Source organism: Adiantum capillus-veneris, chromosome 7 (genome assembly GCF_014529385.1).
Source record: "Adiantum capillus-veneris isolate H3 chromosome 7, ASM1452938v2, whole genome shotgun sequence".
NCBI classification, from domain to species: Eukaryota; Viridiplantae; Streptophyta; class Polypodiopsida; order Polypodiales; family Pteridaceae; genus Adiantum; species Adiantum capillus-veneris.
In genome coordinates this window covers 54,204,987-54,277,075 of record NC_140937.1, presented here as the reverse complement: position 1 = coordinate 54,277,075, position 72,089 = coordinate 54,204,987, and the positions used below count along the sequence as shown (strand labels likewise).

Sequence of the window (72,089 nt, the reverse complement as noted above, 5' to 3'; positions counted from 1 at the left end):
TCTCTTATATACAGTGTTGATTTTCTAAAAGCATAGGACTACTTTCTTTGCACTCACCTTCCCCTAACACGTTTTCATAAAGAAAAATACTCGGAGGAATGCACAAGCATGATAAAAGAACGATATCGCACACCAAACTCTCCTGATGAAGGACAACGATTTGCCTACTAGCGAGCAATACGTGTAAAACAATAGCAGGGAATGCATACATATACATGCAATAGCATGTTTTCAAAGTACAATTTTTAGCAAGTACACCACATAGGCATGTAAATAGTACACATTAGGCACATCCGCACTCTAGTCTTTTGCATACTGGTGCATATGGCATGCGTGCATCAGCAAAGTTACACAACGATTAAGCATAAAAATGGGTACATAGTTTACATAAACTAAAAAGTAGGTATAGCCGATTAATTTTTTACATCTGGACCTGTGACAAGGCAACGGTCTCAAGGAGAACAATACCTTGGGCATCCAAAGGCATAAAGGAGCACTCCAAGATGGCTACTACAAGCAACAACCAGGTGAACTGCTTTTGAACACTTTAAATATGTTTGTTTTCGAAACATAATAAGAGTAAAAGTTTTTCTCGAGTTGTCTTAAAAGCACTATCGGACATAAAAAAGTACCAATAATTAGCATTAAGAGCTGGGATAACCTCAGAATAGGACAATTGCATTATGTAAAGACCATGGCATTGTGTGAATAAAGTTTTTTTCTGTAAAATTTTCACAAAAATGATCGAAAGATGTACTAATTTAAAAACCATAAAAAAGCTCCCCCTAAGGCAACATGCAGGTACGGAAAACCCTAGAGGTAATGTCTATAAGGTATGAATCAAGGATTTAGTGTATACAACATTTCTAGAGACAGATGTCGGTCTTGTTTGGAATATGGTTTTTTTGAAAAATTTACGATTTTACAAAAAGAATGCAGCCGAAATTTTTAAAAAAATCAAGAGTACTTATAGATTAGAACGCCTTCTTACATACCATAATGATAGAGTTGCCCCTATAGCAACGCATAACTTAGTCTCTAAAGAATGCTCATTGATGACAAACAGGGGTATCGGCAGACGGCTAGGATGAGTGTCACTCGTGATATATTCAAGCTACAAAGGATTCGGGACAAGCTCATGGCAGCACACAAAGGGGATAATCGAACCAAGCCATTAGCAATTAGAGACCCCATTTCCAAACGTTGTAAACCTATACGAAATTTCACAGACCGTAATCGACCGTACTTACATAGACGAGCAAAAGAAAATGTCAAATATACCTAGGAGTGGGGTTGGGCTTCAGGGTGTGACATCGATAACAAGCAGTGGGGATTGCTTGATATACCTGTCACCCATTTAGTGCAAATTAATTCTAATTGATTGTACTTGTGGTTGGTTGGCAGTTAAAGATCCCTGCTTTCATCTGATAGGAGTTCCGGCTTAAAGCTTCTATATTTTTATGTACCGAAGGATCTTGTAACAATTTTTATATTAAAAAGTTCTACTTTTCTTTGTTGTAACTAGAAGATAAGTGCAAATAGTATTTAAGTTCTCTCAGTATATGATTCTAAGTGATGGGATTTTTCAATCAAACACACACACACACATATATAGTATACACACGTATGTACATACACACACACCCATGAGGAGAATTTATAGATATACACACACGTGTGTGTGTATGTGTCTGTACACACACACACACACACACATATATGTGTGTAAGAGAGAGAGAGAGAGAGAGAGAGAGATAATTAAAGATCCCTTCATTGCCCAAATGTAGTAGAATGGTGATTTAAATCCCCTTTTAAGAAAAAAGTCCAACTTTAGAGATTTAAAATTGTTTTCTTCTTCTCTCTCTCTCTCCCTCCATATGTCTATCTACGTGCGTGTGTAGTCGACCCAACAATTCATCGCAAGGAAAATTATGTTTATCATCTTTTCCAAAAACTGAGGATACTTCATCATGAGCAGTTGTTCAAAATCAATCTGTCTAATCTATGTGTCTCTCTTTCTCTCTCCCTCTATCTTCCTTTCATCAATGAGCACCTGCTCGATCTCTCTCCCACACACACATACACATAACCTCTCTCTACTCCCTTCTGTTCGTTGATCTCTCTCTCTCTCTCTCTCTCTCTCTCTCTCTCTCTCTCTCTCTCTCTCTCTCTCTCTCTCTCTCTCTCTCTCTCTCTCTCTCTCTCTCGTGACTTACTTGAGCTACATCTAGAGTTAGCCCATGGATGGTCCAACTTTGCTGTAAGCAAGCAAGCCCCCCTCTCTTCATAAAAACATACTCAATGGTCGAGTTTTCATTTGTGTCTCTATCATGTGCATACACATATATGTACATGCACTCAATGAAATAATTAGTGAAAGGGTATAGATGTGCATGTACATACATACATGCACTCAATGAAATAATCGATGAATTAGGGCGTCGGGGGGGGGGGGGGGGGGGGGGGGCAGCAACACAGGTGCGTAATGTTCAACAATTTCTCAAGCACTTTAAGAAAGGGTATAGAAGCATCTCTTTATAGTTATTTTTAAAATTTTAAAATATAAAGTTGCACAATTTTTTTAAAGAATATCAATGTTGTTCTTGAAAAAAGGCCCTTGAAAAGAAAAAGCCAAATATATCTTTAAAATTTAGATTTTCATTAAATGATAGAATCTCCACCAAAAATTGGTCATTTTTTGTTATGTGCACTTAAGCTAGTACGTTTACTTTATGTAAAGTAGAAAGTCTTTTGATTTTTTTTTAAATTTTTTTGAAGGGAGTAGAAGTGTATTAAAAAGAAGACTCAAAACAGTACAAAGGTCCCACAGGTAAGGGGTGGGAAAGCCCCACAACTGAAGATCAAGTTACAACAGATTGAGCATTCTAGGCAACAGAGCTCCAATTTTTGCCATCTTATTGACTACAAGATGGAAGAGACAGAAAGATCCTCAGGGAGAGCTTCTTGGACTTTTTTAAGGGCTGAGAGCTTTGAGTCATGCTTTAGAAACCAAATAGGGTAAACATACTAGCTCTTGAATATAGTTGTATTTTTATGATTTAGACATCCATAGCATGAGACCTCTCCAGATGTTCCATAATGGGATGTCCAGTCCTCTACAGCTTCCCAAGATGAAGTCGTTGAAGTCCAAAACTTTTAGATTAATTTGACTGGTGACATTCTGCAAAGCACTTAAAATGTCTTCATTTGCTTTATATTTGAACCATAGGTGAAGGCTGTCTTCCACAACTTTATAGCATCTGCCTGCTCTAAGGGCTCTACTTCCATTCCATATCCCATTGTGTAAGATTAGCAACATAAGAGTTGAGTGTTTCACCTCTAGAGGGAAAGCCCATATGCACTTAAACGTGTAAGTCCAATGTTTGCAGCTCCAGTTGATCTTCCAGATTTTGTTTAATCTTTTTTTACCTCTTCTTCCACTCGTGCTTTGGGACAAAACTGCTTGAAGGCGTCAAGTGCCAGCTTAGCCAAGCTGCTAGAGGGTTAAAAAGCTATGAGTGGAATATTGATTTGATCCAATTTTCCTTTTGCTCTGGCCTGATACCACTTAGCTAGAAAAAGTGGGATTGAATATTGCAAGTGCAATTGCTTGTCTAACTTTAAAGTCCCTTGTGATAGAAGATCAGCCCAGTATTTGATGCGTGCCAGCTTTATGGTACTTGTGTGCTTTTCTACATAGTTGAGCATTTGATTTCCCTACAAAAAAAACCAAACCAAAATGAGTCATGCAAAAAGTTGGTTTGGTTAGCAAAGAAAGTTATTGTAGCTTTCCAGTTGGCTTTGATAGAGTTCCAAGCCTTCCACATTCTACACACAAGTTTTGAACTTGGTGGTTGAATTGGAACAGAATGAAGCAGAATCTCTTCGAGGTGAAGATTAGTCTAGGATCTGTAATTTAAGCATCTGAACTTCTGAGTGTCTCTTTTAAGAAGAGCTACTCAGTAATCATTGTCCTCTAAGGCTCTGAGCATCCATTTGGCAACCACTTTGGCTGAGATCCTCTCCAAATTAAGAAACCCCAACCCACCTTTACCCTTAGGTTGACATCAGATTTCCCATGGGACTTTTGACAGTCCTTTATGTGCATTATCTCCCCCCCACATAAAATTCCTTGCCAAGGAGAAGATCTGATTTATCTGGTATTTGGCTGGAGACCAGAAAGACAAGTAATAGATTAGAGAAGATAGTAGATAATGATTCAAAACAAAAGCTCTAGATGAGATGGAAGAGTGGTAATTTTGCCATTTTGCTAGCTTCTGTTTGAACTTGGATAAAACCCATTCCCACCTCTGAGAAAATGTAACTTTGAATCCCATTGGAATTCCTAGGAGTCTGAAGATTTGACCATTCTTGAATTCTAGGCAACTAGAATTTGTAGCAACTCGAGGAACCAGACCGTTAGAACCTTTGAACCCTATTTTGTTGTGATTAATCACTGAGCCATTGGCTTTATAGAAGGTGCCAAGGCACTGCCAAAACTGCTATGTTGTAGCATTGTCATTGGCCATTATAGAGTTAGTGTCATCTGCAAACTGTTGTAGGACAAGGTCTTTGGCCATTCCTAGGATCTTTAAGCCCTACATGAGTCCTTTGTCTAGTTCTTCTTTCACTAGCCATCCAAGAGAATTAGAGCAAATGGCATACAACATTGAGTCTATAGGGCAACCCTGCCTGATAGATCTCTTTAGTGGAAACAATTTTGATAATTCTCCATTAATGGCAATTGTTGCACAAGCATTACCAAACAACGCTTGAACAAATTTAGTGAAATACTTTCCAAATCCAATATCATGCAGGGATTGAAAAATAAAGTCCCACTCAATTATGTCATAGGCTTTATCGAAGTCTATTTTGAAAAAAAGAAATTCATGGTCACTATCCTAAGCATACTCAATGGCTTCCCACAGAGTTATAAATAGCATCCAGAATATATCTACCCTTCATGAAACCTTTTTGTTCTGAAAATATAACCTGCTGCATGTGTGGGCCAAAGAGAAAATCTTATATAAAGAAGTCAGACAGGTAATAGGTCTCCGGTTACCTAGATCCTCCTTTTCCCCTCTTTTATGGATTAATTTTATAATCCCTTTATTTATAGAGGTGGAAAGGGCTCCTACCTTTAAAGCCTCCTTCCATATGGACAAGAGATTGGGCATCAAAAAGTCTTTATATGTTTTAAAAAACTCATTTGGTATTCCATCTATACGAAGAGATTTCCCATCTTTGAGAGCATCTATGGCATCTTTCACCTCCCCCTCAGTAAGGGGTTGATCCATCACTTTTGTTGTAAGCTCATGCACACTTTTTTTACTTTCTTTGGCAATAGTGGCCCTGGAAGCTATGAGGTCAGCCCCTCTTTTAGGAGGGCTTTTTGCAAGTTTAACCATGGAGACTGAAGTTCTGGTTGGGTCCTTGGAATGCTCCTTCTTTCTTTTTTAGTTGAAATTTGGATCCATTAATAGTCTCTCCTCCTTTGCTTGGGTCATTAAGATGTCAATTGACTTTTCAGGTTCACAACTTAGTTGGGCTTTAGCTACTTTGTCATGCTCCATCAGTTGTGATTCAAACACCTCATTTTCCTCTTCAAGCTTATCTTTGAACTGTGTGTTGGGCACTAATGGGTCCTTAGAGTCTGAAGATTCTATAGAGAAGAGCCCCCTGGCTTGGCTCTATGGACCGTCAGGAGGGGTGGGGAGCCTATTCCCTAATACACCATTGTGATTTGTTGAATCCTTGGGAGAGGTTACATTATCCCCCTCATTATCCTTTTACCAACTTCTTCCTGCTGATATGAATCATTGAATTCTTCTTCTTGAAGATCATAATTGAAGGGGTCAAAGACTTCTTGCAACAGAGGACTAAAATTGTTTTTGTTCCTGTTGGAAGGTTGTCTATTATTCCTCACATTCCTGGCAGTGTTCCTCCTCTAAACAGGTTGGAAGGATTCCTTTTTTTCTTGTTGGGGCTCTTCCTGAGGAGGTTGGGAAAGATTGATCTCATGACAATCCTTTATATAGTTCCCCTATCTCATACAATGAAAGCATGCATTAGGCAAGTTCTTGTATAGGACTGTCTGTAGGTGGAGAAGATTCCCTACAAAATCTTTCATTGGGATCAAAGACTTTAATTCTATATGTAGATCTACTTCAATTAAAAGTTGTGGGTCCCATTGGGATTAATTCCAACTCTAGCTCTTTGACCGTACTTTGCCCACATTGGATCCAATGTTATTTAACCAGGGATATAGTTCAACAGGAAGGTCTGGAAAGTCGACCCAGACAGGGGCTTTGGTGGGTTTGGGACCTCTGGGGTTAAATCCATGAAACCAATTGAAAACTGACAAAGGGAAATTTCTAATTAACCTCTATCCTTGATTTATTATTTGTAGGACAGAGTTAGAACGTCACAAAAGAACAGATAGTAGCTATTTGGAAGGCATTGAACATGGGATACCTTGATGTTCTTGTTCTCCCAGTTGTGAGCCATCCACTTTTTTAAAGCTTCCACAGAAGGCCTGGTTCCATGTAAGAGCCCAATAACTACTCTATCCTGCAGTTGAGAGTGCCACATTTCAAGCTCCGTTATGGGGATAATCACTACCTCTTCAATAGTTTGCCCAAGATTTGAAGCAGCTGATTTGTTCTCTTCCTCCTCAGAAATACTTTCATAGGGAGATGGGTTCTGAGGTAGAGAGGGAGGCTTCCCTGTGTTACAATTGTTTTCTTGAAGATCAATTTCCAGCTCATGTCCCTATTGCATCTGCCTACATAACTCTCCTATGTTTTCTAGTATTATAACATGATTAATCCCAGTAGCTAGATTAGCATGGGGGAAGAATCCCTTACATGGAGAGAGAATTTGTGGAGGATTCTGAAGCATAGGAGGTATGAAAGTGAGCATTCCTGCTTGGGGGAGGGGGGATGGTTGGGGTTTATTAACTGTTGCCGCATACGAAGGAAGATGAGGCCCAATACTAGCTCCACTGTAGCACGAGTGTTCCTATCCAAAAGTTAAGGAGTATGCTGAGACCCCAATGGGGAGTACCTAAAACAGAGGGTTAGGGACTAGGTTAGATGGTCGAGCTTGAAGGGTTGGACCTGCCTGTGTCGCCCTCACTAAACCATTACGAAAGGCCTCTTGGAGTTCCATGTGTCCCACCCCCCCCCCCCGATAGGAGGGGGCGAGGAAGTGAAAGGGGAAGGAGAGGATAGAGTCAACAACTCAAGTGAGGAGGAAAGGGGAAAGTAAAAGGGGTTGCATGCAATCTGAACGCCATATGCAGAGGGGATTATCGACTGCAGAGCTTCTCTCCTCTACCTCCTCTAGTCCTCTTCCTGAGAACACAATTTTCAATGCAGTAGATCTTGCACAAGCCTACACTTAGTCTTTTGATTTTGCAATGCCAAGTCTCTGCCATGTTAGCAGTTACAATTCTAGATCTTCTTAGCCTTCACTTTTGAATTTTAGGTTAAAAGTTTTCTTTTAAGTCAACCAATGCATGACACGTGGATACCCTCTACTTCCTTGAAAATTTTAAGCTCCATTATATGAAATATACCATGTTAGTATTTACCACTCACTTTTGCATTTTAGATATTCTTAGCCTTCACTTTTGCAGTTTTCAAGCACTTCAGCTTCTGACCACTTTGATTCTCCACAAGCTGCAAGAATGTCTTAAAGACCTTGAGCACCTCATCCTTGTGCTTCAAGAAGTAAACCCATACTTTGCGAGAATATTCATCTATGAATATACAAAAGTACGCTACTCCCCCTAGTGACAAACTAGGCATTAGTCCGCATAGATCACTGTGCACAAGAGCTAACCGTTCGTCCCTGCGATTCCTCTTTGATTTGTGCGGTTCCTGTGTTTGCTTACCATAAACACAATGCTCACAAAACTCGAAATCTTGAAATGAAAAACCAGGCAAATAACCATGATGAGAAAGTATTTCCATTCCTCTTTTTGACATATGTCCCAGCCTACGATGCCACAGTGACACACTTGGCTGCTCAATCACATTAATTACATGGTTTTTAACCTCTGAAACATGTAAAGTGTACAGAGTTCCTGACTTGCTGGCATGCGCTACAGTCATCGAACCTTTGGAGATCTTCCAAGCGTTGTTCCCAAAAACTGTCACATAACCCACATCATCCAACTTCCCTGTACTGATCAAGCTCTTTCGGATTGCTGGAACATGTCTGACATTCTTGAGCCATAAAGAAGAGCCATTCTGAAACTTCAACTGCACATCTCCCACTCCAAGTATGTCACAAACCTGCTCATTGCCAAGTCTGACATAATCTTTAGTAGTCACATATGATGTAAACCACTCTTTGTGCGGAGAAACATGTAAAGATGCCCCTGAGTCGATAATCCAATCACTCATAGCATATCCATCCTCTGCAATCAAGAAAACAGAATCAAGATTACTTGTGAGGAAGATGTCACCAGCTGCTATACCAGAATCACTGTCTGAACCAGATCCTGTGACATTCACCTCTTCAATCTTCACTGAACTCTTCTTTTCATCTTGCTCAGAACTCTTTGTTTTGCCTTTTTCTTGTTTCCACTTCATACAATCTCTCTTCATGTGACCCTTCTTGCCACAGTGGTAGCATTCTATGTCATCCTTCGACTTCGAGTCAAGACTTACTTCAATTTTGTGCCTTCTTACCCTTCTTCTCTTTAGACTGTTGTCTCCCTCGAACGACCAAAGCACTATTGCCTTTGCCTTTGTCAATGTTCTTCCTGTTCACTTCCTCTGTGAGCAAGCTGCCTTCTACATTGGCACTTGTAAGACCTTCTGGCGCGACAGAATTACTTTAAGCTGTACGAAAAGTATCCCAACTGTCTGGCAAAGTGATTAAGAGAAACATAGCCTTCACTGAATCTGGAAAGACTATCTCCTGTGTTGTTAACTAGCTGAAAATTGTGTGAAATTCATTGAGATGATTTGACATGGCTGTCCCTTCCTTCAATTTCAAGTCCACCAATTTCTTGAGCCAGTAAATCTGAGAAGCAGCACTTTGTTTCTCGTACATACCACATAGGTTTTGCCATACGCCATACGCTGTAGTCTCTTTTGCTACATTGAAGTAAACATTTTCTACCAGTGTCAGCATGATTGTGGAACAAGCTAACTCGTCAAGCTCTTCCAACTCATCTTCAGCCATACCTTCTGGTCTCCCCTTTGAGCTTCAGTGGCTTCACTTGTTTTTTCTGCACCAAAACCTGCCAAATCTGCTTCTTCCAGAATGGAAAGTTTGTGCCATCCAGCTTCTTTATGTTGTAAAGAGTCTCACTTTGAGAAGATGCCATATCTGCCAAACTGTTTACTCCTGGGAAAAATCCGGCAAAGTTTCCCCTGTAAACTGGCCTCTGTACACAATAAACAAGCTGTAAACAACAAGTTGAACATCTCTCCTCAGGAACTGTTAGTATTTTGAAAAATTTTGACAGAGTCTCCCCTGTAAACTGAGCTCTGGAAACCAAAAGATAGCTCAAAAACAACCATAAATAGCTGACCACTGACAAATCTAAGAATCTCTGTAATATGCTATCATGTAAGCATACACTGCCTCCTGTCTGGGCGATCACAGAACCTGTATCTGTCTCAAGACTGAGCCCTGAACAATGCCTCAACTGCCTGACGCATAAGATGCAATCCAGTGTCTATACAAAGTCATAGATCGTATGGGATAAAAGTCGCCGAAGAGGATGCGTGTAGAGGGGAACTTCAACAACCTAATCCACCTCACACTGGGTAACCCAGCCCCCAGTGCTTGGCTTCCAAAAACCTCACACACGACCCTCACAGATGGCTCAGCAAACTGCACAGAACGAGCATACATCCTACAATAGACCAATCGTTGTCCTATGACTGCTGCGGCGGTCTGTCTGCTAGCATGACTCACAACTAGCAAACCCACAATCACAGTACATCAATCTGCAATACATGCTAGTGGTGTCAAGCCATCGTATGGCCACACCTCCCCTGGAACCTGGCAAGCACAAGAAGTAGCAATGCAGAATGCAATATATATATCTGATGATATATATGTGTACCTGGTCTATAGATGATGCTTTGAAGACGAATGAGTGCTCAGAACGAAATTCAAAGGGCATAAATGGCTTCGAAAGGGGGGTAAAACCCCAGGTCACCTAATGGAAATACTCTCGGAACGCTGAGTGTGAATTTCCAAGCTTCGGATCCAGAATCTGCCCGAAAAGTGCACGCGCGCGATTACGCAAAAACGCACTGAACCTCGGCTCTGATACCAATTGAAGTCGAGGAGCGGAGCGTGGATCGACTCACACCCAGTCACAGAGATACACAGAGAGCTTACACAGTACGCAGAGAATCGTTCAAAGGGTTATCTCCCAAAACCTTATTATCCACAAAAGTATAAGTGAGTATATACAAAGAGTTAGTGATAAGTGAGTTAGGCGGGTGGGTGGCCATATCCGTATAAGAGGCCACTTGGGCTTTAATCCCCAACAGGGAGGGTTGCTACGAGCTCCCATAGAGCCAAAGAAGTGTGTGTGTGTGTGTGTGTGTGTGAGAGAGAGAGAGAGAGAGAGAGAGTGCTCCCATATAGCCAACTAAAGCAATATATATATCTCGGGTTGGGTTCTGACTGAGCGGCGACAGTGATCTTGCATGACTCACCAGTGAATCGTACGACTGCACGTTAGCAAGTGTGTTCACAGAGGGCGGCGTTAGCACTGCAGTTTAGATGCCAGCGCACATAGCAAACTCGCCTCTTGTCTTTCGACCCCCCTCCCCCCCCCATATTCCTTATAATATGGATCAAAGTCTTCTATTGTGAGCCTTTCACATCAACACAGAGAGCACCAAAGTGTTTGATAAGCACGATCTTCTCCGTTTTCACAGGAAGATCAATGGTCACGACGTGACCGTACTCCTTGATAATGGAAGCTCACACAATTTTGTGGATGCAAAATTGGTGCAGAAACTGAGCCTGCGGACGCGGGACAATGACCATGAGTATCGCGTGAAGATGGCTCGTGGCGTGGACACATATGTATGGAATCGGATGGTTCCAGACTTGTCGCTCGAGCTAGCTGATTACATAGAGAACCTGGATTTCCACATCATGCGCCTAGACAGAGTAGATGTTATTTTAGGAATTCCATGCTTTTATGATAAACCTGCTCTTTTGCATTTGAGGGACTCTACAAGCACATAAACTCCCCCCCCCCCCCTCCTTTATTCCTTATAAAATGTATCATTATCTTCTATTGTGAGCCTGTCACATCAACCCAGAGAACAAGGCCATGCTCTTTTGCATTTGAGGGACTCTACAAGCACAGTGGGTAACCTCAAGTTTTAAGCTTATTTGACATGCTCTATTTTAGTATTAAGCTTGATCGATATGCTCTATGGTGTACCAACATTTTTTTATATGGCGTTCTTGTAGGGTTGAAGCGTCAAGTGGCCAACGACCGTGCAAATTGGCTCATTAAGGTCACATTGACTTTTGCGATTCACACTTTTATGCATTGATCTCAACTTTGTGTGCACATCTTTAACATTATTTTTTTTTGGCGATGTAGGTACCATGGACTCCAGCCCAAATCAATTTTTTGACTCCCAACAGGAAGATGACGACCCTATTCTCTCCCCACCTCCGTTTTCTCAATCCACTTTCTATCCATATCCCCACCCTTCTTTCCACATGCCACCTCATGGCTACCAAGCCATGATGAACTCTCCCTCCATCTCTCCTAATTCACCCTTTATGTTTAGACCCCCGAATTATGGTTCTCAAATTCCACCACCTCATCCCTCTCCTTCTCTAAATGCTCATAGCCCACATTCTCCTATGGCTACACACCCTTTTCATCACCCCCTTTGAGTGCCACTAGTTCTAACTCCAATATGGAGTGCGCCCCTGATCATGTGGCATCCACTCCATCACCCAACCCTACCCCTAATCCCATGCCAATAAACCAAACCACAACAAAGAAGCCCAAAGCCTCGAAGGAGAAGAGCACCATCGACTTGGGAGATGATGACGACGGCGACAAAAAGAAAAGCAAGTGGAAAGATTGGTGGGTGGACCAACTCATTCATATCTGGGGGGGCACGAATGAGGATTTTAATAATCTTGGGAAGCAAGGGATTAATTCATGGGCAAAGGTGGCTACTAAACGAGACGCCACTTACCCTGACTTTGATAAAGATAGTGAAAGTTGCCGCAAAAAGTGGCAAGCAGTATTGCAACAATACCGATAGGACAAAGCCCATAACTCAATTTCTGGTAATGATAGGAGGCATATATGCAAATGGTTCGACATTGTGGATGAATACTACCACGCTAGAGCCATTGTTACTCCTTTTAGCCACGCTTCTTGTAATGGAATTTGCCTTAATATATGAGAGTAGCGGAATTTAATGAGAGTACTTTCAAGAAATGATTTTGTGAGCATAGCGGGTTGACATAATTGAAGATAGCAACATAATCATAGCAACTAGTTAACTTGGCATAGACAATACTTTTGCAAGAGAGTGAGTTTAGAGAACATGACAACAGTTGAGGACCGGATTTATGTGGAGCCGGTCCCCCCTCCAATAGGCATTTGTAATATGATTTCTCCCATAAAGAGAGACTTGTTACAATACAGTCTTTGTGTTCCTTGTGACCTAGGTGATGCCATGAAGATGGAAGGCTTCATGCATCACAAACATAACATAAACTTGAAGAAAGCTTTAACTATCCCAAGCCTCAGTCCCAAGACCTCAAACACCTTCGAAGGTGGAGAGAGCTAGCAGGGAATGAGGGTAGGGAAGAGGAAGAAGAAACATTTCGTAGGAGAAAGAATTAGTTCCTCACTTATCATACTCTTGTTGCTAGCATACATAATAGCATAGTAATGAAGAAGAAGGAGATGGCAAGCTTAAGCATTGAAGCATGGCTCTTGGTTGGATTTGCACTCCATAGCCAAGAGTGTTGGTGTAGGCTCTCAACCTCTACTTGCTTCGAGAAGGAGAGGGAGCTCTTGCACTTTGCATAGTACACAATGAGAGTGTTTGTGAGTGTGTGTGGGTGAGTATACCCCCTAAGCACCCCCCTAGCTTGCTTGGGTCGACCCCCCCTTGTAGCTCATGCTTGAAGCTCATCGGACCCCTCCAGGCCTAGCCAATCACAAGCAGGAGCCATTACAAGCAACATGGGTAGCCTTGGGACAAGTGTCCCCCTTTCCCCTTTGAGAGAGAGGACTTGATAAATGCAAAAACAATTAGATAATTCAAGTAATTTATCATTGGACCCCTTTGAAGCCTAGCCAATAGGCTTCAAGCAACCATGAAGGTAACATGGGTAGGGACCTGACATGTGTCCTTGCTGCCTCTTCAAGCTGGGGCTTCCTTTGTGAGTGTGAGTGTGTGTTCTCTCTCTAATCCCTAGGAAAAGGGCTCGCCCCCCCTCTTGTAGGGATGCTTTTGACTTTAGGAGCTCAAGCACCTTAGTCATCAAGCATGACAAAGCACTTGGACCAGGGGGTGTTCCCACAAGCATCTCAGGCAAGCATCTCAAGGCACCTCAAGCACCTTAATCATGTAGCAAGTCAAGCACCTCAAGCATGGAGTAAGTCAAGCACCTCAAGCACCTCAAGCAGGACAAACACCTCAAGCACAACAAGCACCTCAAGCACGACAAGCACCTCAAGCAGGTCAAGCACCTCGAGCTTGGACCGGGTTCCCACCTCAAGCTCAGCCCTAGCTTACCTAAGGTCAAAGGACTTTTACACACATTATTGGAGGTCTTCAATGAAGCTAACCCTAAGGTCTTATGCTCCATTGGTTAGCCTTGCTCTTGATAGACCATCTCCCATTTGGGCCCCTTTACTATTGGCCCCGTGTTGAGATAGATCTATAAGCACATATCTATATCTTAACACTTGTTCCCATTTATTCTCCCACATTAAGTGATCGATTTAATATGAGAAAATCATTTGGGTTGGTTAGATATTAGATTTTATGACACTTCTTCATTAACAATGGAGGATGTTACCCCAACAATTGGTGACACCTTAGAAGAAAACCCCTCTCCACATCAAGAGAAGACCCAACCCACCCTATCCTCAAGCTGTAAAGTCACTCCAAAGTATGAGGAGTCCTTGGCTGAGATGGTCGGTATAGGGAAACTTCTCTTGGAGCATCTCAAGGAGACCACTAGCCATAATATTTCCTTGGAGAAGGAGAGGCTCAATATACTAGCTGCAATGTGCATAACTATGAGTGATGTTTTGAAGGAGTCTAGGGGGGGTGAGAAGTAGTTTTAAGCTTTCCATGTTTCAAAGCTTCTATGTTTTTTCAAAGTTTTGTTGTAATTTGTCAAAGCTTGCAAATTTTATTGTTGTGTTTCCGAAGTGTATGAAAATGTCTCAAGGTTTCAAAGTATGATAAAAATATAGTAAATTAAAGTGGGCCATGTACTAAATATCTTGCACCCTTTCAACAACGATTGTAGGATTCAATGGCCATATCCAAGGAAATGGCTCTCTATTGTGCATGGTTGTGTTCTTTAGCCATTATGAATTGCTAAAGGAGCCCAACTTTCACAATGATGAGTCCATAGTGCAAACTTGGTTGCATGTTTGCGAGTGCATGGCACAGTCTGTAGGCCTCAAGAAGATCGCCAACCGAAGGAAGGGTCATGAATGACGGCGAGTGTGGGCATATCCACGTCCACAAGGCTTTGTTCGATGCTATCTCCTAAGTGCTTACAATGCTAGCATGTTCAAGCGACATCTAAGGGTCAACAAAGAAACCTTCAATTAACTTTGTGGGAAGCTTGCACCCTTCATGTAGAAGAAATCCACAAACTTTCGCAAGGTTGTGCCAATAGAAGATAGAGTAGCCATCACTCTTACTAGACTTGCTACTAGAGATGGACTCTTGGGCCTTGGTGACACTTATGGATGTGCCAAGAGTACATCTTGTGGAATTGTACTTGATTTTTGCAAGGAAATCGTGAAATATGGCCTTAGGGATATGTACATCAGACGGCCTTCGAGCTCTCGACTTGTGACATTGGCGTGCGAGTTTGAAGCTGCAAGAGGAATCCCCTTTGTTGTTGGTGCGATAGATGGTTCCCACATTCCCATCATTGCACCAAGGGACAACTATGTCGACTACTTCAATCGAAAAGGTTTCCACTCTATTTTGCTGTAACTAACCGTATCTGCAAATTGTTCAATATGGAATTTTGATGTTGGATGGGCTGCATCAATGCATGACTCCTTGAATTTCACTAGAAGTGAGCTAGGACAAAGATGTGCAAAAGGGGAGCTAGGCAACTATTGTCTAGTTGGTGATTGCGCTTATCCGGCATGACCATATATGCTAGTGCCTTTCAAAGGGTGCAAAGAAGGGCTGTCACACCTCAAGTACTACTGGAATTTCATTCAATCAAGTACAAAGATGCCAATTGAGAGAGCTTTTAAAATGTTGAAGGCAAGGTTTATAATTTTGTTAAAACGATGTGACACGAATTTACGCTGTGTGCCAGATCTTGTAGTAGCTTGTCTTGTGCTTCACAACCTTTGTACTTTCCATGGAGAATCTTTTGATATGGAGTGGGTGCGGGAAACAGAAGCAGAACTCGTGAGTCACGATGGACATACGGAAGAGGATCAAAGAGCAGGTGCTATATCCATGATGGAGCTTATGGCAACATGGAAAGTTGGAATAGAGGAGGCTATGGAGCGTGCTCAAGGCAACGATGAAGGAGGTTCCAATGACCTTGGAGTAGGCTCCGAGAGGCGAGACAATATTGCAAAGGGAATGTACAAAGAGCAGACACGGATGAATGTCCAAGAAATTTTTGGAAATGAGGCTTTATAGGAAGTAGATTCATCATCATCATCTTCAAGTTAGAGCTTTTGTAACAAATGCATTCAATTTAATAATTTTTATGCTATGGTTTGTACTATGCTTTATTGATGCAAATGTTAAATGCTTCTTCCTTTCACTATTTGTTCCGCCGTCGTTCGATGACGGCGGAAGAAAATCGAGTGATTTTTTCTTCCACCCTCTATGTGAACAAATGGGTGGCGGAAATGTGCATTATGTAACTCTACCATCCGGAAAAGCAACTTTTGGAGCCTCTCTTTCGCCTCCTCAATGTGAACCCAGCCTCAATATATAAGGTTTCTCTCATCTTTATCTCCCTCCCTCTACACACACACACACACACGTATATGTATGTGTGTGTTTGTAATATATATATATATATATATATACATATACATATATACATATTTGTAAGTGAGATTATACTAAAGCTAAGTTTTTTTTTGAGCACCGGAGGAGACTTCACAGAGTTAAGCCCTGCTTTTACTCGGCATGTATGTGAAATTTGTAATTTGTGAGGTAGAGATGAGATATGTGGAAAGATAATAAATAGGCCTAATAATGAAACAAAATGATCACATGTAAAGAATCTGCAAGTTTTCTGTAATCCTACTTGTGCTTTATTGGTAGGGGCCTGCGTTGTCGCTTCCCGGGCTTTAGTGAAGTTTCCGGCTATGGCGACGCTTCGGCCTTGCAGCCAATGCTCGTAAGCTCACCATTTTTTCCCCTTCGTTTTCCCCGTCGAGCTTGTCGTGAACTTGCCATTTATGTCATCCTGGTTGCGGTACATCCTGTAGGAGCTCATTGTCGCTGTCGGAGGGCTTTCTTTTTCGACTTCCTACACGGCAGAGAGTCCACCTTGCATCAGCTTTTGGCCTATTCACAGAACCCTTGCAGAGAAGTTTAAGGTTGATCATTCTCATCAAAGCCAGATCGCAATAATCGAAAATTATGCTCCTACTGCATTTTGGTTTAATAGTACCAAGATTCTTAATGAGGGCGGTGCGCTGCCAGGGATATCCTGTTTGAGGAGAAGTGCGTAGCTCTGCCATGGGCTGCTTTGATTGCTTTAAAGCCTCTCCTACCAATGATATCGATAATGAGAACACCAAGTGTCATTCTGGTAAACTTTTTCTTTCTTTTTTATGTAATGATCTTGGACCTTGTTTTTGGTTGTTCGATAGCTATTGAGCCGTGTGCAGTTTTATATGTTTTATTTCAAAGCACTGCAACTGTTTGAAAAGGTCTAAATGAAACTGAAATCCGAGAGAGGACAAAATATATCATCTAATCTAACAGCCATATGGTGAATCGTAGTCAGTTTTTACAGTCTCATGTCAATATGTAACAACTACAGGAGTGTAGGTCTTACACAGGTTCTGTTCATCTGTTTTATAATTATTTGCAAGCACTGTATTTTGGTTTTCTGGGTGGGGGTTTCTATAACGTATCATTATATCTTTCAAAGGAAATCGGAGGTCATAGATGCTGAAATCATGTAAAGTTCACGGCGAGTTTTTGTTAAGGAATGAACGATGCTGTGGTATTGGTACAGGCTATCTCTTGATGTTGGCGTTATGTATCCATGATTTATTTCATTTCAATGTTCCGTTTGGATCACGTGGTAATGTGAGGTAGCGGGTTTCCGCTTTTGCATGGTTTATGAGTAAGGCTTGCCAGGGGCCATGTGAAAGGTCTCCTGAGTTCTCTTTGTTAATATAGCATTGAATATATTTCACATGCTCTATCTTAAAAAAATAAATCTGTGAGTTCTCTATTATCATTGTCTGCCAGCTCAATCTTCTCCTTTGACCCGGATTTGTAAATATGAACTTTTTTCACCTGTTCTTCCCGTGTAAGTTGCTACATTTGCCTGTAAATGACAGGAAAGACAAAGGAATTTTTTGATGGGAAGAAGGAGAAAGATTTGAGTAACTCTTGTCATATTGCCGCTCAGACATTTGCATTCAAAGAGCTTGCTGCGGCCACCAAAAATTTCAGAGCAGAGTGCCTTATAGGTGAAGGAGGGTTTGGTCGGGTTTACAAAGGCTGGCTGGAAAGCACCAATCAGGTATGCTTTTCATAAGTTGTTGAATTGAGTGCCAACTGCACAATCCTCCTCTGTACTCACAAAACCTATGCATGGCAGGTTGTGGCTATAAAGCAGCTTGATCGGAATGGTGTACAAGGCAATAGGGAATTTCTTGTTGAGGTCTTGATGCTTAGTTTACTACATCACCCTAACCTTGTGAGCCTGATAGGTTATTGCGCTGATGGTGACCAGAGGCTTTTGGTTTATGAGTACATGCCTTTAGGATCTTTGGAGGATCATTTACATGGTAAGTCAATAATCATCTGCTGTTTCATGAAGTACAAAAGTTTATTGTGCATTTGAGTATGAGTGTGGCTCTATGCAGATCTTCCTTCTGACAGAGAACCTTTAGGCTGGAACCTTCGAATGAAAATTGCTGCAGGGGCAGCTAGGGGTTTGGAGTACTTACATGACAAAGCAAATCCGCCTGTCATTTACCGTGACTTTAAATCTTCAAACATACTACTGAGCAGTGACTATGAGCCTAAGCTTTCAGATTTTGGCCTTGCCAAGCTCGGGCCTGTTGGTGACAAAACACACGTCTCTACTCGAGTTATGGGGACCTATGGATACTGTGCACCAGAGTATGCAATGACAGGCCAGCTAACTTCAAAATCAGACGTGTACAGTTTTGGAGTTGTTCTGCTGGAGTTGATTACTGGGAGAAAAGCCATTGATAACAGCAGGGGTAGTGGAGAACACAACCTTGTGGCTTGGGTATGATGTCCATTTGTCTTTTTCCCAAGTTAGTCTTTTCTTGTTTTTAGCATAGCGCTTGTTCTAGCTTGAGTTGCACACTTTGTTGCCATGTTTGCATTGTGGTTCTCCAGCTTGACTTGGATTTGTATTTGTCTTATGCTTCTTTCAATGGAGATCAGTTTGGAGGGACTGTTTGAACACATTTTCTTTGAATGCTGCATCCTGGGCATGAACCCATCGTTCGACCAGTCGTTTTCACATTCATGAGGACAAATTCGAGGTCATACGCTGGGTACTCATGTAGGAACTTTGCAGTACCTCTGTGTTTGCCTTTAGTTGAGACGGAAGCAACACTGCTCTTCCCACCCCATGTCTCATCTGGGCTGTCGACACACTCTCCCCTTGTGTATGTGGCCCCACGCACGTGCGTGTGTAGTGTTTTCTGTACGTGTATGGCATTTTCACCTAAAGCACGTCCCCCAATTCTGAGCGCCCCCAGGAAAAGCATAAGGCTTCCTTACTGTAAGCCATTGACCCCTCTCTGTATAATGCCTTCTCTCTCTCTCTCTTTCTCTCTCTCTCTCTCTCTCTCCTCTGGTGATTTTCTCTCCTTACTGGCAGCGAGCAGCAAAATGCAGCAGACAAAGGACGCAATTCTGTAGCAAGAAACGGGGGCGAGCTAGCAAAAAGGTTAGGTGAACAGGTCGTGAGCGCACAATTAGGGTTTTGCAGCAGCGACAGTAGGGCTTGCCACGCATATCCTAAGCCATGCACAGTCTTCTATCGCAATAACGAAAACGTCTTCTATCACGAGCAAGGGCTTTTCTGTCTAAGTCTTCTATCACAATAATTTCTTCTATCGGGTTTCCTCTCTCGATTGAGGGTAGTTCATGCGAGGCAAAGGTAGCACTCATCGAGGCAACTGCAGTATGCACAGAGAAACTCGGCACACTAGGGGTGCTTGAGGATGGACCAACCAGTTGATGTCGGGGTTGACAGCATTTATGAAACCGCGTCCAATTCGAAAGTGATGAGAAAGGAAGGCCCAAGGAAAGAGCACTCATTATACGTTTCCCTGCATTGGAAGCTAGGAAGGAATTCTTGAAGAAGAGACCAACACTCAAGTAAATTGAGATATTTTTGGGTGATGACCTCTCTCTAACATAGGTAGCACACATGCAAGAGCTGATGCTAGAGATCAAGGCGGCGAGGGAGAAAGGGAAAATTGTTTTCTACAAGGGAGGCAGAGTAGTGGTGTTGGATCCACATGACGGTGCGAGACCTATGAGACCAACCTTATAATGGCAATATGGAATTGTGACGGATTAATGAAGCTAGATGTAGGCGTATTTGAGGATAGCTTTAAGGGAAGAGACATTATTTTTTACTTGGAAACTCATCCTCCTGGCGGCACATTACCTAGAGTGACCGGATACCATTGGGAGAATACTTGTAGGCAAGAAGTGAGATCAATGCAGAGGACAGGGGTCAGGAAATGTGGCAGTCCTATATAGGGAGGAGCTGCAACCCCTCATTCGTATTGTTCGAAGGGATGAGCAGGCTATATATATATGTGGGTCAGAGTGAGAGCAGAGACAGGGAGGCCACTCCACATTGCAATATGCTATTTTTTCCCCAGTACATCTCATTATGCATCACCCAAGGGGGAGTCACCCTACATGATATTGGATGAGGACATATGGGAGTTCTCTAGGGATGGAGATGTCATTCTTTTGGAAGACTTCAATGCCAGGACGGGCCAGTCTCAGACATCTTTCTACGATACCTCAGAGGAAATGTTGAGAGAATTGGATGTCAGTGATATGGGATTGGCCAGGTGTTCGCAGGATGAAGAGCACACTGGATATGGGGATATCTGACAGATTTGGGGACTGCACATGGACTGGCCATCTTGAATGGCCCCCTTAGATTTCCAGTGTCGAGTGGGTTCACTTGCTTTCCTCATAGACATGGAGCCAGCACAGTGGATTATGTTTTGGTTGAGCCAAGTTTCATACCCTCTATTCAGGACTTTACAGTCGGGCCCAGGCCTATTGGGGTAGCAATAGATCATGCTCTCCTCACGTTTATCGTCTCATTCCATTCCAGTTCAGCACAGCTCGACTGACACAGACACCTACGCATACCCGATACACTTTTACTTCAGAGATTGATTCTGTCTACATAGATGGTATCTACAGATGCTTATGCACAGAGGATCCGGGGAGATCTTTAGGGGAGCTCAATTATATATTGACAGACACACTATAAGATGCAAAAACAGATGCATATCCCCATACTGAGCCTGGGCAGCGTCGACGTTCTGGGAGCATACCCCAAAATAGCTGGTATGATGAGGAGTGCAGAGAGACGAGAGCCCGACTTCAAAGGGACGTACTTCTAGGTGTCATTACTCATAGGCAGTCTCGGATTGCTTCTTGGCGTTTGGTACGACGAAAGAAGAGGGCGTTTCTAGCTCCACTAGAGCAGGATTTATATTAGTTGTTTTTGAGCCAGGATTTAGGCGAGGCATGGCAGAGGTATGGGGTCAATATGCATCATCTCTCTACACCATCTCGGGGCAACCACCTCTTCCAGATCCGCCATAGCCATGCCCACACACATGTGCTTTCTTTATCGCCGAGATGGTAAAGAAAGCCATTGATAGGATGAAGACTAGGAGAGCATATGATCACGATGGCCTTGTAGCAGAGCATTTTATACATGCCAAAGATTTGCTTGTAGAGCTTCTAGCAGTGATGTTCAACCGTGCCATGTGTGAGGGCCTACCTGATACTTGGAGTTTGTCCACGATTATACCTATCTTCAAGTAAGGGAACCCTATGGAGCTTGAACACTACCTCACTATCATGATTCGTCACACATTGGCACGGTTGTACACATCTATCCTTGAGCAACAATTGAGTAGATGGGTAGAGAGGGTGTACAAGCAGCAGGACAGGCGAGTTTTAGGAGACATTTTTCTACTCTTGATCATATTCTGACACTCAAAGCCATTATTGAGGAGGGGAGATCACGTGGGAAATGGCTCTATTGCTGCTTTGTGGACTTCCGCAAAGCCTTTGATATAGTGTCCAAAGCTAGATTGATGCACAGATTGAAAGAGATGGGAGGTTCCGAAAGAGTTGATTTGGGGGATCATGGCTCTATACAAGTCAGTAGTGGGGCATGTACGCACTCTAGAGGGGATTTCTGATTTGGTTCACTCCACTATTGGGGTGAAACAAGGTTGTATCCGTATGTACGTACGTATTCTATCCGTACAGTACGGATCCGTCCGTACTGATAGGATCCGTACACTTTTTTTTGTGGTTTTTTTTTTTTGTTTTTATGTGGGGCTGCTCTATTTCAGCCGATTAGGCCTCTCTTTTTGAAAAACGTCTTCTTCGGCTAAGAGCGACTGGTTTTAGTAGAGATACAAGTATAGTGCAGTGTGTGCTCCTCTCTTGCAGGTCAGCTTTGAGTGCATTGTGCGATTTGTAGTACTTACTACTTGTTAGAGTCAGGACTTCAGACTTCAAGTCTTGGATTCTCATGATTCATTATGTATTTATTATTGATGCTCTTAGTTTTATGTGACCATGACAGTAGACATTTGGCACTATTTGGTTAGCTAAGCTCAGCTTTGTGTTTTCATTGATCAGTAGAGTCGTGAACTCTAGTTTTTGGCATTTGCAATGGTCTATTGTTGATTTGCTAGTCTTTGTTAGAAGTCTTGGTGAATGCATATATAAATGTCTGAAGTACTATCAGTTTTAGGCTTTGTGAAAAAAAGTACGAATTTTTACGTACCTAAAAACTCAATCCATTCTGTACTACGTACCATACGAACCGAATTTGTACCGAACACTACGTACCTAACTACCTTGGGGTGAAACAGGGCTGTCCGCTATCTCGTACACTATTTGGCATGCATGTGGATGAGGTTGCTAACTACATTGATGTCACGTGACACATCCAACCCTATGTGTCCGTGGACAAGCTACAACATGATCATCAACATTTCCATCAGTGAAGTCCATCTAGAATAGGAAGTGATCTGGCACTTTTGTGAGTCTGTTCGCAGACCGTGCATGACCAGACACTTAGAGTAGATGCATATCCTCTGGTTGCACACAACATGATCATCAGCATTTCCATCAGAATTTATCGGAATCCATGAGGAGCATTTTTACAGTGCATAGACCTATTTTCCCTATTTTTGACATTTTTCACTTATTATTTTTAAGTGACTTTTGTTGGAAAGTAGGTAGGGCAATTTTGCTAAGTTTGTATAAGTAGAAACCTAGCGCTAGCACTTTCTGGCAGAAGAGGCAGCAGGAGCATTGCTCACAGGCAACTTCTCAGCAGGACCCCAAAGACTTCTAACGTTTTTGCTCCACGGCATAAGAGCTAGTGTTTTTTTGGACAATTACCTAGATCAGCCAACGTTTTGCTTCTGCATCAGCTTGGCGACTGAACAACATTAGATCAGCCTAGCGTTTTGCATTGCAAGGCCATCGGCAGCAGCAGAAGACAGAAACCAGCCCTAGCGTTTTTGCATCTCCCTGGCAGTCCAGCGTTTTTGCAGATCTTCATGACGGAATCCCTACAAGCATTAGCGTTTTCAGTTTTCAGCATTTAGAACCCGCAGTAGAACCCCCAAACCTCGCAGGTCTCACCTTCCCGCAGCTGATCCTCGCTGCACGGTCAGATCCAACGAAGTTTGCAGATTCAGCCCGGTCCATTGCACTCTCTCACTAAAGGAACGGAAGGCTCTCCCTTCCGTAAGTAAAATGAATCCTTGAGCACAGTTCGGAGCACTCATCTTGAGCAAAGTTCAACATTCATTCCGCTGCACCTTACATTGGTATCAGAGCTTTGGCAGTGTTCTATATCACTCTAGGAAAGAACCACATAATTTTTTTGCTTGTTGTGGTCGCACGTAACCCAAGTCCTCTTGGGCGTGTGAATTCCTAATCGTGTTTTTGAAGAGTGACAGGAAACCCAAGAAAGAAGGGCTTGTCCAGCCTCCCCTTGTGCCTCTTTTCACTCATTGAGAGCGGACCGTGCACTTAGGGGCCGGCCAATCGACGTGAGGTGGGAAAAAACAACCTTGGTGTGAGTGCAAGGCCGCCAAGGGGTGCACTCGTGGAAAAGAGAAGAACTCGGGCGAAGAGAAGATCCTTCTCTAACACAGATTGCAAGCGAAAGAAGAACCTCAAGAACCTCAAGACCCTCAAGAACCAAGACCCCCAAGAACCCAAGTTCCTCGTGAACTTAAGAACCCAAGACCACAAGAACCCACAAGAACCCAAGACTTCAGTGGATGGTCATCACTCGAAGCGGCATGGATACTTCGCTTGGAGATGATGAGCATGAGAGAGGCGAAGAAGAATTTTCCCCACTAGGAGGTTTTTCGACCCTCCCCCTTTCCCATCTACGCCAAGGATTGCACTAACTCCTATGGAGATTTTTGACAAGATGATGATGGACAATAAGCTAGAAAGCGACGAAAGAATGGCAGCCATAGAACGTGAATACGAAGAATGAATGGCAGCCATAGCACGTGAACGCGAAGAAAGATTGGAAGTCATCGAGCGTAAGTACGAGCAGCAAGAGAAGTAGAATTTGATCGCGAGAACAAAGCAAGAAAAGAGAAGAGCGACCAACACATGAAAGAGTTCTTGCGACTCTTTTCTATTGTGCAGGCGCAGTTTGAACCGAATCAGGAGAAGGAGACTCTCTCCGTCTCTTCTTCTCCAAAGCATGACACACAGGATTTGCATGATGATACGCATGATGAAATGAATGATAATGATAAGCATGATGAATTGAATGACAATGACAAGCATGATGATCAAGATGTGATTTTTCACAAGCATGATGATTTGCTCAAGATGTGATTTCTCACAAGCATGATGATTTGTATCATCAAGACGTGATTGTTTACCAGGATGATGGTTTAGTTGAAGCTTTTTCTAGCGAAGCTAACCTCGTTGCAGATTCGAGAAGAATTGATCTTCGCTTTCGAGTCGAGGTCCACAGCAAACCGCAGTTTAGATCAAACATGAAGCACCGATCTTGGCTCTCGAGCCTAGGTCCAAAGAACCCTTACGGGAAGTACTATGTGTTCGAATGATTCGTCAGCACGCATTGTTCGAGTGTTTCATTCGTGATCGTTTCCTGTATTTTAGTCAGCATCTTTATGTGATCCCTTTTCCTAGGCATGACATATTGTACGTTGAGCACGTTTCACTCATGAATGAGCACGGATGTATGCGGATTATTCATGAAAAGCTGAAAAGTATGCATTCAAGGAAGTCACAGTCCATGTCTCTTCCTTGGCACGACAAAGTCGTAGAAAGAGCACAAGAAAGTATGAGCACCAAGCATGGGCATTTCCATTGTGTTTTGCCACAATTGATTGATTTAGATCAGCAAGACAAGAGTTGATCTCATTGTTTGCGTGTGTGTGGTGAACGGTTTGGCACTCCGTCTCTTTGTTCATCTACATTGCATGCACAGTCTTTGAGGAAGACGAGATTTTTTTCAGTCACTTTACATGGAATAGGTATGTTAATGTTTTTGTGTTGGAAGTGGTTTCAAGGATTTTCAGCCATGATGATTCTTGAAGAAGGAAGAAGCATGACTCTAGACGAAGTTGAAGCATTGAAGGAGCCACAGATGCCTTTGTGTCACTTTCGGTGCGGCCCAAAGAAGCAAGCGTTGCAGACCTTTATGAAGTTCAAGTACCACACGACCCACACATCAGAGTGGGCCGGAGAAGAGTCCTTTCTAGGATTCCGTATGCTATTGGCGATTTCCCTCGACGCCATACAGTTCGGTACAAGTACCTCACTTTGAAAAGGAGGGGATGTCACGTGACACATCCAACCCTTTGTGTCCGTGGACAAGCTACAACATGACCATGTTTTAGTTTAGTCAAGTCAATCTAGAATAGGAAGTGATCTGGCACTTTTGTGAGTCTGTTCGCAGACCGTGCATGACTAGACACTTAGAGTAGATGCATATCCTCTAGTTGCACACATCATGATCATTAGCATTCCATCAGAATCCATCAGGAGCATTTTTACAGTGCATAGACCTATTTTCCCTGTTTTTGACATTTTTCACTTATTATTTTTAAGTGACTTTTGTTGGAAAGTAGGTAGGGCAATTTTGCTAAGTTTGTATAAGTAGAAACCTAGCGCTAGCACTTTCTGGCAGAAGAGGCAGTAGGAGCATTGCTCACAGACAACTTCTCGGTAGGACCCCAAAGACCTCTAGCGTTTTTGCTATACAGCATAAGAGCTAGCGTATTTTTGGACAATTACCCAAATCAGCCAGCATTTTGCTTCTGCATCAGCATGGCGACTAAACCACAGTAGATCAGCCTAGCGTTTTGCATTGCAAGGTCACCGGCAGCAGCAGAAGATAGAACCCAGCCCTAATGTTTTTGCATCTCCCTGGCAGTCCAGCGTTTTTGCAGATCTTCGCGACGGAATCCCCACAAGCATCAACGTTTTCAGTTTTCAGCATTTAGAACCCGCAGTAGAACCCCCAAACCTCGCAGATCTCACCTTCCCGCAGCAGATCCTCGCCGCACGGTCAGATCCCGCGAAGTTGCAGATTCAGCCCGGAAAATGCAGATTTCAGCATCTGCGTTTTTAGCGCGTCGTCGTCGTATCGTCGCCATCGACATCACCACCGACATAGAATCATAATTCAATAGATAAAGATTTGCAGATTTCAGGCCTTAGCATTCTCAGATTTCAGTTGTCTTGTCGTCGTCCTCATCATCGTCAAGTTCAAGCATTGTAGAGACTTGTGCAATCAATAGTAGATCACTCTCGCCATCGAGAGTGGGGCCCTTGGAGGAGGGTTTGACAACTTCCCGGTGTCGTATTATCTTCTCTCTCTATCTCTCAGTCTCAACACCTTCATTAACAGTGTTCATCCACTTTGTTTGTGTCCATTGCACTCTCTCACTAAAGGAACGGAAGGCTCTCCCTTCCGTAAGTAAAAGGAATCCTTGAGCACAGTTCGGAGCACTCATCTTGAGCAAAGTTCAACATTCATTCCGCTGCACCTTACAATTGAGAGGGATGGTGATAGAGGAGCATAGTTGGCAGGGATATGGATCCCACTATTGCTGTATGCTGATGATATTGTGTTGATTTCCGACTCCCCGGAGGGGATGGAGCGTCTTTAAGATGCTTTGTACTTCAACTATGCTCTATGAGGTTCAGATTTGGGGGCCCTCAATGGACCACCAGGGCAGATCTGGTAGCACTGATGGATGGAGATGTATGGAGAGGCCTCTAGTCTCTATGATTCAGTTTCCTTCATGCATAATTTATGGGACCTTTCCATAGACAGATATGCTCGGCTAGCACTCCAGTCATCTCGACAGCTGGCGCTACAAGGGGACACAACATGTTGGTTTGGGCAGATGACATCATGGTTTTAGTCACATGGCTTTAGCATGGATAGATTGCCTCCATTCAAGTACTCCTTGGATGCTCCCTCCCTTTCTCTCACACGGATAGAGACCACTAGACTTATACGTCAGGATTCAACTAGATACCAGAAGCACGGATATAGCCGGTACAAGAGTTGGGCACGAAGATGGCTTTCTATAGAGAGCATCTCCTCCAACTAACAGAGGATTGATATGTGATCAAACCGGCCTATATGGACACTCATTTATCCTATTGGATTCAATGTGCTATTGGTCAGATGCGCACATCATCGCATCAGATAGAGATTGAGACTTGCAGATTTAGGAGAGTACCAGCAGAAACCAGGATATGCCGATTATGTCATATAGAGCAAGAGACAAAGTTACATCACATTTGTCATTGTCCGGTATACTACGAGATATGAGGGCGCTTTCACTATCTATTCAAAGAGGGCCTTGGACCGTTGGCTAAAGTCATGCGATATCAGGATCAGAGATGCCTCGGGTTGTTTTTGCTAGAGGTGCATAGACACAGGGAAAGTCTCTTGAGGAGACCAGGTAGTGGGAGACATTCATAGAGGGAGATCAGTGACTTCTTTAGAGCAGGTACTCAGCAGCCGGATGAGCATGCTTCACAATAGACTTCAGAGCCCACTTCTACCAAAGGTATATTAGCGCCCACGTCTACGGGGGCGACCACGACATTGACGGAGGCTCCACTAGAGAATCAGGACTTTTCTAGCACGACGCGGGAGACGCCCAGTACGACTATTTACATAGGCGGACATTGACGAAGCTCTTCAACGATCGATGCAATACTTTCTCGGACAATGCGCGCCCGATGCTGGGCATCCTCGGGTGTGGATGGTGATGATGATGATTTTCAAACTGACGATTTTAGTCTTTTAGTTTTAGTCTTTCACTTACTTCATTCTATTTTTGTACCCAGACATTGGATTAGATCCACAAGGATTGTATCAGTCTGGTCTCATAGGTCATTTTGGCCTCTGAAGACGTTTAATGTAACATTTCATGTCATTTCATTTCTCTTTCGAAAACTCTCTCCCCCCCCCCCCCCCCCCCCCCCCCCCCCCCCCCCCAGAGGTGTCCTGGCTGCCTCTCTTTTTTTTGCAGAAAAGCTGCTGCAGATTTTCAGCTAAGAAGGTGCAGGTTTTGAGTGTGTGTATTACTGCCCACTCTTGTCACAATTCGATGATGTGACATGACCTTGGACTGACTTGAAGGAGAGGCCCGTGGGGGACAGAGTCAATCTGGATCAGCACTGAGCCAAAGGACTAAGATCTGGCCGAACTTGTTTGTTAAATATACCGAGACAGATGTACAACATCTGGATGTTGAAAGAGCTTCTTGTGTCAGTCATTGAAAGCATGGACTTTTTTGAGCTTTTGGGAACATCAACTTTAAAACTTGACTTTGTAAAATTAAGAAGCCAAGGGTCTATAAATTAATAGCCTTGGGGAGCCATTGACAGAGTGGTGCAGTATGAGTGCTTCTCCTAGTAGTTGTATCAAAGAAGACCAATAATAACAAAATACCGCATGGAGTACCCAGTTGAGGGGTTGGTACATTCGGGAGTGGAACTCTGCTACTATCTCAAAGTGTAAAGTTCTCTTTTTTTCAAGCATGTAAAATGTTGCAGATTTTGTTTCAATTGTTATCTTCCGATGTCACTTGGTGCGTTTTCCAACTCATCCAAAGGTATCAGTGCGTCAACAGTTTGCTTTTCCAACAAGCAAACCGATCCTGCATCTGTATACATTTGGACATTTGGAAGCTATGGAGTCCGAAGAAGAAGATACAACACTAGAAAGAGAAGCTAACGATGAAGGTAGTTTTGGCCTTTAAAATCCCTAAAAGCACTCTCTTTTGATGTTTTTCTATAACCGGAAAGCCGAGTACCGGTGAGGTAGAAATACTGCAACAATATAAAACTGAACCAAAAATTACGAATACTTGAACTTGAAAGAGAGAACACCACGAAGTAGACAAGACACAAAGTGGTTGAGTTCCACTCCAGGCAGCATTGGCCCCTCAACTAGGCGCCTCTCACTGTATTTCTTTATTCCACAATTCCAAAGATGGAGTTTATATACTTGAAGCGCCACGCTCTCTCCCTCTCTCTCATCATAGAGGCGCAATCCACTTCAAGGTAGGATATGTACCGCATACGGATCGTTCATACCATACAGAACGTATGGTGCACGGATCTATACGTATAGATCGTACCAACGTGTGTGTGTTGAAAAAATCACATTACCAGATTATATATGTATTTGATCGTTATTCACCTTTGGATGCTTAGAAAATGACCATTAGTGTTATGCCCCCAAACATCAGGATGGGCGTCGGAGCTATGTCTGGCTAGTGTGAATTGACTATGCGTGTGAAGGCACCCTTTGTTGAAGCGAGGTTAAGAAGTGCTATAAATAGGATTGAGGTCTCATTTGTGAGCCATCTTGTGTGATCACCACACTTGGACTCTAGGTCCTTGGCTGCTCTACCCGCACACCATAGTTTTTTTCACACGTGTACGGATGCCCAGCCGTACTTCCGTACTGCTCCGAGTACGGATGCATATGGAAAGTGATTCTGTACGGCCAGCCAGCGGGCATTAATAATGACATTAATTTTGGGGCAGAAATTAATGAAGCCTGAAGGTGAGCAAGAGAGGGCCTCATGCTAAGTTGGTGGTGATGAGGATGAGGACGAGGACGAGGACGAGGACGAGGACGAGGACGAGGATGATGGTGATGGTGATGGTGGTGATGATGGCACCGTTTATGACAGATGAGGATGTGAGCTATGCCTTCCGTTAATTGAAAAGGAACCTCGAGCACTCACCCTGAGCCATACACCACCACTCACTTCCGTTGCACATTATATTCTCTTTCTCTATCTCTCTTTCTCAAGCATCTCTATCATGGAGTAGACTTATAATTCTTTTTTCCCCTCCCCGTCTCTAGATTTTTGCTCCTATCCCATCTCTTGTTCAGTCATTCCTCTCCTTGATCCCTCAAACTCAGGCGGTGTAGTTTACTTTCCATTCTCTTCATCTTGTGGTGAAAGTGTGGTTTCCTTTCTCCACCGTGATAGTGAAAAAAATTGTGGACGCATGCTTGGTTTAGGTGATTTTATGAAAACTCCGTCTTTCATTGTTCTCGAGGTGATATGTGGGTCAAGTTTTCAGATTTGTATCAATTACCAACAACCGCACCCTTAGGGCCTCACCACCATTTCCAGGCCTATTGTACTTGCTTTATTCTCAGATTTAGCTTCGGCATGATTTTCACTAGCTTCCCATTCTCTCAGTCAGATTTTTGCAGTGTTTTTCTTTTCTACTAGTGCAGTTCTACTTCATCTACTTCGCAACAGTTCTTGGCGTGCCACCCCTCATTGGACCACTCATCGGGATGGTGAGTGGAATAGTAGCGGGCATCTGTAGTGGGGCTACAAGGCTACACAGGGCTCATCTTGTATGGCCACCTTGGTAGACGTGCTCCAAAAGACGCCATCTTCGAGTTGGACCATACTTGGTCCGGGGCCTCGGGTACTCTTGGACTGCCCCACCGGCAAGCACCCATTGTGGACACACTGGCCGGCCCGTGTGGGGCTTAGACCACCTTGGCCAGAGAGGTAGCCTTCACCATCCAGAGTGTTGCCAGCCTATGGCCAGTCCTTCCAGACCATTTAGGAGCTACCAGACAATACTTCTTTAGTAGCCGGGGCGATAGTGGACCAGGCGGGGGCTAGAGTCGTCCAGTGGCCAGCCAGGCGACTAGTGGCCCGACTCACAAGTGGCTTTACTAGGCCACTAGTAGCAGACATTTTCGGTTGCCAGGAGTTGCCTTGGCCAAATATTTCCAGTAGTACCAGATATGTGGTGGCTGTGCAATGGCCTTGGCTTGTGGATATATATAGCATGGATAGCAGAGTAAAAGACCGTTCTTGAGAGTCTAGCCAGTGTTTTGTCACTTGTGGGTCTTGCCATAGTCTTACCATTGTGTGTTTCACTATCTAGAGCACTCGCCTTGCACTCTTGGGCACTAGCCTTGGAGCACTTCATTTTGGTTGTCTGCAGTTGGGCTTGTAAGCCATGTAGTCCCGTTGTCTAGTTACATTGTGGTTTTCAGTTGTGTCTTGTACCTTGCACCCATTGCACTCTTCATTGCACTGCAGCCTCTACATCCCCATTGTACCTTGTTGTGTAGTCGTGGACTGGGTAGAGTTGGCCGCAGTGAGACTAGTCTTGTATGGTCATTTGGTTATGTACAAGGTGTTGCCTTGGAGGGCTTGTGGTTGTCTAGTATACTGTTTCCGATCCTTGTTCAGTTCATTGTTAGTTCTATTTTCATGTTTTTGCATTGTCTGTCGGTTTTGAGCTAGCTTGTGAGTCCACATGCATACTGCATCCAGAGCACCCCTCCACTAGAGACAGGGTTGTCCACGTCCGTCGAACGGAACGTCCCGTCCGTTCCGTCCGTCCCGTCCGTTCTGTCCGATCATAAAAAAAAGTGACCGTTGGTGGACTTTTTTGACTGTTTTTACAGCCGTTTTGTAGCGCCACGTGCTGGCAGTTTTTGAATGTTAAAAATTGAACGTTGGGGGCCTTGGAGCCTTGGCCCTTGGGGCATCATAAGCCAATGTGCCATCCCCCCCCCCCCCCCTCCCCCAACATCCACACACACACACACACACACACACACACACAAAGCCACATGGGCTATGGCCATGGCACATGGAATTTGAATTTTGAAGCATGCTCTCTCTTTAACCCTCTTCTCCCTCTCTCCTCAAAACCTATATAAGGTTGCCCACCCTCTCTTCTTCTCCATATATCCCTCAAGCTCTCTCCATTCATCAAGGGCCAAGGCTTCAAGCTTTGGCACTCCATCAAGGCTTCAAGCTTTGGCACTCCATCAAGTCTTCAAGCTCTCCATTACTCCTTCAAGCTCCCTTCATCTCCTTCAAGCTCTCCATTGTTCCTTCAAGGCTCAAGCTTTCTTCATCTCCTTCAAGCTCTCCATTATTCCTTAAGCTCCCTTCATCTCCATCCATCTCCTTCAAGCTCTCCATTACTCTAAAGTTCTCTCATCACTCCCCATCCCGCAAGCTCTCCATAATGCCGCCCGCTCTTCATGAAGCCTTCAACAAGCATTGCTGCTACTTTGAAAGGGTGAAGAACAAGCAAAATGTTTGCAAATGGTATTGCAAATATTGCCCGAAGACCATGACCTCAAGCTCCACCCGCCTTATCATCCACTTGACCAAGGTGGGAGGGGAAGCGGGTCCTTGTCCGAATATCCCCGACGACATTCTCCAAGAGTGCAAAGCAAAGTATCTCCCCTTGAAGACGCGCAAGGCGGTTGCAAAGGCATCGGAGGAGGTGGTTCCGCCCGACCATGATCTCTCCGATTCGGGAGAGGATGCTTCTCATTCAATGTCCGTTGCATCCGGCGGCGCTACCATGGCCTCCACCGAGGGTGGTAGCGTCTCAAAGAAGAGCAAAAGAAGTCATGGTGGGCGGCCTCCAAAGCAAGCTACTCTTGCACAAACGGTGGGTGGAACTTCCGGTCCATTGTCTTTCCTCAAAGAGAGGCAACGACAAGCGGAGATAGAGATTGCACGCACCATCATTGAGTGCAATCTCTCTTTTCACATTCTTCGCACGGATCGTTGGAAACGCATGGTGAAGGCTATTGCCGCGGTTGGTCCATGTGAAGGGTGGACGGGAGTGTCATACCATGACATGCGCACCAAAAAGCTTGATGAAGAGAGGGCACGAATCGACAAGTCTCTTGACCCCGTGCGTGCCGGATGGGTAAAGTATGGTTGCTCTATTCTCACCGATGGATGGAGTGACCGCAAGAAGAGGGGAATCATTAATATCCTTGTCTCATGCCCTCTTGGCACCTACTTCTTGCGAGCGGTTGATGCGGGAGCAAGGAGGAAAAAGGTCACGGGTGTCTTCATTTACCGCCACATTCGTCAAGCCATAAAAGAGGTAAAATTTTTGATTCCACTCTCAAGTATCTGCTATTTTCAATTTTGTCTTTTGCCTTGGCTCTTCTCACTTTCCCTTCTTTCTCCATATGTAGATCGGTCCAAGCAACGTCATTCAAGTAATCACTGACAATGCCTCCAATTGTGCTTCCATGGCCAAAAAGCTAGAGGCGGAGTATCCACACATAGTATGGACTCCATGTGCATCACATTGCATTGACCTCCTCTTGGAGGACATTGGCGACATACCTTGGGTAAAGGACATTCTATCCCAAGCCCTCTCCATCGTCAACTTCATCAACAAAAAGGTGAGAGTCTTGCGATATATCGCACTTACTCCGGCTTGGAGTTGAAGAAGCCTTCCGCAACACGCTTTGCCGCTATGTGGCTCCTCCTTGAGCGCCTCTATGATGTGCAAACCAACTTGCAAAAGACAATGGTCTCGGATGAGTTCAAAGCATGGATTGAAGAAGAGACCCAATCATCCCAACAAGATGCAAAGGCCATCCAACGGCTTTGCTTGAAGGAGGAGTTTTGGCAAGAGGTCAAGGGTCTTGTCATGGTGGTATTGCCATTGTATAAGGTGCTTCGGATGACCGACATGGAAGGGTCTACCATAGGTCTCCTTTACCACTTCATGGAGGAGGCTTACAAAGAGATTTAGAGATCCACCATTCTTGATGGAGCACCCGATGGTTCACGGTAAACATATCACCTTATGATTTATGTACATTGTAAGTTGTCTTTTTCTATCTACGGTTCTACCCTTCCATGCTTGACTATCTTTCTCTCTCTTTGTAGTGATGTGTTGGAGGACTCTCCAAAGAGAGATGACATTCTCTTCCTTGTTAAAAAGCGGTGGGATTGGATGAGGCGACCAATCCATGGCTTTGCCGTCCTCTTGCATCCGGCTTTCAAAAAGCCATCAATCTTTGCGGATCAAGCACTTCAAGAGGAGCGCGACAAGTACCTTCCAAAGATACTCAATGAAGAACACCATGGAGAGTTTCTCCGAGAGCTCATCAACTATGGAGACCAAAGAGGCACGGCATTCGCTTCCTCGGTGTGTTGGAAGAGGGATTCGTTAGTGAAGCCTCTTTTTTGGTGGGAATGTTTTGGCTATCAATTGCCTCACCTTCAAAGGGTGGCATTGAGGATTCTTGGACAGGTATATCATATATATTAATAATTATACATAATACCATACCATAAATTATAAATTTATAATCTCAATCATGTCATCATTTGACATTCATCATTCATGTGACATGTCACATAAGTCACCTCTCAATTGAAAATTCCCACAATTCAAATCTCATGCCTCTCTTCTATCATCTATGTGCTCTAGGATTGCTCATCGGGTGCATGTGAGCGGAATTGGTCGGCGTATTCTCTTATACACACCAAGATCCGCAACAAGCTTTCTACGAAGCAATTGGAGCGGCTTATCTATTGTCGCTCCAATTTACGCATGTTGAGGTCCATGCACGAGATGCCAATGGCTAGGCAGGTAATTGAGTTGGCTACATCATACTCTTTATTTATGCTTTCACATGTATGATGTAATATGTATGATGTATCATGTGCTCATATTTTTGGCATACCAAATTGCTAACTCCATTAATCTTCTTGCATGTTGTAAATGACAAATAGGTGAATGCAGATGAATGCAAGCTCTCCATTGAGACTCTTAAGAGTCTCAACAAAGATCGCGATCCAGAGGAGGAGCAAATATTTCGAGACCTCTACTTGGAGTTGGAGGAGATTGATCGCCGTGTCTCTCGCACACGGTCCCGCAAGAAGGTGGTTGTGTGAGCTTTGGCAACTACAGGTGGAGGAGCTTCCACTTCGGTTGCTCGTGGGAGTGGAAGAGCGTCGGCACGGACACCCAGGACCTATGTGCGGCGAGGCTCGGGTAGCGGATCTACTATGGCGGACACCACTTTGGAGAATGTGTCCATTTCTAGACCTGCGGATCCTAGAGAGCCAGAGTTTGATGATGAGGGCAACATCCTTAGTGAGGGAGATTATGGTCTTGCATCTAGTGCATCTGATGCAAGTAGTGATGAGGATGATGCAGCTACCTCTAGCTCAAGCTCGGACCACAACTCCGGTGATGAGAGCGATATGAGCACTTAGAACTCTCTCTTTATGCTTTAAAGTTTGTACCCATGGGCCATGAGACTATGAGTTGTGTCACTACTTTTTTGTACTACTTTTTGTCACTTGTATCTCTCGAGCCTCGACTCTCTACTTATGTAATGAATTATGAAATCAAATGCAATCATGATCATCTTTTTTCGAACATTGCCGTTTCCAATGTCCATGGCCAAATCTTTAATGTTCTTACTTATAAGACATCTCCTTTGAGTTGTATGTACTTAATACTAAGTAGTTACTCATAATAGAGTAAAAGCTCTGAAAAATATATGATTTATTTTTTTGCATCGTACGTTACGTCAACGTACGTCTAATTTTTTTTAGTTCGATTAGTACCACACGTCTTCGTACGTGTAACCATCGTACGTGACCGTACGTGTCAACTATGACTAGAGAGCATTGTGCACCATTTCCATCTAGACTGCTCGACCTAGTTTGTGAAGGCTATATATGCTGCCATGGCTAGCGCTTGAGAAAGCAGAAAAGGAGAAGAAGTAGTACCCGCAGTACCTCTTCTCAGTAGTACCCAACAGCCATCAGCATTTTCAGCCCAGAATGCCTAGCGTTTTCAGCCAGCCCTTGGCGTTTCCCTCAACTTGTTCCACCATCATAAGTAGACCACTCTCGCCGACGAGAGTGGGGCCTTCGGAGGAGGGTTTTTACAACGTCGCTGGTGTCGTATCTCTCTTCTCTCTCTATCTCTCAGTCTCATACACTTGCATGCACAGTGTCCAATCACTTTATTGTGATCATAGCATTCTCTCATTAAGAACGAAAGGCTCTCCCTTCCATAAGAACAAAAGGAACCTTGAGCACAGTTCGGAGCACTCATCTTGAGCAAAGCGCAAACATTCATTCCGCTGCACCTAACACCTGAGGCGAGAGGCAATATGGGAAATTCAAGCGACTTACTCATGGAGATGCAACGCCAACAATGGGTTGACAAGTGCGCAAAGAGATGCTTCAATTTTCCAAGGATCCCGAGTATGCAAAATTTTTGACCCAACAGTCGATGACTGAAGTGTATACCCAGTGGCAGAAAGCCAACGAAACACCAATCAAACGGGCAATCAAGAAACGTCCTACTCCGAGGATGTTCACTGAAGAAGAACTCCATGATGTGGTCCAGACCCAAATCAATCAGCTTCTAGATACGAAGAAGACATCGAAGAAACCATCGGAGAAGCACAATAAGGGGACTGACTACCCCGGTTACTTGGGCCGCCAATCTTCTTTTGCATCTGCACGAAAATAGAAGAAGCATGTGCGTTTCGAAGGACTATCCAGTTCTTCTTCCTCTTCTTCCAATAGTTCTTCTAGCTCTTCCTCCTCCGACTCGAGCGAGGAGGACAAAAAGGGCAAGAAGCGAAGCAAGAAACAAAGTTTTGGAAAGAACAAGAAAAAGGCAAAGAAGATCAGATTCCGACCCATTTCTGATAGTTGTACAGAGGAGTCATCCTCTGACAGTTCGGACTCCGACAATCACATGTTTTATGCAAAGAAGAAACACTTTTACAGAGCCAACGAATATGATTTCCTTGAAGACAAGAACAAAACGACGAAAGGAATTTAAAGAGGGTGGACAATCAACGAAATTTGAATCCTTTTTTGGATTCCGAGATATGCTTCGAAGGCTTTGGCTTTCATTCAACAATTTGATATAGCCTTCTCCGGAGGGCTTTACTTAGAGCACTCCAAGATCAAGAGGGCATCATCGTTTTTAAAGAGAAATGCACAAACATGGTGGTCCACTCTTCTTCTGAGGAAAGAAGCTCGACCAAGTGGTTGAAGTTCAAACAGCTCTTTATTTCTTCTTGGCTGACCAGGAGTATGAACGAGATGTGAGATCTGCTTGGAACCATCTTCGGATGACCAAGGGTGACACTTTGGATGTATATTGTGAAAGGTTTTGGCATTACTTTCCACCGACCTCCTCGTTTAAGAAGGTCACTTTCAAAGAACAAATTGAGTGGTTTTGCTGCGGACTCCCTTTAGAGATCCGAGATTACAGTCTTGAACAAAAGTTTGAGTCCATACAACAACTGGTGGGACATGCTAAGCGGAGATTCTCGATACATTCGGGTAACTTGACCTACCCCACTGATGAAGTTTTGACTCAAAGGACCAAACAGACCTTGACAAACGACAATAGAAAGAAGAACTCCCAGAAAAAGAAAGATGCACGACCTTGTTTGACTGCAGAACAGAGAAACGACCATCTCAAAGAGGGGAAGTGTTTCGGTTGCGGGGAACAAGGGCACATCTCCGCAAAGTGTCCGTAAAAGGCACAACAAGAATAGACTGATGTAACAAACCGGTTGACGAGTCAAAGCCCTAAAGAATGGAACCAACTTGCAGATGCTGGCCGAGGGGCCTAAACCCTAAGAAGAACAAGTAACAGAAGAAGAAGTCCTACCAACTTATGGGGACCCCGTCCGATGGGGCCCCAAGTGACATAAAGGATTAAAATAAAGCAGGACCGGCACACACACACAAACTGATGACGTGGCAGATTTTTGAAAACTGCGCTAGCATGATGACGTGGTTGGCTTTACGGATTTCCGCGTTTTGCGTTGACTGTTGTACGGAATTCCGTGATTTACGTTGGCAGGCTTTTGGCTTTGCTTTTTGACCAGATGCTTTTGAGTTTGAAGGCTTTTTACTGAAAACTGCTTTTGGGCCCTAGGGCCTTTAAATATGAGGTTAGGGCTCATTCCCTGGCATGCTTCCTGGAGAAGGTGCAGAGTTTGGAGTATCGGCTTGTACTGTGTTGATGTAATATAAAGAAATACCGAACGGGGCCCCAAGGTTTGGGGCCAATACTCTCTGGGGTAGAATTCCGCCACTTCGTGTCGCGTGTCGTCTCTCTTTCAGTTCAGTTGTTATTGAAGTGCTAAAAGTCTATTCAGTCTGTTCTTTTCTATTGGCACGTGGTGCCCGTCTTGTGACAGTGGTATCGAAGGATCAGGCGTGTGCTTTTCTGAAAGCATACCAGTCCCACAAAAGAGTAGACAGAGCAAACCAGAGACTTTTGGAATTCTAGCTTCGTGCTCCGACCCCTGGACATATTAGCCACTCCCACCCTTACCTCATCGCGCATCGGACGCGCTCCCGTCTTCACCGTCTTACAGGGCATAAGCCAATTAAGATCACTTGCAGGGGAAGGATCCAAATTTGTTTCAAGTCACTGTTTTTCTCAGAAGCAGTGCCAAATGTTGATGTCTACAGCTACCAAGCAGCATACTCCAAGTACTTGGCAAGCTTTCAAGAAAATTTTTTGCCCGAAGTTATATGGTTTCTCACATCTTCCTTCGGAGTGCAACTTCTGGCAAATCGGGGTATCCTGCCATGGAAACCCTAGCTAAAGTTTCTGGACATCTGTCACGAGGACGTGGCAGTTATTAACCATGTCACAGAGATGTGGCAACTGCTAACCTTGGTTGTTGGTTTCTTTCCAATGGGGTTTATTTTATTTGTTTTGAGACCCTCTTTTTGAAGTAGCAAACGGTCGGACATTGTATGGCCAATGTGAACGGTAGATTCACCCGCAGACGGGAAGTGGTCGGCACTGGAATTCGTATGGTAAGAGGATGTCTAGGCTCAGAGCAAGATCATATAGGTCCCCCCGTCGTACTTAGCAAGTTGGTGGATACTAGGAAGTGAACTCAATTAAGGCGTAAAGTCAAGGTGGGACTACCAACAAAAAGTATCCGACAGTTGGGCCACATTGCATTTTTGGATGCGGTCCCAATGAGGATAGATGGTCAGAAGACCAGTGGGAGCCCAACGGAAGCATCTCCTAAAATTTAGGGAACTGCTATTTTGGGCCACGAAATGTGTTCGCGTCATTACCTTCGGTATGACTAGGGGAACACTTTACAACTCTGCCGCGAAGTCAACTGACGCACCAGTTGAGATATTTTTAGCAGGGAAAGCCCAAACTCGGAAACTGGGCGACGTGTCAGCTTGTGAGCGATTCTGCCACTCTGGGAGGCAAAAACGAGCTGCATATCATCAAAGGGGGCGCCATTTTCAGCCACAGGCGGATTGCAACAGGTACAGAAGCTATGGAATGCTTACCTTGCCCTCTATGCACAGTATGGTGACGGGAGTGATGCCCCGCACGCTACATACTGCTCTCTTTTTCCCCTACGTGCAGTTATGTGATGCCCCACAAGAGGGCTACTCATTTGACTGATGTACAGTTGTGTGGGTTCATGCTTTTGTGCTGAGGCAAGAGCCTCCTTGAGCAGGAACAGGGGTAGCTAACTGCTGCTCCAAAGCAGGCACTGGTGAGGGTCATAACCTCACCGTACAGGTGCAAAATCAGCGCTGTGTATGCGCTGTAATTTGACTGTTTTTCAGCCATACGGACGCCAGGATCATTGGGAATCGTGCCCCACTGGCAAAGGACAGTTAGGGGACTGTTTGGGGCTGAAAACAGGGCAAAAACCAGTAAATACAGCGTGCTGAATTTACTGTTTTTGGACAGGAATCAGAGGGTATACGTCAGTGCAAGCGAGTTCCAGCAGGGGAATGGGTTTCGCGCAAGTTTTGGGGTTGTTATGCTGCCGAAATTTGGCCAAATCAAATGGTATCTAGGTGGATACACGTGAAAGATTCCCAGGACCTTACCTTGTAATTTACCCTCCTAAAGAATAAAGAAATACCGAAAGGGGCGCCAATTTTGGGACCTACAGGTTGTCGGCGTCTGCTCGGAGCATTCTAGCTTCCGAGCCGTGTGTGTATTCAAGTGTTAACTCCCGTCGCAGGTTTTCTTTGCAAAGTGCTCTGTGTGTGTGTTTAAAGTAAAGAATTTCGGGTGAAAGCCAACGCCTACCGCCCTACGGGCCGGTTTCATGGTTCCGTTGCCGGGACATCAATCACTTTTTCCTCAAAGAGTGAGCCTGGATTGTTCAGGGTAAAGACACACAGTGCAAGAACACGGGGATTACACTATGGCCGACAAGGGGAAGGGAATTATGGAAGAGGGTTTCTCTCCAAAGGACAGGCAGGAGATTCCTATGGTTTTTGAGATTGGCAAGAGCTCACGGCCATGTCAGTCTGTACCTCCTGTCAACGTGAATGTCCCTCCAGTAGTACAGGGCTTTATGACAGGGCAACTTGAGGATGATGCGTTTAAGACTCAGTTAGTTGCCGCGGTGAATGTCTTTTCGCAGCTGGTGCAGAATCCGAGGTTTATGGAATTCTTGCAAGCGCCACCAGTGCAACAGCAAAATAGGCAACCTACGCCGCGTACGGAGCTTGTTGAAGCTCAAGCCCAGGTACTTCATGAGGCGCAGGAGGAAAGGGAACACTCGCATGTTGCGGAGTCGGGGGCTCCAAAGCAGGTTCCTCCCGTGCTTGAACAGGTGGCTAGAACGCCTATTCCACAGGTTATGCCAGTTCAGCCCGCCACCTTTCAGAGCCAGCATGCTGTCTTGAATGGACAGGGAGCTGGATACCAGGCTATGCACTCAGTTTTTCCACCACCCACGGTACATCCTGGGTATTTCGGGGGTGGATCAGTGTTCCAAAGTATGGCTGGTTATGCGTCTGGAAGTCAGCCGTACCTGCCAGGAACAGTGTTCGGGGGTATGCAAGGCATCATACCAAACCCCATGTATGGTACTATCGGCATGCAGCAAGGTTTCCACGGCAACCAGGGCCAGTTTGGGGTGCCACAGGGTCATTTTGGCATGGCTGGTTTTTCTGGACAGCAGCCAGATATCGCACCTCTGACGCAAAATGTGAATGGCCAACACGTGCCGATCATGCCTAGTACAGTGCCCATGTTGCAGACCATTCCGTATGACAACTTGGGGGCACTAGAGAAGCCGAAGGCTTACAAAGAAGGTGGTGCAGCGGTAAAGTTCAGTACCTTCAGTGGTTTCGAGGACAAGACAAAGGCACTCACTTTCCTCCAGCAGTTTGATACAGCTTATGCAGGAGGGAATTTTACAGAGGCCTCGAAGGTCAGGAAAGCTGCCACTTTCTTAAAGGACAATGCGCTTACATGGTGGACGACATTGTTAATGCAAGGACAACCACCCGCCACTTGGGTTTACTTCAAGCAAATGTTTGCATCTGCTTGGCTATCAAATGAATTTGAAGCCGATGTCTTGACAGATTGGCACCAGCTTACAGCAGCTTCGTGCAAGAGCTTGTTGGAGTACAATAGGAGGTTTTGTAAAGCATTACTCTCAGTGACCTCCTACAGATTTGTGCCATTGACAGAGCAGATAGAGAAGTATTGTTGTGGGCTGCCTAAAGGGCTTCGCGATTACTGTACAAAGAATAGAGTGGCTACCCTCACTCAGCTTATGGAAGTTGCGAACACTGGTCTTGCCCTGTTGAAAGGAGAGGACAGTGGATTTCCGAGCAATGATAAAGGAGGGCAGCAAAAGAAAAATTCAGCGAAGAAGCCCTTTGTGAAAACGGCTCCTGATGCGTCACAGGGGTCAGAACAGGCCACCAAAGACAAGGATTCAGCCGGGACTTCTGGAGCGCAGGCAAAGAAACAGAAAAGGAAGCCTTTTGTGCGCAAGTCGCTCGAGGAAAAGAAGGTCCTAATGGCTGAGAACAAATGCTTTATATGCGAGCAGCCTGGTCATATTTCTATAAATTGTCCACAAAGGAAAAGGCCAGCTGACTCAGAGGATAAAGAAGACCAGAAAGGCAAGAAGCCTAAACCCACAGCAGGTTTAGTGCCAGACATGGTGGGTGACAGACCCAACACAGATGCCAGTGAGTTATGCAGGGCATGGGGTAAAGTTAGGGATCAGACGGCACTCATCTTCTTTGATCCAGGTGCCAAAGCCAACTTTATCTCACCAGAGTTAGCTATGAAGCTCGGCATCAAAGCTGAAGAGATGGGGTACACCGCAGAGGCAGGGTTGGCATGTCCTGGCCACTCAGAGTGTGTTACTCCCATCATTGGAAAACTGCGTCTGCATATTCAGTCGTATGTGGACATTGAAGAGTTTTACATCATGCCGCTCGAAGGTTGTGACGCCTTGTTGGGGATCCCGTGGATGTTCCGAGTGCATGGAGTCTTGGATGCCTACAACAAAAAGATCACTGTACAGCATAGGGGCAAAACTCACATCTTGGATGTAAAGCTTAAAGGAGAGTCAGTCCCTATTGTATCTGCTTCTGCTATCACTTCTGTAATAAAGAATCATCTTTCTGTGTACTTGATTTTTGCACGTGATGTCTCAGATAGGGATCAGTCAAATTTATCTGTGTTAGATAAAGAAAGGTCAGCATTTTTGCAAAAGTTTAGTGACTGTTTTTCTGATTCATTACCGTCGCAATTACCGCCAGAGAGACCTGAGGACCATCGGATAGATTTGGTGCCAGGGTGTAGCCCACCAAATAGACCTCCCTACAGGGTTAGTGCGGCGCAGCAGAAAGAGATTATGGGCCAGGTTGAGGAGTTATTAGAGAAGGGGCTGATTCAGCCTAGTTCTTCACCCTTTTGCTCCCCAGTGCTCCTAGTGCAGAAGAAGGATGGCTCATGGCGCATGTGTATTGATTACCGTGCGTTGAATAAGAATACCATCAAGAATAGGTTTCCTATTCCTCGCATTGATGATATTCTCGATCGTTTAGAGGGTGCTGCAATTTTCAGCAGGATAGACCTGAAGAGTGGGTACCATCAGATTCGTATAAGCCGAGAGGATGTGCACAAGACTGCGTTTAGAACGACATTTGGTCTTTATGAGTTTCTAGTGATGCCGTTTGGGCTAACAAATGCTCCAGCCACGTTCAACAGAATGATGGACCGGATTTTCCGCTCGCATCAACAGTTTGTTGGAACATTCTTCGATGACATGATTGTGTATTCGAAGAATGAAGAGGAGCATAGGCGTCACTTGACCATTGTGTTCGAAGAGCTGCGCAGTCACAGGTTGCTTGTCAATCCTAAGAAAAGTGAATTCTTCCTTGAAGAGATCCACTTTCTGGGCCACATAGCCTCAAAGGATGGTGTAAGAATGGATCCCGCAAAGGTCGAAGCTATCAAGACATGGCCAGACTTGAAGACTGTGCACGATGTCAGAAGCTTCTTGGGATTGTGTTCCTACTATAGAAGGTTTATCAGAAATTTTGCAGAGATAGCATCGCCTCTTCACGCATTGCAAAAGAAAGAGGTCACTTTCAGATGGACCCAAAAAGAGATTTCAGCTTTTAGTCTCTTAAAGGAAAAGTTGACTTCAGATCCAGTTATTGTTTTGCCAGATCTCAGGAAGTCATTTGTGGTCCAGTGTGACGCGTGTGGCAGTAGCATCGGAGCAGTGCTAATGCAAGATGGACGGGTAGTAGCCTATGAAAGCCGAATTTTGCAAGGGCCAGAGAGGACTATGCAAGTCTATGAGAAAGAGCTCTTGGCCGTGATTCATGCGCTTTCTAGCTGGAAGCACTACCTCTTAGGTGCTGATTTTGTTGTCCAAACAGATCATCAAACCTTGCGATACTTCTTGACACAGTCAAAGTTATCCGAAAAGCATATGCGATGGGCAAACATTCTTTCCATGTTCCACTTCCAGATTATGCATGTGGAAGGCAAGAAGAATGTTGTGGCTGATGCGTTATCAAGAAAGCCACAAATTTCAGCTGTGTCAATTCCTTATCATCATGAGTTAGATGACATGAAGAAACAGTATACTGCTGATGAAGATTTTGCAAGGATCTTTGAACAGTTACAAGAGGGGCAACATCACGAGCACTACCTCCTCAGAGATGGTTTTATGATGATGCATGGCAGACTTTGTGTCACTAGGCCACTGCGACATAAGGTCATGGAAGAGAGTCATGTCCCACCGTATGCAGGGCATCGTGGCATTGATGCAACAATTAAAGCGGTAGAGACGTTCTTCTATTGGCCTACCTTGAGGAGAGATGTGGATGCCTTTGTGCGAGCATGCATAGTTTGCCAAAAGGTCAAGTTTGACAGGCAAAAGGCACCAGGGTTGTTACAACCACTGCCGATTCCGGATAAGCCATGGGAAAGCATTGCTATGGACTTTATCTTTGATCTTCCAAGGACGCCAACAGGGAATGATGGTATATGGACCATTATCTGCAGGTTCAGCAAGCAGGCCCATTTTATCCCTGTCAGGAAGAAGATAAAATCTGATCAGATGGCACGCTTGTTCATGTACAATGTGTTTAAGTACCATGGTATGCCACAATCGATTATCAGTGATCGTGATCCTCGCATGACCAGTTTGTTCTGGAGAGGATTGTTTGAGAACATGGGTACTATGCTCAAGTTCTCGTCTTCGTTTCATCCACAAACTGATGGACAGTCAGAAGAGGCCAATTCTACTGTCTTAGATCTGCTGAAATGCTATGTGTCAGATAATAAGGGCAAATGGGAACAGTATTTGCCTATGCTTGAGTATGCGTACAATAATACGGTGCATTCGTCTACTGGCAAAGCACCTTTTGAAATTGTTGAAGGCGGCAAAAAGGTTCCTCCCATTTTGCATACAAAGGACAAGATCTTTGAGGCAGATCGATATGTTGAGAACATGGATGAGATGTATAAGAAGATTAAAGTTGCCTTGGAGAAGACTCAGGCAAAACAGAAAAATGCGGCTGATCGTCACCGTCGTGAATTGCTACTATCATGTGGTGATTGGGTTCTTTTAAGGTTCGAAAAGGCAAGGTTAAAGAAGATGAAGGGTAAGGAACGGCTGTTTCCTAAGCTCAGCATGCGTTACTATGGGCCTTTTCAAGTGCTTGACAAGATCAGCGATGTGGCTTACAGGCTGAAATTGCCTGATGCATGGAAGATTCATAATGCGTTTCACGTGAGTCTTCTAAGACCCTTCGTGGGTGATGTGCCAGAAGATATGCCAGTTGAGGATCAGCCAGAAGTTGAGGAACTTGATGAGATCCTGGTACCTGAGCAAGTTTTGGCACATAAGGACAGAAAAGTTAAAGGACAAGTTGCAAGACGCTATTTGGTGAAGTTCAAGAACTATCCGCCTATGGATGCAAAGTGGATGGAAGAGCATGAACTGTCAGAATCACCAAATGTATTGCAGCTTTACCTTGAAGCCTTTGGGTTACAGCCTACTTATGCCCCAACCCAACGTGTGCAAAGGAGGGGTAATGATAGAGCTAGTACATCAAATGTACATATGAATTCAGTGCCATAGATGGAAATGGCAAAAGTATGAAGGCCTCATTAAGTCATTTGTATCTATGTATGTTACGACCTTTCTTGCGGATACATGCGATGATAAAAGAGTGGTAATAGCACAAGATCATCAGTGGCGTGTATTTATGGTATGCAATCGAGGACGTTTGCGATTTCAAGAGGGGGGTATGTCACGAGGACGTGGCAGTTATTAACCATGTCACAGAGATGTGGCAACTGCTAACCTTGGTTGTTGGTTTCTTTCCAATGGGGTTTATTTTATTTGTTTTGAGACCCTCTTTTTGAAGTAGCAAACGGTCGGACATTGTATGGCCAATGTGAACGGTAGATTCACCCGCAGACGGGAAGTGGTCGGCACTGGAATTCGTATGGTAAGAGGATGTCTAGGCTCAGAGCAAGATCATATAGGTCCCCCCGTCGTACTTAGCAAGTTGGTGGATACTAGGAAGTGAACTCAATTAAGGCGTAAAGTCAAGGTGGGACTACCAACAAAAAGTATCCGACAGTTGGGCCACATTGCATTTTTGGATGCGGTCCCAATGAGGATAGATGGTCAGAAGACCAGTGGGAGCCCAACGGAAGCATCTCCTAAAATTTAGGGAACTGCTATTTTGGGCCACGAAATGTGTTCGTGTCATTACCTTCGGTATGACTAGGGGAACACTTTACAACTCTGCCGCGAAGTCAACTGACGCACCAGTTGAGATATTTTTAGCAGGGAAAGCCCAAACTCGGAAACTGGGCGACGTGTCAGCTTGTGAGCGATTCTGCCACTCTGGGAGGCAAAAACGAGCTGCATATCATTAAAGGGGGCGCCATTTTCAGCCACAGGCGGATTGCAACAGGTACAGAAGCTATGGAATGCTTACCTTGCCCTCTATGCACAGTATGGTGACGGGAGTGATGCCCCGCACGCTACATACTGCTCTCTTTCTCCCCTACGTGCAGTTATGTGATGCCCCACAAGAGGGCTACTCATTTGACTGATGTACAGTTGTGTGGGTTCATGCTTTTGTGCTGAGGCAAGAGCCTCCTTGAGCAGGAACAGGGGTAGCTAACTGCTGCTCCAAAGCAGGCACTGGTGAGGGTCATAACCTCACCGTACAGGTGCAAAATCAGCGCTGTGTATGCGCTGTAATTTGACTGTTTTTCAGCCATACGGACGCCAGGATCATTGGGAATCGTGCCCCACTGGCAAAGGACAGTTAGGGGACTGTTTGGGGCTGAAAACAGGGCAAAAACCAGTAAATACAGCGTGCTGAATTTACTGTTTTTGGACAGGAATCAGAGGGTATACGTCAGTGCAAGCGAGTTCCAGCAGGGGAATGGGTTTCGCGCAAGTTTTGGGGTTGTTATGCTGCCGAAATTTGGCCAAATCAAATGGTATCTAGGTGGATACACGTGAAAGATTCCCAGGACCTTACCTTGTAATTTACCCTCCTAAAGAATAAAGAAATACCGAAAGGGGCGCCAATTTTGGGACCTACAGGTTGTCGGCGTCTGCTCGGAGCATTCTAGCTTCCGAGCCGTGTGTGTATTCAAGTGTTAACTCCCGTCGCAGGTTTTCTTTGCAAAGTGCTCTGTGTGTGTGTTTAAAGTAAAGAATTTCGGGTGAAAGCCAACGCCTACCGCCCTACGGGCCGGTTTCAACATCTCCCTGGATGTCTCTTCACGAGCAGATCCAGTGCGATTGCTATCTTGGAACTACCATCGCCGCCAACAAAAACACTGTTTGTCCAAGAGCTGATGGACATGCTGTGCTCGGCTACGACCCCATGGAATGAACCTAACCCTAATTTTTGGTGCAGGTTCCAGGATGGAAAGTCAGTCGACTTTTCGAGCTCGGCTGATGTCGAGGTTGCTTTTTAAGTTTGAGTTTTGTTTTGAACTTGTTTGGTGATCCTGTTTGGAATGTGTTTGAAATGGATGGTATCTGTTTTGAACCTGTCTTGGTGCCGATTTGAAATCTTTGACTCTGGTTTTAATACTGGTTTCACTGTTTGGTGATTTTTACTCCCGGGTAGAGATGTGAGAAATATTGTTTTGGTATTGTTTGAAAACCTCGGAACGATGCAGGCCGATGCCTGGGGAGCGTTCCGTTGTATGCTAGAAAACCTCCAAATGACGCAGACTGCGGTCTGGGGAGCGTTTGGTTGTACAGTCCTTTGAGCTCATGTCCCACACCTTTTTACGTTATTTGCCGGGGGAGTGATGAGGTAGTCGTTGAGTAGCTTCATACCGCAGACCGTTTGTTTCAGGGGAGTGCTCAACGGCACTGTTTGTTGTGTCTTGTACTATGTATATGTAAGCATTTGTGTTGCATTGTGATGTGCCAATTACTGAATATTCGTGATTGGATGAGATTGCCTGGGTATGTAATTTTAGTGCATCAAGACACCCGTGGAAGATCAATACGGTCTGGGTGCAACCTTGATTTAGCTTTCACCCATTATTAGTCGTCTATTCTACCTGTGCTATAATGACACAAAAGAGGGGAATGGGATACAAATGCTAGAATGCATCTGTATGCGAGTCAGACACCATACTGGCCCCTAAATTAGGCGCCCCTTTCGGTATTTCTTTATTCTTTAACAGAGGGAATAAAAGCTGTGGTTTCCTACAAGCTGCCCCGCACAATCTTGGCTGAATTTCAACTGTTTTGGCCTGATTTCGGCAGCATAACTGTACTAGGACCCTTCACAGTCAGTATTCCCACGCATTGGATGACTTTCCCGACGCATACGGACACTTTGCAAAACCTGGCGAGAATCTGCAGCACACTGAATTCTCTGTTTTCTGCCCTGAAAATGCGTCAGATCAACTGTACAGCGGTCCCCTTGCGTCTCCGAACCTCCTGGGGGTATTAGGGTCTGTTTAGGGCCAAAACCCTAAACCTGCAAAATACACAGCAGGCTGTAATTCACTGTTTCGGGCTCCGTTTCGCGTGCCGGTCGCATCTGTAGCAAGTCCTCTAGCTCCCGCATTTGTAGGGCTACTTGCCCTTTGAATCGGACGAGATTTCGCATGTGAAACCTCTCCGAATCACCTGTACCTGCGGGGGATTAGCCGCTAGCTAATCTAGTACCTGTGCAAGAGGCTCTTGCCTTGGCAATCGCACATGAATCCACACAACTGTACATTGGTCAATTGAAAAGCCCACTAGAGGGGCATAACCATAATAGGGGAGAGAGAGAGCAGTGAGAGGTGTGCAAGTCATGACATCCTGCACCTCACTGTACATAGAGGGTAAGCCAACACTCCATTGAAGCTCTCCCACCTGTGACAACACTCAAAAACGAGCTCACAACTGAAAATCACGTTTTTGCCTTCTCTTTAAGTAGTAAACTGGTCTCAGAGTGCTAAGTGTCACTCATTTGTGCATATAACCGCTTTAGACCCTCGGGTCTAAAAATATCTCACCTGCAGCTTCTGTTGACTTGGCCACAGAGTAACAGATCCCCATGTCAAACTGCTCGTAATGACGCGAAGACAGTTTGCCGTCCAAAAATAGCAGTCCCTAAAATTTAGGAGTTTCTGCCATTACATTCTTCTAGGTCATCTGACCCTCTTTGTACACTGCAGCCACACCCAGAACTGAAATGTAGCCTATGTAGCAAAGGATTCCGCTTTGGCTGGCCAATGATCCCACTTTGGCTAACCATAGTCCTTGTCCAACCTTAGTGCTCTTTAGCCCTCAGGCCTGGACTCTCTCTGAACAGTTCCACACTGGCTATGCAATGTAGGGCAGTTAGATTTCCAGAGGGGTGTTTCCAAAAAGGTAAGACAAACGAAATTCCCCAAAGAAAGAGAAAATAAACAAAAATGGAATTGCCACTGGCTGGTGACATGCGATGGCTAATTTTACTACGCCAGAATATCAACAGTTTCGATTTGGACGAAAGAAGCAGCTAACTCCTTGATCAAAAGAGCCGAAAAGAGAAGCTAACTCCTTAACAAAAAGGGCAAACTGATTGTCCCTCGGAATCCTGAGAATGATCCTCATGATTTTTTTTTTGAGCTAACTTGAGTTGTTTTGCACATATGCTGTAATCGCAGATGATTACTCTCTCTCAAGAAGGAGAGATGTAACAAACTGCTGACGTGTCAAAGCCCTAAAGAATGGAGCCAATTTGCAGATGCTGGTCGAGGGGCTTAAACCCTAAGAAGAACAAGTAACAGAAGAAGAAGTCCTACCAACTTATGGGGACCCTGTGCGATGGGGCCCCAAGTGACATAAAGGATTAAAATAAAGCAGGACTTGCATACACACGTAAACTAATGACGTGGCAAATTTCCAAAAACTGTGCTAGCATGATGACGTGGCAGGCTGTACGGATTTCCGCGTTTTGCGTTGAGTGTTGTATGGAATTTCGTGATTTACGCTGGCAGCTTTTTGGTTTTGCTTTTTGACCAGATGCTTTTGAGTTCGAAGGCTTTTCACTGAAAACTGCTTTTGGGGCCTAGGGCCTTTAAATATGAGGTTAGGGTTCATTCTCTCGCATGCTTTCTAAAGAAGGTGCAGAGTTTGGAGTACTGGCTTGTATTGTGTTGATGCAATATAAAGAAATACCGAAAGGGGCACTAAGGTTTGTGGCCAATACTCTCTGGGGTGGAATTCCGCCACTTCGTGTCGCGTGTCGTCTCTCTCTTTCAGTTCAGTTGTTATTGAAGTGCTAAAAGTTTGTTCAATTTGTTCTTTTCTATTGGCACGTGGTGCCCATCTTGTGACAACTGAAGACGAGCCTGAGAGTTCTAGAGCAGCGGAAGAACGTGACAAAAAAGGCAAGATGAAAGTATGGAACTTTGCCGAGGTTGGGGCAAAGTAAAAGATCAGGAAGCCCTCATCTTCTTTGATAGAGGAGCCAAGGCCAACTTCATTTCACTTGAATCGGCGGCTCGACTCGAGATTATGCCCGATAGGATGCGGCCACCGGCGGAGGCAGTTCTAGCGCGCCCGGAAAGGATGTAGCCATTATAGCTGTCATTAGAAAACTTCGTTTGCATTGTCAGGGGTATTTAGGGCACGAGGACTTTTACATCATGCCTTTGGAAGGGTGTGACGTCCTCCTAGGAATCCCTTGGTACCATAAGAACAACACCGTGGTCGACTATCCGGCCAAGAAAGCGACCTTGACCAATGAGAAGGGTAGGAAAATTATACTTGATGTAAAATTGAAGGGCTTCAGTCATTTCAAAATCAATAAAATCAAGTCTTTTTGTTTTACTCGATCTATGTGAAAGAAATGAATGATGAACAACGAACGAACATGATTGAATTGGACAAAGAACGACAAGAATTTCTGCACACACATGTTGATTGTTTCTTAGAAGGCTTGCCAGGTGAGTTACCTCCATCTCGTCCTGAAGACCACACTATTGATCTGACCTTGGAACCACACCACTGAACCGGCCACCTTACCGTGTTAGCCGAGCCCAGAATGAAGAAATCATGAACCAAGTGAAAGACCTTCTTGAAAAGGGTCTCATTGAGCCTAGTACTTCACCTTATTGTTCTCCAGTTTTACTAGTACTAAAGAAAGACGGATCTTGGAGAATGTGCATTGACTATAGAGCTCTCAATAAAATCACCATCAAGAACAGATTCCTGATTCCAAGGATCGATGATATTCTTGCCAGACTTCAGGGATCCTCTTGTTTCAGCAGGATTGATTTGAAAAGCGGATATGTCATATCATAATCGCTCCAAGAGATGTCTACAAGACATCCTTTCGGACAAGCTTTGGTTTATACGAATTTTTGGTGATGCCTTTTAGACTTACCAATGCTCCAACAACTTTCAATTGAATGATGGATATGATTTTCCGAGAGCATCGATCTTGTGGGCACTTTCTCTGATGATATTATAGTTTTCTCCAAGGCTGAAGCAGAGCATCAATGATACCATTTGCTACAGGTATATCAGGCATTGCGTGATCATAGATTGGTTATTAATGCCAAAAAGAGCGAGTTTTTCTTGCCGGAGATACATTTCTTGGGACACCTTGTCTTAGCAGTAGGAGTACAAATGGACCCGGCCAAAATTGAGACTATCCGCGATTGGCCTCACTTGAAGAATGTTCATGAAGTTAGAAGCTTTTTGGGCTTGTGTTCTTACTATCGGTGGTTCATTCGGAAGTGTGCAAAGATAGTTTCGCCTTTGCACTAAGGAGTCCCTTTCTCGTGGGGATCGACACAGGTGACTGCTTTTCAGACACTTAAGGAAAAATTGACTATTGGACCAGTGTTGGCTTTGCTAGACTTGCAAAATCTATTCAAAGTTTATTGTGACGCCTGTGGTCGTAGTTTGGGAGCGGTCTTGATGCAAGAAGGCCATGTGATTGCTTATGAAAGCAGAATGTTTTCAAGGCCAGAATTGGTAGCCCAAATTTATGAGAGAGAGCTATTGGCAATGATCCATGCTCTTACACTGTCACAAATGGGAGCGCATAACAATATAAAATACATTCGGATAAATAGGATTTATCACTTATTACTGAAGCCAGAGGATATAGAGAGAAATAAATAGAGAGAGAGATAGAGAGTGAGAAGATCGACACAATACTGGGGACTAGAAGATGGGCTGGTCCCCCCCCCGTAATAGTATCTTTATTACTGAGGAGAAGTCTATACAAGCACTTGAATCGAACGTATTACCACGTTTGTTCTAGAATAAGACTTGATGGTTCCCGGAAGCCTCAGCTTCCGATTCCTAGGGCAAAACCCTATTCCAAGGAACTTCCGTTCCTTATTCCAATTCCTCGAGAATCAAGGTTCTCACCTTTGGATCTCACCTTCCAGACTCGGGGCATGGCATCCCTGCAACTCTTTTCCAACTCTCTTTCTAGAGTCCTCTTTCCGCAGAACAACTCTGCTTTCCCGGACACGAAGTCCTTACTTGGGAATCCCAACTTCCGGATCACAACTTGAGAGACTACCTCTCTCCGATCCGTGGATCTACTTCCCAAACTTGGGTACGAAACCCTTGGGCTGATCTGGCTCTAGTTCCTCAGAGCGCTTTTCTCGTGCAGAGGCTCATGCCTTCCTCTGCTCCTACTCCCTCACGAAGAGGAAGTACACCTGCAATCAAATACTCAGAGATCATAACATGAAAACGTTACCTTCAAAGTCTCGATACTCGAAACGCAACTCGGTTCTCGAAAAACAATTCCCTGGAAGAGATCTCTACATAGAAAATCCTCTCTTCTACACACAGAAGAGGTGTGTTCTCGGGTTCCTTCTCGTAGATCAACCCCGTCTACGACGTTTATGGGCTGAAAACAGAGAAACTTGTCGCGATGGAAACACGCTTCGTAGGCACTTCTTCGCGAGGGAACTTGCGCATTGGGTCTTAGCGACATCTGGTACACTTGGGGCAGCCATGGGCATCACCGGCAACGTCTTCTTTCGGCTGAAATCTGCAGCAACGTCTCCTCCCTACAAAGATTGGTCCTCCTCTGAGTGAGGGCATGTGATGCTTTTATAGCTCCTAGCCACGGGCACGAATAGCTGCTCACGTAGAGATCGCGGCCGTTTTTTTTTTAAATTTATAATAATAATAATAAATTTTTTTTTTCGTTCTGCTTGAAAAAGAGAGAGAAAACGCTAGCTGATCTGTTGCCTTATTTATCAGATGGCTGCCCACTTATTAAATGGGCGGCCGACGTATTTTAAAAAATAGTCTGAACCTGCCCAAAAACTCAATAAAACCTTATAAGTTAAAAACAATGCTTTCACAGCACTTCCCAGGCGTCCCTGGATGCAATCACATGCACAGTTACAATGCAGACATAGACTTCCTCGCGGGAAAGCATCTGCTTTCCCGAAAAGCAATCCCGCTTTCTCAAAAAGCATCTGTTTTTCCTCAAAGTTTCCTCTGAACTCATCTTCATTCAAGTGCTTGCTTTTTCCTTGTGCACAATTCTAACACAGTTCGGAATTTCCTCCTGACTATGGATATTCCCTTTCCGATGCACCCGTCACCCACCTTGTGACGCATCAAGAATACCCATCACCTAGTCCTTTCCTACCGAATTTACGGTACAATCTCCTTCACGATGCTCTATGTCACCCATCCTATGACGCATCAGAGATGTCCGTTCTCGGATGGTCGGATACTTCTTTCCGATGCTCCCTGTCGCCCATCCGATGTGACGCATCTGAAGTACCCGTTCCTGGTGGCCTTACAGATATTCCCGTTCTCAGTGCTCCCGTCATTACTTTGAATGACGCACTAGGAATACTCTATACTCGGATGTGTCCAGTGAGAAAAGCCCTCTCACTTAAAATTCCAATAATTCATTTAGAATTATTTTTCCTTGGTGTTCCAAGCGAGAAAACCCTCTCACTTATAAATCCAATAATTCCTTTAGAATTATTTTTCTGTAAGATAAAGCCAATTTAGCAACATCCCTCTCACTTATAAACAGTTGTCCTCAACTGTAGAGGTTCAACTGAACTGCCGGGGAGAAACCGGAAAGATTCCAAATCTTGCTGAATGGTGAGTTGAGCTAGTCCTTTCTCAAAAGAGAACTTAAAAATTAAATTAAACAAAAATTCAATAATTCAATACTTACCTTACCGGTTCATGTCTTTCATCTAGGACCTCGAGGATATCCTTCACCTTTCATTAAAGTTACGAGCCATGTAAGAACTCGTCATTCGCGTCTTTCCAACAGATTGGAAGTTCCTCATCCGAGAATCTGCTAACTCAATTCCACCTTCTCAATTCCGAGAAGAATAAACCTCCTAGGAATCAATCTAGGTCTATGTCCTTGCGCATAACCTTGCGCTATTAGTCCTGAGGATATTAAACCTCTTGTGTCCTCCCGCATAGGGCATGTCGAGAGCATTAAGCTCATGTGAATCTTCCTATGGCAGAACAAGTGTGTCATCTTACCAAAGTAAGTTCTTATTCCGGGCCTTTGCTTTGGGTAGGCCAATTGTTCGTACTTGGGAAATTACCTTCCCTTCGTAAGATCCTTAGAGCGAAGACGCTCAACTTGATGATCACTTGGCTTGATCTTAGAGCAAAACCCGCTCATTAAACAAACTAGGATTTCAATCCTTGGATTCTCGAGCACAGTCCGTAGTCGTCGCTTGTTCCTTCCCTCATAAAGAGAGTGTTCATTCACTTGTGCGAAAAGCACTACCATGTTCTCCCTTACCGGGTAAAGGGTGTTGGTTCATAAGGTACTCAAGCTTAGTGAAAGCTGTTTTTGGTTGAAATCTCGGAATGGTTCCTTCCTTTCTGTCGTCCTACCCGCAATAGCAGGTAATTTGTTGGTGAACTATCGGATACGAGATCAATAGTTGACCTTCCGGATATTTGAGCAAACCAATCCATCGCATAAAGCAATGTTTCAACTCAATTCTACTCTCATAAACACTCGAGAGTGATTGTCCTGGTTAGACACATGTATATCTCGTGCATAAAAGCAATACGCAGTTTATGAGTTCCTCAAAGATTTAACTTTGATCAAAGACCTGCCCTCTCACTTAAAGTTTGAGGGTCTTTTATTCAAAAACTTAGAAGTTAGATTGAATTCCCTTACTCCAAACTTTCTCCGGATAGCAACGTATCCTTCGAGGAGAAGTAACAAAAATTCATTGTTTCTGTGTTCAATGGTTCTCGTCCCACTGCGGGGATTGGATTCTATGTACACTAAGGTGTACACTTTCAGCTTTTATTGCTGACTCTACCATATGCTGCAAAGTATTTTGCAGATGAGTCTACAAAATTCGGGCAAAAGTCCTTTGTTGAATTTCTTCATCTTTCCTTCCTCAGAGAGGATCGAGAGTGGAGCTACCTTGGCAAGAGTGAACCACTACTTGCTTTGACTCACTCGTGTTCCTATTGGGCAAACCCATCCCAATCTTCTTGGATGCCTTCCTCAGAGTGTAGAGGAAAAAAAAAATTGTCGAAAAATTCAGCCTTGAATTGAATCCAAGTCTTGCTGTAAGTTCCTTGCAAAGCTTTGGTATACCACCAAGTACTTGCAATCCCCTTGAGGTGTTTAATCACATGCCTCATCTTCGACGCTTTTTTAGAAATTGCCGTTTGCAAAGGCAACTTCAAACTTGTCGAATCAATGCGGTAGCTTTCGGGGCATCTTCCCTTCCGTCAAAAGTATCAAACTTGACTGGAAGTGTTCCTAGGTCTAGAGACCTTCATATCCTTCCCGGAATGACGGGATTTCATGTCTATAGTTCTGGATTGACGTTCATGGATATTTTCTGGATTCTGAAGAATCTCGAGCATTCCGCTCCTTGGATTGTCTAGGTTCTTGAGCATCATGCTCTTGTCGCCTTCTCAGAGAATCCCAAGCCTTGTGTCGACTTCTTGCAGAGAGAAAAAAAAAAATAAAAATTTCCAACTCTGCGAGCTTTTCCTTGCACGACTTAGGGTTCTGCCTGCTTACTTCTCTCTTGGCTTGTCATGGCTTCTTCCCGTATCTTCCCAGAGTCGTCCTCCTTTACAGAGAAAGAGAGGAGACCATGCTCTGATACCACTGTCACAAACGGGAGCGCATAACAACATAAAATACATTCGGATAAATAGGATTTATCACTTATTACTGAAGCCAGAGGATATAGAGAGAAATAAATAGAGAGAGAGATAGAGAGTGAGAAGATCGACACAGTACTGGGGACCAGAAGATGGGCTCGCCCCCCTCCGTAATAGTATCTTTATTACTGAGGAGAAGTCTATACAAGCACTTGAACCGAACGTATTACCACGTTCGTTCTAGAATAAGACTTGATGGTTCCCGGAAGCCTCAGCTTCCGATTCCTAGGGCAAAACCCTATTCCAAGGAACTTCCGTTCCTTATTCCAATTCCTCGAGAATCAAGGTTCTCGCCTTTGGATCTCACCTTCCAGACTCGGGGCATGGCATCCCTGCAACTCTTTTCCAACTCTCTTTCTAGAGTCCTCTTCCCGCAGAACAACTCTGCTTTCCCGGACACAAAGTCCTTACTTGGGAATCCCAACTTCCAGATCACAACTTGAGAGACTATCTCTCTCCGATCCGTGGATCTACTTCCCAAACTTGGGTACGAAACCCTTGGGCTGATCTGGCTCTAGTTCCTCAAAGCGCTTTTCTCGTGCAGAGGCTCATGCCTTCCTCTGCTCCTACTCCCTCACGAAGAGGAAGCAACAACATCTTCTTTTCACCTCCAACGTCTTCTTTTCGGCTGAAATCTGCAGCAACATCTCCTCCTTGCAAAGATTGGTCCTCCTCTGAGTGAGGGCATGTGATGCTTTTATAGCTCCTAGCCACGGGCACGAATAGCTGCTCACGTAGAGATTGCGGCCGTTTTTTTTTTTTAAATATAAATTTATAATAATAATAATAATATATTTTTTTCGTTCTGCTTGAAAAAGAGAGAGAAAACGCTAGCTGATCTGTTGCCTTATTTATCAGACGGCTGTCCACTTATTAAATGGGCGGCCGACGTATTTTAAAAAATAGTCTGAACCTGCCCAAAAACTCAATAAAACCTTATAAGTTAAAAACAATGCTTTCACAACACTTCCCAGGCGTCCCTGGATGCAATCACATGCACAGTTACAATGGAGACATAGACTTCCTCGCGGGAAAGCATCTGCTTTCCCGAAAAGCAATCCCGCTTTCTCTAAAAGCATCTGTTTTTCCTCAAAGTTTCCTCTGAACTCATCTTCATTCAAGTGCTTGCTTTTTCCTTGTGCACAATTCTAACACAGTTCGGAATTTCCTCCTGACTATGGATATTCCCTTTCTGATGCACCCGTCACCCACCTTGTGACGCATCAGGAATACCCATCACCTAGTCCTTTCCTACCGAACTTACGGTACAATCTCCTTGACGATGCTCTATGTCACCCATCCTATGACGCATCAGAGATGTCCGTTCCCGGATGGTCGGATACTTCTTTCCGATGCTCCCTGTCGCCCATCCGATGTGACGCATCTGAAGTACCCGTTCCTGGTGGCCTTACAGATATTCCCATTCTCAGTGCTCCCGTCATTACTTTGAATGACGCACTAGGAATACTCTATACTTGGATGTGTCCAGTGAGAAAAGCCCTCTCCCTTAAAATTGCAATAATTCATTTATAATTATTTTTCCTTGGTGTTCCAAGCGAGAAAACCCTCTCACTTATAAATCCAATAATTCCTTTAGAATTATTTTTCTGTAAGATAAAGCCAATTTAGCAACATACACAGTGGCGACATTATCTACTCGGAGCCGACTTCACAATTTTTACAGATCATCAAAGTCTGCGCTACTTCTTGTCACAAAAGCAGCTTTCGGAAAAGCAGATGCGATGGGCTAACATCTTGTCACAGTTTTACTTCGAGATTGTCCATGTTCAGGGACATAAAAATTTAGTGGCAGATGCATTGTCTCGGAAGCCCCTCGTCTTGGCTTTCCGCGATCCATCACTGAAGCTTTGAGGATATGGTTGACCAGTACGCCACAGATCCGGACTTTGCCGATGTTTTTACTTGTATACAGAATGGAGAGACTGTTCTAGGATATTCCATATAGGATAGCTACTTGATGAAGAAAATGATGTTATGTGTTACACAGCCTTTGAGGGAAAAGGTCTTGACAGAGTGCCACTGTCCATCGTTTATGGGTCACCGCGGCATCCATACCACCTTGAAGGGGGTAGAGCATTATTTCTGTTCACCATCCTACAATAACACGGTTCACTCTTCGACGGGGAAAGCGACATTTGAAATAATTGAAGGTGCTTAGAAGGTTCCATTCTTTCTCAGCACTAAAGACAAGATTTTTGAAGCCGACCAGTACACGAGGGACTTGGACACTGCTTTTGCCAAGGTCGCGAGGCTTTAGAGAAGTCTCAAGTACGACACAAGAAGGCAGCAGATTGAGGTGCTCTTACGTTTTAAGAAGGTATGCCTCAGGAAACGAAAGGGAAAGGAGCAGCTTTTTCCAAAGCTTAGCATGAGGTATTATGGGCCTTTCCAGATTAACAAAAAGATTAATGATGTCTCCTTTCGACTCAAGCTGCTAGATACTTGGAAGATTCACAATGCATTCCATGTGAGTCTCTTGAAACCTTTTAAAGGTGAGGTGCCAGTTGATGGGGGCCAGATGAGCAAACCCGAAGTGGAAGAGAGCGAGGAGATACTCGTTTCTGAACAGATTTTGGTACACAAGGAAAGAAAAGTGAAAGGTAAAGTGATTCGGCGGTTCTTAGTTAAATTCAAGAACTATTCGGCATTAGACACGAAGTGGATCGAGGAGGACCTAACAGATACTCCTCAGATTTTGGAACTTTACCTTGAAGCATTCGGTTTAGCTACGTCTACTCCGAGAGATCCTGCAGATTAGCAGGGTTGAATCTGGTGCAAAGGGATTTCACAAGAGGGGAGTCACTCCGCTCCTTTGTCACAGATTACCTGGATTGATTAGTCACTGATATCCCTTTGGGTTTCAGGGATACTGCTGTGCTGACAGTATTTGTAAGGATTCTAGGTACTAATCCTTAATTAAGTACTTAAACTCATGATTAAGACCTAAGAAACTTGAATTGAACTCAAAAACAAGACTTAGAAGTCTTTGTGTTGATTGATTGAATGATTGCCTGAAACTGATTACAATAGGCTCCTTATATAGGAGACGAAGAGACACAAATAAAAAGACACGTCTCCTCTTGAAGAGACATGACTTTAGACGTAAAGACACATCCTTTCGGCGAAGAGCTGAAACCATTGGGCGAAGAGTCGCACCCATAGAGCGAAGGGGTGCGACCAGTTGTCGAAGGAGTGTGGCTTTTGGTGAAGAGACGTCCTTTGGGGGAAGGCGTGTGACAATCCAAGCGTAGGGGTCCTCCTTGGCATGGCACTTCGCGTACCTGCAACTAGGAGTAGATGTAATACTGCAACATAGTCACAATCGTGACATTTTCTCTCTCTTTAAATGAAACCCAGGTTAGTTGTAGAAACTCCGGGAGAAGGAAATGTATTGTTGTTGTGCTTGTGCATCCAAAGCTCTTTCTGTTAAGTCCCATGTCATGGCACTGTTATTGACCATGACTATTTTGCCAAACTAAAAACTGATCATATCTGCAACTTGATAAGTGCCTTTGTCAAAGTCATTTGTAACTTGGAGCTTTGTCCAATAAAAGATTGAATCTGTATCTGCTTCGAGTGAAATTATTGGTAAACTGACTTGAGTTTTCTGTTGAGTGCTGACCATTGGTTGGAAATTTGTAAGGTATTCCATTGGTTTGTTTGGAACAGTAAAATCCTCTTGAAGGGATGTCGTAGACTGAGGCTGAGTAATGCTTGAAGGTGTATCCATCTGTAAAGGTTTTTCCGTGGAACAAGTTGTATCCAAAGATTCAATTGCAGTGACTAAAGTCGTGCTGCAAGAGTGCATCTGATTTATCTTTTGCGCCCTTGAAGGCAAGGAATGGAGTCTTCAACTTTGAAGGATTATCATTCACCACTGCATTTGATATCTGTAGAGAGACAAAGACTTTATTTTACAGGGTGGTGATGAAGCGACTTTCTCTGCTTGGACCACGATCATAGAAGGGGTCCTGTGCTTGTTCGTTGTCACATAAGAACCAGAATCTTTTGAATCTTCAGCTGTTTCAGCAGGTATTAAGGCTTCCAATTGAGAAGGGGGAGGTTGAGGGAATTGTTGCCTCCTAGACCTCTGAAGAATCCTCTTGCACAAGGAAAGGATCAATAAATCTTCAATTGTACCACCATCAGATAAGAAAGACTTAAATGTAGGGCATGGCTCGCGATGGGGAACTTGTCCAGCGTCGCGGCATTCACGACCAAGTACTCGACTACGGTCGGATATATGTGCCACTAAGTAAGCCCATCTTGATATTGCTGATGATCCTTTGGAAGCTTCATATTGCTGCTTCTGTTGCTGATGATTTCGATAAGAAGTTAGTTGCTTAGAACTGTAGATTTTTCAAGAATATTCATGCTGAGATTTTTGCTGCTCGCACGAAGATACTTTGTGTCTAGTTGTCTCTGAGAAACCATGCTTTGGGTGAGAAAATTTGAGTTCCGAAGGCATTTGTTTGAGTGGTTCTTCCTGGTCGACCACTGAAGCGTCGGAAGAAGATGGCAAAGAAGTAGCTTCTGCAGTCCGAGAAGCAGTTGGGTAACTCCGAGAAGAGGTTTGTATTTGCATATGATCCAAGCGAGTGTGAATCAATGCAAGGCTTGTTGAAAGTGCTGCCATCTGCTTTTTGAGAACTGCTATTGGGTTCTCATGTAAAATATTGTCGTCGCCATCTTGTGATTCGGCCATGCCGACTGTTCAACAAATTTTGATACTTCGAGAATGGGTAAATCTGGCACAAATACCCTCCTGAAACAGGTTTTAACTTTGGGATAGGAGAATCTTGCGTGCAATTTGTTGGCGAAATCTTCGTCTTGAACCTCGTCTACGTACCAAAGATATGGGATAGGTACCCTGTCTCATCAATTGCCATGGGTGTGGTTCCGATAGCGCACAGAGGGCCACTAGAGGGCCAGCGCCAGAAGGTGAGAGATGGGCAGCGTGAAAATGCCGGCTGCCGGCTTTCATTCTTTTTTTTTAATTACGTAAGTTAAAAGGGAAGGGTTGCTTTCACATGAGAGGTTATTATGTAGGGCTGGCAGGTCAGTTTAATCCATTAAAATTGAGTTTTATGTATAACTGAAATGCCTTGCACTGCGGGTCTTTCTTACGTAAAAAAAAATAAGGCAGCGCAGAAGTGCAGCGTTTCAGCCAGCAGTGATTCCAACAATTCAGTGCGTGTGCAAAGAGGCAGATCACGGGGGGAAGGGGTGCATCGTGAGTGAAGGGGTGTCCGTGCCCTTCCATGAGGAGGGGCGCCCGTTGATGTGCAGCAGCCAGCGAAGGTATTCAGTTGCCATCTGAGAGAGCACCACACCAGCAAATAAGTACTCCTAGATGCGAAAGGGTGCCAGCAAGGTGAAGAGGTGCTGCCCTTTCATGTGAATAGGTGTGAGCGCTATCCCAAAGGGACACCACCCGATGAAGAGGCACACGAAAGGTCACTAGCAGAAGTTTGCCCGAAATTCACCGAGTACGTGGCACGCCGTACACACATATCTATTATTCTGTCCGTTATTTATGTGATTGAAACAGAAGGATTCATGTTACCTTATACGTGTATGCGTGTGTACACCACCTCTCTTCTGCTTCCATGCAACTCCGGGAGAGGGTTAGTGCGTAGTGGTGAGGGTGAGAGGCTCACAACCTTCGGGTCCCGAGATTTTTTTTTTTCTTTGATACCATTGTAAGGATTCTAGGTACTAATCGGATTCTAGGTACTAATCCTTAATTAAGTACTTAAACTCATGATTAAGACTTAAGAAACTTGAACTGAACTCAGAAACAAGACTTAGAAGTCTCTATGTTGATTGATCGAATGATTGCTTGAAAATGAGTACAATAGGCTCCTTATTTTGGAGACAAAGAGACACAAATGAAAAGACACGTCTCCTGGTGAAGAGACATGACTTTAGACGTAAAGACACATCCTTTCGGCGAAGAGCTGAAACCATTGGGCGAAGAGTCCCACCCATAGAGCGAAGGGGTGCGACCAGTCGTCGAAGGAGTGTGGCTTTTGGTGAAGAGACACGTTTTTTGGGGGAAGGGGTGTGACCATCCAAGCGTAGGGGTCCTCCTTGGCATGGCACTTCGCGTATCTGCAACTAGGAGTAGATGTAATACTGCAACATAGTCACAATCGTGACAGTATTCTGCTATATGACTTTATGAAATGGATTTTCCGAAATTGAATATGAATGATTTGTACTCTCTTTGACTTGTTTGAGTGGAGGAACTGAAAGACGAAATGACTGCAGCATTTTTGCCTCATAAATCTCTATAGACATGATCGCAATAAGGATTAGTTAATCCGATATTAGTGAGATGGATCTAGATGCGGGTACTAAATACGTTGCTCGCAGTCATGTTCTGAGATTTGGATTGAATTTTTCTGTAATTGATTTGTCATGTGATGTCCTGTGATGTCATGTACAGTGTCACAAACTGGTGCTTGGCTTACACACATGCAAACACCCTTTGTCATGGACAGCCCTGGCAGAACATCCGGCTGGCTTCTGCTGTAGAAATTCCCGGCGGAATGCTGACGTGGCATGTCTGTAAAATCCGGCGCCAATTGCGGAGAGCTAACGTGGCAGCAACGTACGGAAAACTTGCTTTATGGCGCAGCTTTTGGGCATTGCTTTTTCTACGCAAGAGATGAGAGAGAGAGAAGCTCTTGCTTTATTTTGGGGCTCAAGAGAGAGAGCTTGAGAGAGAGAAACTCCTTTTGCTTTATTTTTAAAAGCTTTTGAGTTTACCAGCTTTTGGGGCTCTGCTTTTAGCATCCCTTGTAATCTTTAAATATGTGGGTAGGCCTCTCACAACTCAGAGCATCTGGACGGAGAGTTTGAGAGTGAGCGCCTGCCTATACTCTTGTACTTTGAACACAGATTAATACAAAAAAGAACTACCGAAAGGGGCTCTAGTCTTTGGGGCCAATATCTCTAGGCACGGAACTCCGCCGGGCCAGTGTCGAATCAATTGTGAACTGTGAACTGTTTTAAAGTGATTATTTGTGGTGTCGCGGTAGATTCTCGACTTGGAGTGTCCAAGTCTGTTACAATGGTATCAGAGCTCGACCGATTTCTCTTCTACGGGAAATCCGATCCTTTTTACGCGACACTTATGGCTTTAGGCAAAGATCAGTCGACTTTCTCTGCATCCGGAGATGCGGGAAGAGACCACAACGAAGATTCACGCGAGGAGTACGGGCCACCTCGGTCTACTCAGGCGGAGCTCGAAGAGATGGAGTGTCAATGATTGATCGGCGATGCAACAAAGATGATGCTTAATTTTGCGAAGGACCCGAAATTTGCAAAATATATGAGCCAGACTTCTTTCAATGAGGTGCATGCACAGTGGCGGCAGACCGTAGAGCCACCCTTCAAACCGGCCCTGAAGGAACCTCCTACTCCGAGGATGTACACAGAGCAAGAATTAGAAGAGGTGGTTGATGCACGAATTGCTGAGCGTTTTGATGCACAGAACAAAGCTAATAAACACGACAAAAAGCAGAAGAAAGGCGCTGACATCCTGGGTTATTTGGGTCGTTAGTCTACATTTGAAAAGGCAGAGAAACAAAAGAAGCATGTTCGATTTGAAGGAGTACCCAATTCTTCTTCTTCCTCTTCTTCTGAGACTTCTTCTAGCTCCTTTGACTTGAGCGAAGAAGACAAAAAAGGCAAAAAGCATAGCAAAAAACAACGCTTCCGAAAGGGCAAGAAAAAGGCAAAGAAGTCTAAGTCTCGCCCCATGGTTGATAGTTCTACAGAGGACTCTTCTTCAGATAGCAGCTTTTACGGAAGAAGAATTTCTATAAAGCCAACCAGTATGACTTTCTGGAAGACAAAAGCAAGAAAGTCCTAGAGTTTAAGGAAGGTGGACAGTTAATTAAATTTGACACGTTTTCTTGTTATAGAGATGCTTCGAAGGCTTTGTCTTTTGTACAGCAGTTTAACATAGCTTTCACAGGAGGGCGTTACTCAGAGCACTCTAAGATTCGAAGAGCTGCCTCTTATGGTAAGGGGAATGCTCGAACTTGGTGGTCCACGCTTCTATCAAACAAGACAGCGCCAGTTAAATGGCTGAAATTCAAAAGGCTTTTTATTTCTTCATGGCTGACTCGAGAGTATGAACGCGACATACGAACTGCTTGGAACCATCTTCGGATGACCAAGAAGGATACAGTGGACGCTTATTGCAAGAGATTCTGGAGCTCTTTTCTACCCGTCTCTTCATTTAAGAAGATCTCGTTCAAGGAACAGATTGAGCGGTTTACCTTGGGTCTTCCTGCAGAGATCCGAGATCACTGCTTGGAACAAAAGTCAGCTTCTATTCAGGAGTTGATGAGTCATGGGAAACGGGGTTTTGCCATTCACTCAGGCAGTTTGACCTACCCCACAGATGAAATCATGACGCAAAAGGCTGAACAAACTTCGACAAATGAAAGTAGAAAGAGGAAGAGCAACCTAGAAAAGAAAGAGAAGGATGCACGACCCAAACTCACTTTTCAAGAGAGGGCTCGTTACATCAAGAAGGGGAAGTGCTTTGGATGCGGGGAAACTGGACATATCTCCGGGAAGTGCCCTTAAAAGGCATAGAAAGAACATAACGACAAGGACGATGAGAGGCCTGAGAGCTCGAGAGCAGCTGACGAACGTGGAAGATAAGGCAAGATGAAAAGATGAAAACAGGATTGGTTCCAGATTGCGTGGCTACAGATCCCAGCACGATGGATGAGAGTACAGAACTTTGTCGAGCTTTGGGCAAAGAGTGAGACCAAGAAGCCCTGATCTTCTTTGATTGGAGGAGCCAAGGCAAACTTCATTTCACTGAATTGGCGGCGCAGCTTGAGATCACTCCCGATCGGAAGGGGCCAATTGCAGAGGCAGTTCTAGCGGCACACGGCAGGGACGTAGCCATTACACCTGTCATTGGCAAACTTCGGTTGCATTGTCGGGGGTATTTGGGACATGAGGACTTTTACATAATGTCTTTGGAAGGTTGTGATGTTCTCTTAGGAATTCCCTGGTACAACCAGAACAACGCCGTGGTCGACTATTGGGCGAGGAAAGCGACATTGACCACAGAGAAGGGCAAAACCATTGTACTTGGTGTAAAACTTAAGGGCGAGTCTGTCCTTATTGTATCGGCTTCGGCCATTTCAAAATTAATGAAATCCAGTCTGTTTGTTTACTCGATCTTTATGAAAGAGTTCAGTGATGAGGATACGACAAATATGTCTGAACTTGATAAGGAACGCCAAGATTTTCTCGACTCTCATGCCGATTGCTTCTCAGAGGGCTTGCCAGACGAGTTACCACCCGCTCGTCCTGAAGATCATACTATTGATCTGATACCTGCTCGATACATCATAAGAGCTTCGAGGATATGGTCGATTAGTATGCCACGGATACAAATTTTGCAGATATTTTCACATGGATATGAGATGGGGAGACAATAGCGGGATATTCCATTCGGGATGGCTACTTGATGAGGAAAACCATGTTGTGCGTTACAAAGCCGTTGGGGAAAAAGGTTATGACCAAATGCCATTGTCCGCCTTTTACGGGTCACCGCGGCATTGCTACCACCTTGAAAGGGGTAGAGATACTTTTTTTGGCCAAGACTCAAGAAGGATGTGGATGAGTTTGTGTGCAGTTGGTTGGTATGCCAGAAGGTCAAGTTTGACTGGCATAAAGCACAGGGATTGTTACAGCCTTTTCCCATACCCACCCGCCCCTGGGAAAGTATTGCAATGGATTTCATTTTTGATCTCCCGAGAACATAGAGCGGTCACAATGGTATCTGGACTTATTGACAGATTTAACAAGCATGCTCATTTCATTCCAGTGAAGAAAGCAGTCAAGCCGGATTACTTAGCTAGATTGTTTGTGGCCCAGATTTTTAGATTACATGGCATGCCCGAGACTATTGTCTCCGACAGGGACCCCAGATTCACGAGTTTGTTTTGGAAGGCAATTTGGGAGAACATTGGCACGTGGTTGCAGTTCTCTTCATCTTTCCACCTGTAGACTGACGGGCAATCTGAGATTGCCAATTTAGTGGTTTTAGATTTATTGAAGTCTTATATCTCGGATCAGAAGACTCAATGGGAAAAGTATCTACCTTTGGTGGAATTTGCCTACAACAACACGATACACTCTTCGACGAGAAAGGCGCCATTTGAGATTATTGAAGGTACTGCGAAGGTTCCACCCTTCCTAAGCACGAAAGATAAGATTTTTGAAGCTGATGAGTACACGCGCGACTTAGATACGGCTTTTGCCAAGGTCCGCGAGGCTTTGCAGAAATCTCAGAAAAGACAGAAAAAGGCAGCAGATCGCCATGGTCGCGATTTGAAATTGAAGGAGGATGATTGGGTGCTCTTACGCTTTGAGAAGGCACGCCTGAGAAAGAAGAAGGGAAAGGAGAGGCTTTTTTCAAAGCTTAGTATGCAATACTACGGACCTTTAAAGATCTAGGTGCTTGAGTCAAAAAGAGACCCTACAAAGGAGGGGGAAACTCCTAAAGTTAGAGGGATTTTTGACTTAAACCTCCCACTCACCCAAAGGGCACATGGGACACATGTCAAACTCTCCCTATGCTTAGCCACATGGTGTGCTTGAATGCTATTGGTTGGGCTAAAGAGGGGTCCAATGAGCTTCTAGTTCCATCCAACAAATATCTAGATATTTTCAAGCTCTCTCTCTCTAAGAGGTAAGGAGGACACTTGTTCAAAGACTACCCATGTACTTGAATGCATGCTGCATGTGATTGGCTAGGGGGAGAGGGGTCCAATGAGCTTGAAGCATGTGGAAAGGCTAGAACTCGCCCCAAGCAAGCAAGGGGGGTGCTGGGGGGGTATACACCACACACACGCACTCATTTTGTGGATCATTCTCACTTGGTGAAAGTTGAGGAACTCCACCTCCTTCTCCAAGCTTGTGAGAAGTGAGAGCTTGCACCAACACTCTTGGCTATGGAATGCAAATCCAACCAAGAGCCATGCTTCAATGCTTAAGCTTGCCATCTTCTCCATCTTCATTACTATGCTATTATGTATGCTAGCAAGAGGAGTGATATAAGTGAGAAACTATTTCTTTCTCCTATGGAATGTTTCTTCTTCCTCTTTCCTATCCTCATTCCCCGCTAGCTCTCTCCACCTTCGAAGGTGTTTGAGCTGAGGCTTGGGATAGTAAATGCTTTCTACAAAGTTTATGTTATGCTTGTGATGCATGAAGCTTTCCATCTTTATTGCATCACCTAGGTCACAAGGAACACCAAGATACAAGCAGTCTTACAAGAATGTAGACTCCAAGAATCCCTTGGTCTCAAGGTTAGGATTAGGGGGCTCCAATCCCCATGGTGCACGGATGAGGACACCCTCGAAGAAGCAATCACCAAGCTCAATGACATCCTTCATCCAGTTAATATCAAGCCTGAAACCGTCACTTGGATCAACGACACACATAGGCACGTGCCACCTGGGCATTGTATCCTCATTTTCAAGGATAAAGAAGAGCGGATGAAGCTGTTACGTCAATCCTGCCTTCTCAAGGGAAAAAAGATTTGGATTGGAGAGGAACTGACCGCGAGTCAACTCAAGATTAAAACAAGCGAACTGAAGAAGATGCATGAATCCCGCAAACAAGGTAAATGGGCCATTTACCAAGGCGGTAAAGCCATCATCTAAGAGTTTTGAACTCCCAAGCCGACTCTCCCCGCAAGGGACCCCCCCCTAGGTTTTGTTCTTTTTCTTTTACCCTTTTGATGGACTCTTAGTCCTTAACTTATATGTATCGAATGCCTTCACTGAGAAAAGTTGTAATGGTCCCATGGGTCATAAATGACCTCTGTGGACGATAATTCAATCTATCTATCTATCTATCTATCTCTGACCCCACCAAGTGCTATAACACTAGCCAATCATATAGTTGAACATAAAATTACATGTCATCACAATAATAAGAGACTGATTTTGAACATCTGAAGCTAAAAATTCTTGGGTGAAAACAGTGCCTCGTTTTTTTTTGGTGTCTTGTTTTGCATCACACCGTTTATTTATCTTTGTTTAATAACTGTGTACCACGTTATATGACTTGCAAGCAGGCTCACCCACTTTTTAAGGACCGAAGAAAGTTCCCCTACATGGCAGATCCATTGCTTCAGGGGCAGTATCCGATGAGGGGCCTATACCAGGCTCTTGCAGTCGCTGCTATGTGCCTCCAGGAGCAAGCATCCACTCGCCCTCTGATTGGTGATGTTGTGACAGCGCTCACTTATTTGGCCTCTCAAACTTACAATCCAGCCATACATATCGTTCAAAATAGTCGATTCGGTCCTCCAACCCCTGGCAGAGAAAAGGAGAGGGAGAGGAAGGGGACCGATGAGCAGGTGAGCCCAAGGACATTTCGGCAAGGCAGTTCCAAATTCAACCGGCACGAGTCTCCTGACACTCAATTGAAGGATGGTGGGTCTCGGCCGTCAAATGGAGCAGCTGAGGATACAGGGTCTGGGAGGAAGAGTCGGGTTAAAAGTTGGGATAAAAATGATGGGGGACAGCGGGAGAGCTCAGGGTCAGGTGGCAGAACTCCCCGGAGATTTCATAGAGCATCATCATCATTGCATGATTAAATGTGGGTTTGTGTCAACAAAAGTTGGAGCCGTAAAGGATTTACATGCCTTGGACATGGACCGATGGATAGAGGATGTAGGGCTTCGCTTCTTTCCTTCAGGAGTGAATGGGAGGCAATCATTGGAATGGTGCCATTGTGCTGTCTTGTGTACGTGATACCTCCTGTGAGCTGGACTATTGATATTTTTCAGAAGTAGACAGATAGGATTCTGAGTGACGCCAGATGAGCCAAAAAAGCTGTCAGTTTTGGAGGTTGATGCATATCAGCCAACGTGTCCATGAAGTTGTACTATCTTCTCAAGGGTTTGCAGTAGTTGATGATGGCCTTTTTCGAATACAACAGATATTTTTTGCCAAGTTGATTTTGTTCGACACTGATAGGATGCTTAACTACGTGCGACCGGATCTGTAAGAATTTGACCATTGCAGGCAGCCTAGTATGTCCTCTTGGTTGTAAAATGCGGTCGTTGCACCTTTGAAATGTGGTGCCAAGTTGCCTCTTTTAAGTTGTGTACATAATAAATTTTTTTGGCACCGCCTTTCGGGTAAATAAAGTCTTCTTGTGTGTCCTTCACAAAAATGGGAGTCTGATGAGTGGTTGCTTATGGTTTGCAAGGCATGATTTATATAGCGCAAGAGTCACATATTGCGGGCATGATTTATTTAGCGCAAGAGTCACATATGTTTTAACGCATCGTGCTAGGCGAGTTGGATTAGGTGTGGGAGTGTGTAGGGACAGGTCTGGGGTTCGAGACGTGAGTGACAATGGTGGGGAGCCTTTTTTAATCCCATGTAGATGGGATGAACGGTGGATTAAACCCCCACCGTAGATTCCTCTCCTTTGGGCGTGTCACTTATAAACAAGGCCCCCCCCCCCCCCCCCCCCCCGCCCCCCTCGCCTCCCAAGTTTTTTTAAATTTGGTTTATCAATTTTTAATAATCAATGCTCTATTTTGTGCAGCTTGAAATCCATTTTGAGGCGTTGCACTCATACCAAGCTCAATTTTTCCAATGTATCACATTATAAACCTTATTACGAGTTCATTGTTGACTTAAGAATTTAAAGTAGGTTTTGTTATCCTCACTAACCTAAACAAACAATCTAAGTAAGCTAATTTCCTTTTTGAGTACAATTTTTTGTAACTTCAGAGCTAAAATTTACTTATGATATGTAGCCATTCTTTAATGATGGGATATACTTACAAGCTAACTAAGGATAATACTTCCCTAGTTGGCAAAAGTACACAAAAACCACTAATTTATACACAACTGCATACAAAAAGTTAGTGTCAACAACATTTATTTTTCTTTTGGCATTGACCTATAAGAAAGAGAGTTTACTCTGACAAATTCTTTTTGACAACTCATTAGCATTAGTTTTAAATGCATGAGTTTTGTTTGGCTAGTCTCCCTTCAATTTGCAATGCTAAATGAAACCTTTTTGTAATTGACTGAAATAGACTAGCTTTAAAGATAATTATGTTTTTACTCAAGGTTCAATCCCTTTGACTTGTCTAAATTTACCTCTCTAACTGCTAGCACATCATGAAACTCATTGAAGTCTTCTTTGGGGACCACTCTGATAAGAAAAAGTGCAGTACTTCTTGAAGTCCTAGTGGCTTTGTAAAGAAACACCATTAATGGTTTATGGTGACACAATCTTGGCTGTGACTTAAAGCTGGTACTAACCATCAATTACTACAGCTACAAAACTCTGTTAAACTTTAGATAAGACATATAATCATCCAATGAAAGCTTACTGGGAAGCATGAAAATAGTGAAATAAACATGAATGTGGAGATAATAGAGACATGGATGATAATTGTTGGGTCCGCTCTTTACTTGCATTCCATGCTTGGACAAAATTGCTAATGATTATTTTGTTTGTATGATGGTTGCAGGTAAGGATTTTGGCTTCTGTTATCTCTGGGTTCAAAGCCGAAATGGAGAAGCAACTTGCTGTTGCCACAATACCTTGTTATTGATTAGATGTAGTTAAAACATCAAAACTCATTTGCATATGTACATATATATAGAAATATATGTACCCATTTGTACTTGCCTATGTCAATTCTCGTTTTGAATCATTTGGTTCAAGTTGTGGATAATGTATATAAATTAATACTGAAACACATACATAGGCACACAGTTCGTGATTGACTTGTCAAGCTAGAATCGAGAGCTAGTATTAGAAATCTTGGTAGTATGACCTAGTTTTTCAATAGGGGTACCCACTCATAGTCATAATATCCTCGAATTGATTGATTTAAAGGAAGTGGATATTATCACCTTAATTTTTCTCTTGTTTCTCAAATATCTTGCACTGATAAATACATTGCACAAATTCGGACCCTTAATGACCCCAAACAACAAGATGCCATTAATGAAAAACTTAGATCTCTAAAGAAATCATTTTCTTACCCTGTCATTTAAAGAGACACTTTCTCGCTAGGACTGTTGAAAAAAATTGAACTAATCTTTGTAACCTCTCTATTCTAATATAATGTGATCTTTTTGATTTTTAGAATGACTCTGTAACACTTTGGATGGAATTTTTCATTTAACTTACTTCCTCTTAAGCAAGTGTCTATGTCTTACGTTGCATTGAAGATGCAAATGCCTTTAAATTTATTATTAATTGTACTAATGTCGAGTGTTTTTTCTAAGCTTCACTACTCCAACTTCTTTATTTCAATGATTGGATTAAGCTGTTAGCAACTCTTGTAAAGAATAAGAAAGAAACTCAAATTTTTGGACTATGAATTGAAGCAAATTCTGCTTCTCCAAAAAATTGAAACCATTTTCTCTTCTTTAGGATTAGAGTTAACTAATTTCCTAAAGAAGTTATGTGGGTTTAACCTTGCTTTTATTACTACATCTACAATATCATCAATTAATATTTTAGGCAGTATTTTTAGTTGCAACCATGCAGTTCTAGAGGTTGAACAACTTTCAACAAGATCTATGTTTTATTAGTGAGTCCACACTTTTGGAAATGGTACCCAAAGTCTCTAAATTTTTTCCCTTTCTTCTTTCAAAACAAGTTGAAGTCGAAGGACCCATTATCGATAATAAACTTTGAACCCTCCCCAATAAAAGATTTCTGGCTCCTAATTTACTAGAATCTTGGATCTTTCTACCCTACTTACCTATTCATGGATGAATATAGAGTCAGTATTCTTAAAGGGACTCAATTCCTAGATAAGGGAGATTTAATCAATGCTCCTTTTACCATGAAATTTTTAGATCCCTCGAAATGCTTCACTAATACTGGAATTTATGGACGTGCCAAATGTATTATGACTTACTCTAAGGCAAATGCAGATTATTACTCTGACT

At 44.0% G+C, this 72,089-nt stretch overlaps 1 protein-coding gene and 1 pseudogene across 5 annotated transcripts; both read left to right on the top strand.

Moving 5' to 3' along the window:
• Positions 1–16,483: 16,483 nt before the first annotated feature.
• On the top strand, positions 16,484–69,107 carry LOC147453869 (putative serine/threonine-protein kinase PBL7). 4 transcript variants are annotated; one of them, XM_086515933.1, is made up of 7 exons: positions 16,484–16,611; positions 16,703–16,813; positions 16,920–17,028; positions 17,863–17,976; positions 18,055–18,244; positions 18,323–18,714; positions 68,225–69,107. In XM_086515933.1, the coding sequence occupies exons 1-7, from the start codon at positions 16,580–16,582 to the stop codon at positions 68,747–68,749; spliced, it is 1,473 nt and encodes a 490-aa protein (XP_086372059.1). In that variant the 5' UTR covers positions 16,484–16,579; the 3' UTR covers positions 68,750–69,107. The 4 variants fall into 4 exon arrangements, with proteins under 4 accessions (XP_086372059.1, XP_086372062.1, XP_086372060.1 ...); XM_086515936.1 differs by having other exon boundaries at positions 16,513–16,813; positions 17,792–17,976; XM_086515935.1 differs by having other exon boundaries at positions 16,574–16,611; positions 16,703–17,028; positions 17,792–17,976.
• Positions 29,427–35,320, top strand: LOC147453870 (uncharacterized; annotated as a pseudogene). The gene is made up of 5 exons (XR_015188731.1): positions 29,427–33,182; positions 33,277–33,840; positions 33,994–34,349; positions 34,530–34,691; positions 34,835–35,320. The product of XR_015188731.1 is annotated as an uncharacterized LOC147453870 (transcript).
• Positions 69,108–72,089: the final 2,982 nt, after the last annotated feature.

What these genes read in the sequence shown, in the direction of transcription:
- LOC147453869 (XM_086515933.1), top strand. Translation starts at nt 16,580, where the DNA reads ATGGCGACGCTTCGGCCTTGCAGCCAATGCTC. An exon ending in GGCTGGAAAGCACCAATCAG is followed by an intron (nt 17,977 to 18,054) that starts GTATGCTTTTCA and finishes TATGCATGGCAG; the next exon opens with GTTGTGGCTATAAAGCAGCT. An exon ending in AACACAACCTTGTGGCTTGG is followed by an intron (nt 18,715 to 68,224) that starts GTATGATGTCCA and finishes ACTTGCAAGCAG; the next exon opens with GCTCACCCACTTTTTAAGGA.